This window comes from Alosa pseudoharengus, unplaced genomic scaffold (assembly GCF_046254945.1).
Source record: "Alosa pseudoharengus isolate Yale_2024_CS ecotype anadromous, Long Island Sound unplaced genomic scaffold, YU_APseudo_1.1 YU_APseudo_1.1_scf_2, whole genome shotgun sequence".
NCBI lineage: Eukaryota > Metazoa > Chordata > Actinopteri > Clupeiformes > Clupeidae > Alosa > Alosa pseudoharengus.
In genome coordinates, this window is record NW_027468663.1 from 12,099,595 (window position 1) to 12,167,094 (window position 67,500).

Genomic DNA, 67,500 nt, shown 5'->3' on the forward strand with positions numbered 1-67,500 from the left:
TGCAGCCAGTTGATGCATTATATCAATCGAAATGGCTCCTGATTTTACTAATGGTCGTATTGCAACTGTTTGACTCTCATCTAATGTTTTTCTCCCATTCCCTTTTCCATCCTTTATCTCTCCCTCCCTATCTCTCTCTCTCTCTCCCTCCCTCTCTTTCTTTCTCTCTCTCTCCCTCTCTCTCTCTCTCCTTACTGTCCTTCTCTCTCTGACTCTGTTCTCTCTAAATGCCTCTCTCCACCCTCTTTCTCACTTTACTTGCCTTTCTTTCTCCCTCTCTCTCGTCCTCTCTGTGTCTCTATCCCTTACTTTCTCTCTCTTTCTCTCTCTCTCTTGCTCTCTCCCTCTTGCTCTCTCTAATCCCCCTTTCATAGGAAAGTGAGAGAAACTCTGCCCTCCTTTCGTCAGTTCTTCAGTTCAGCTTTCAGCCTGACTCACATCAGCCTCTCGTCGATGAAGATGCCTCCTGATGTTCTAAGGTGACCCTTACAAACATACACACATACACACACATACTGTACACAGCGCATGCTCACATGCACCCGCACACACATACACACAGACACACACACACAGGCACACACACACACACATACACACACACACACACACAGAGAGAGAGAGAGAGATAAATGTCTTGACTTAAATTCTGAAATGGTCTACTTTGAGCATGACGCTATAGACTTGATATTGTAACTCAACAGCCAATTTAATTCACCCATCCCTTTACTGTTGCTATAAGCAACAGTCGCTCAGTCTGAGTCACTTTGTTTGTTTCCTATTTACACAGCCAGAACTGTGTACAAACACCAAACACACACACACACACACACACACACACACACACACACACACACACACACATACACACACACACACACACACACATGTTTTGACTGAAATGCTGAAATATTCTCACTTCACTCACGCAAAATGCAGAACAGCTGAGTTTCACTGTATACCAGATAAGGGCAAGTTTCGGCCAAAGGGCAGATTTATTCAGATGCTTTCTGGTCAGGCTGTGGAGAGCTGGCACCAATGCAAAGAGGGTCTGAATTAGCTGCATCAGGGCTGCCCCCCCCCCTTCCCCTCAATACACCGCTCTCTTCCTTATCTCAACCTTCACTTTAGAGTATTTAAACAGCCTTATATGGGAATCAGAGTAATTCTCTAAGCTCCTTTGCCTCTAAGCCGGTAAGAACGTTGTAACACTGCATTCAGGGGAAGTTGTCTAATTTGATTCTTTTCAGACAAGTTTTTAGGTGGAATCCTGCTCCATGCAATGCGGTGTGAGCTGGCCCTGGGTAATCGATGGATAGAACAGGGGTCCAGCTGTCCCTCTCGGTCGTTTGTCGTCCAGAAGTGTGACTCTGACTCTGTGCGTGGCCTCTGTCTGTCTGTCTGTCTGTCTGTCCTCAGAGCACTGTTCCTGGGCCTGTCATCCAACCCGCATATCACTGACTTGCACCTGGACATCAGTGGCTGTGAGGTACTATTAGTCCGTCCGTCTGTCTGTCTGTCTGTCTGTGTGCCTGTTTGGTCCCTCTGAAACCCTGTCTCACACATTCTCACTCTCGTGTGGTCTCAGCGGTCTGTCTGGCTGTTGTCCTGTCTTGCCTCTCTCAACAACAACACATTCATTTATTTAACACGCTTTTCAAGGCACCCTTTTACAGTCAAGGGGGAACCTCACTTGCACCACCGAATGTGTAGCACCCACAATTACGTACCGGAACACTCACCAGTGTGAGGTAATGAATGAGCCAATGACTTGGGGGGGGGTGATTAGGGGGGCAGATTGAATGAGCCAGGTTGGGAATTTAGCCAGAGCACCGGCAAACCCCCCTACTCTTTGCGACAGGTGCCATGGGATCTTTAATGACCACAATAAGTCAGTACCGCCTGTCTCATCTGAAAGACGGCATCTCCTACAGCACAGTTTCCCTGTCACTGGGCCATTGGGATTTTTGATTTGTGGCCAGAGGGAAGATTGCCACCTACTAGCTGCCCACCAACACCAGTTCCAGCAGCAGCATAGTTTTCTCAGGGCGTCCCCCATCCAAGTACTAACCAAGCCCACCTCTGCTTAGCTTCTGCGTTTCAACATAGACAGGGTATCCATTGGTCTGGCTGCTGGCTCTCACTGACCCTGTCGCTCTCTGAGCTGCCTAGCTGTTCTCTGCTGTTCTAATTGGGCTCTGTGTGGCCCTGTTGAATGCTGTCACATCACAGGATGTTTGTCTGTGCGTCTCTCAGCTTCACCATCTGTTACCCAGATGATCTGTTGTTTGGCTTACTTAAGACCACGTCTCTTTATGCAATGTATTGACACCATGAAGCCATATGGGAACTAATTATCTCTCGCTTTTCTCCTCTCTTCTCTCTCTCTCTGTTGTGGTCCCTGAGTCCTCTCTCTCTCCCTCTTTCTCTATTTTTTCTTCTCTTTTTTTTCTTTCCATCTCCTTTTTCTTATCTTTTTCCATCATTTTATTATTTTTCTTTCTTTACTTCTCTCTCTCTCACTCTTTCTCTCTCTCTGTGTCTTAGCTGAGGTCAGCAGGAGCGGAGGTGATCCAGGACTTGTTCCCCAGAGTCTCCTGCATCAGCACTCTGGACATCTCTGACAATGGTGAAAGCGTGTGTCTGTCTGGCTGTGTGTGTGTGTGTGTGTGTGTGTGTGTGTGTGTGTGTGTGTGTGTGTGTATGTGAGTGACACAAAGCAGGCCAGACTTCATGCCCCAGGGCAGCAGAACCACTCTCGTTGACAGTCCCGGTGTGTGTGTCTGTCTGTGTCTCTATGTGTGTGTGTGTGTGTGTCTGTTGTGTAAGTATGCATGTGCCTATGCATGTGTTTGTGTGTGTGTGTGTTTGTGAGAGAGAGGGGGAGGGAGGTACACAGAGAGGGGGAGAAATAATGGGTAAGTGTCTAGAATATTTGGTACAGCTCTGTGTGTGGACTGGAAGATGCTAAGCTTTATTCATGTGCATTTCTTTACCCCTACCTTTATGTAATCTTATTTCATATATGTTTTTAATTTCATCATATCTACTGTTTTGTTTCTCTCATCTGTGGTGTTATTCTCTCTCCAGGGTTGGATGCAGATCTTCTGTCTGTTATCCCCACATTCTCCAGACATCCCTCCCTCAAACACCTGCTACTTGGCAAGAACTTCAACCTTAAAAGCAGGTACCTCAGAAGAGGGGAGGAGGAGGAGGAGGAGGAGGGGGGGAGGAGGAGGGGGGTTGATTACTTCCACGCCGAGGAGGACTTTCAAGTACACTTCATTTGCATTGCTGAATACTTGAAGGGCCTGTCCACACGAATACGGCAAAAGGAGTTTCTTGCAAAAATGCAGAAGAGGGACAGAAAGTGAAAAGGAGGGGGCGAACTTGACATGAACGCACCTTGGCACATTCTCGTAATATCAGACTCCCTTAGTGCCAAAGAACATTAAGACCTCTACAAAGGTCGTAGATAACAATAGACAGCCTGTGTTTGTATGGCAGAGAGAGAGCAAATGCAAGTACACAGTAAAGTAGAGAGTGTAGGAGCCTAGTCAATATGTTTCTGTCTCAGCTGACGGGTGATCTGAGAGTTTGTAAAGATCTGCTGATTTTTCACAGAAGCATCTGTTTGTCTGTCTGTCCCTCCGTCCGTCTGTACTAACGTCTGAAACAGCACTGGATGATTGAATTCTGGTGTGTCGGACTCTTTTCTTCTGATGCTTTTGTCCTGCGTTCCCTTCAGGGTTCTGGATGAGATCCTTCAGAAGCTTGTGTTACTCATACAGGAAGAAGAGTGTGTGAGTCACACAAACACAGACCCTGCAACCACTGAAAACACACACACACACACACACACACACACACACACACACACACACACACACACACTCACACACACCACACTCCTGTGCACTCATAGACACACACTTGCACACACATGTATATTTTCAGGCACAGACGCATTATACGCACACATGTGTCAGTTAAATCACAAAAATAGAGATGAAGACTGTTTTGACACATGCACACTGGTAGTAAGATTATTACACACAAGCACATACACCAACAAAGATGAAGAGTGTTTTGAGACAGACACACACACACAGACACGCACACACACACACACACACACACACACACACACACACACACACACACAGCAAACCAATACCCTCTGTTTACCCTCCTACTCAAACTCAGAATGGTAGGTTCTCCGTTGCAGTGCTGCAGCTGAATGATTCATCCTTCCTCTCTTCCTGTCTCCCTCTCTGTCTTCCTCCCTGATTACCCATCTTCTTCTTCTTCTTCTTCCTCCTCCTCTCCTAACTCTCACTCTTCAGCCCTCTGCTCACTCTATCTTTTTATTTCTCCTCCCTTAGGCTTTATAGCTGCTTTCATTCTGCATATTGCAGGATGAGCTCCGTTAAATAATTCACAGCATTTTATCAAGATCTACAAAATCGGTACATGTGTATATGTGTGTATCAATGTAAAACTAAGGACACACACATATGCATACCCATACCACAAAAAAATCATGTCATGCCCATACCCTCAAACATGCCCCTCTCCACACACACACACACACACACACACACACACACACACACACACACACACACACACACACACACACACACACACACACACACACACACACACACACACACACACACACACACACACCTACACAATCCCCCCATACATCCACACCCATATTTTTTCTCTCTCTTGCTCTTTGTCCGTTGTCCAGGCTCTGCAGTCCTTGTCGCTGGCAGACTCGCGCCTGCGCTCCAGGGGCACGGTGCTGGTCAATGCCCTGGGCAGCAACGCCTGCCTCCGCAAGGTGGACCTGAGCGGCAACGGCCTGGAGGACGTCGGGGCCCGCATGCTCAGCAAGGCCCTGCAGATCAACACCACCCTCCGGTACAGCACAGGGAGAGGGAGAGAAAGAGTGAGGGAGAGAGTGAGAGAGATGAACAGACATAACATAAAGGGAAAGAAAGAGACACCCATGCAGAGAGGTCAAGGCCCTGTAGTACACAGTGAGACAATGGCAGAGAGCTGGCTAAGCCCCCGCTGATGAATACCAATTTTAGCCAGCATTGTAACACAGAGAGAAGCCATTAAAGCCATTATGACAGAGAAAGCAGATTGCAGCAGACAGTCAGACAGTGGGGACTGCATTCTTAGCAAGACCATTTTCATACCTATGCCACAGAGAAAGATATATATTGCAATGGTATTTGAATGCAGATGCTACTGATTGGGGTGTATCATTTTAATGATTTCCCCCATGGTAATGAAGCACCATTACTGCAATGTAAATATTGAATGCATAAGCAACAAGATAATGAGTCTTTCTTGTTCCCACTCTCACTCTCACTCTCTCTCTCTCTCTCTCTCTCTCTCATTCTCACACACACACACTCACTCTCTATCTCTCTCTCTCCTTCCCTCTCTCTCTCCCCTTCTTCTTTTAGGAGTGTAACATGGGACCGTAATTACACCACTGCTACTGGATTCCAGGATGTTGCGCGAGCCTTGGAACAGTAATGCACACAGACACAGTCACACACACACTCAAGCTCAAATGGACACTGAGACACTTAGTGACATTCATAATGCACATTGTCACGCATTCACACACACAATGTCACACATTTACACATAACCAGTTTTGCTTGCGAGCCACAAATTCTTGTGTGCAGCCAAACCCAAAGAAAAGAAATGTTGAAGAATGACAGTGTAAAAATAGAAAGGACATACAAGGACATACTGTAGAGATACACATACAGTATACTCCGTCTTTAACTGACAAAGACACACACACACTCACACACTATACATAAACACACACACAAAAACACACATGCACACACACACTATACAGTGTTTCCCACAGAACTGAGTTCTATTTGTGGGGGTAGGTTTGCAGAATTAACTTGAATTCAACAGTTTTTAACAAATTAGCGTAGCATGATTATGATGAACCAGATTTAAGCACAATTTCGTACAATCTGGAAAATCATTGTGTGGTGGTCAATGTTGATATTGTGGTGGGCCGCCACAAATAAGTCAATGTATGGGAAACACTGCTATACATACACACACACAAACACACACACACACACACACACATACACACACACACACACACACACACACACACACACACACAAACAGCCCCTCTCCCATCGCATTGCAGTGTGTTACATCACCTCTGACCTGCTAGTGAGTGTTTGAAGAGGCATCAGAGGGCTGGGTGTGGTGCTGCTGCTGCGGCTGCTGCACCAACTACTCCACTGATGCTCCATAACTGGTCATGCCCCAGAACTGTTCAGACACACACAAACACCAGCCTCTGTATTTTTAACTCAGCTCTTAGTCATCAGCAGAAGAGGAAACACGGACTGGGCCTGTCAAGCACATGCTCATGAGAGGTAGTGTGTGGAGGTCTGGTTGTTTCTCAGGGTAGTTTCTCTTCCATCTTTATCCCCCTCCCTCCAGCAACTTCACTATCCAGTATATGCCACTTCCCCTCTGTGACATTGCACAGGCGTACCGCAACGCCCCCGACAGGACGGAACAGGCACTGACCAAGGTGAGCAAACACACTCCCCACCATCATCTTCAAACACAGACACTGACCAATGTTAGCACAGCAAACACACCCCAATCTCAATCAAACACAACCACCGACCTAGAGAGTAAACACTTTACCATCACTGTCACAGACGAGCTCTGACCAAGGTGGCTTCAGCATACACTCTTCAAACTTAATCCCATCCTTCAGAAGGATTGGGAAGGATTACACAATGATAATAAGGAATATAGTGAAAATACATTTGAGGGAAGCTCGCTTTTTAACTTAAGTTATTATGTGTTATTCATCAGCAACACATTGTGTAAGTACACTTGTGTAAGTAGCCTACTATTGAACCAAAAATATTTACATTTCTGCACCTACACTCTTAAAACGAATGTGTTGAAAACAATACAACTTGCACTGTTTTTAACACATCTCTGTGTCCAGATAGGGACAACAGTTTGTGTTGTTTCCGTTTTCATTTGTTACACAATGTGTTAAAAATAACACAATTTGCTTTGTTTTTTAACACATCTCTGTGTCCAGATATGGACAACACATTCGTTTTAAGACCGTCCTTGACCGCATTTCGTTCTATATTACTGCACCACCATAACTTGATACAAAAGTAAAGTAGTAGCGTCTCGACGTTGCTTGGCAACCATTCAGATAGAGGAAATATATTTCTTGGCGGAAGAATGATTATCTATGAATAAATAATTATATTTCTAGTTGCTGTGCCTTTACTCTATGAAACTTTGCCAGGTATTTATAGTAACAGTTTTAGAAAAGCAATAAGCCTCTGGAGTCTGTAGGTTACACTGATTCTACAACAGCTAAGGGGGGTTTTAGGCACTCCGCTAGCGCGTCGTGCTTAGATATATGAAAATATTCCATATAAACAACCTATGTATAAAACCTGCATGTGATGCATCTTTGGATGAAACAGGCAGCAAAGAGAGAGTTTTTGCGTCTGAGGCAGTGTCTGAATGTGTGTGTTGGCACTGCCATCACGGCGTGTCTGTGTGACTGGTCCCGGGATGTGAGGCCTAAGCTGTGTGACGACGGGCCATCTCTATAAATAGCTCACCGCAGTTCAGAATGATTGCAGCCGGCCCGTCATATCTGATGGCTGCCGGTAATTACCAGTGCTTGTGTTAGTGAATGTGTGCTTATCGCTACTGCATCAGCTGCAGTGCTCAACGCTGTTTGAATACACTCACTATTCCTGTCAGCCTTTCTTTCTCTCTCTCTCTCTCTCTCTCTCTCTCTCTCTTTCTCTCTCTCTTTCTCTCTCTTTCTCTCGCTCTCTCCCGACATATCTCCCGCTCTCTCAATCTCTCTCTTTTTCACACTTACTCTCTTTTCAACTCACTCATTCACTGTTTCTTCCTTACTCTTTCCCTCTCTCTCTCTCTCTCCCCTCACTTTTGCTTACTTCTCCTGTCTCCCTCTCCTTCAGATCCAGAGAGCTCTGTTGAGGAATAATCAAACTCAGCGCTTCTCGCAGAAACAGGCCCTGCGTCTGCATCAAGGTTTAGTGACCAGCACTGCGGAACAGGTACAGCAACTCTGAAATCACAACACAACACAACACAAAGCCATACTACACAACACAACACAACACAACACAACACAACACAACACAACACAACACAACACAACACAACACAACACAAAGCCACACAACACAACACAAAGCCACACTACACAACACAACACAACACAAAGCCACACTACACAACACAACACAAAGCCACACTACACAACACAACACAACACAAAGCCACACTACACAACACAACACAAAGCCACACAACACAACATAACACAAAGCCACACAACACAACACAACACAACACAACACAACACAACACAACACAAAGCCACACAACACAACACAACACAAAGCCACACAACACAACTCAAAGCCACACTACACAACACAAAGCCACACAACACAACACAACACAACACAACACAACACAACACAACACAACACAACACAACACAACACAACACAACACAACACAACACAACACAACACAACACAACACAAAGCCACACTACACAACACAACACAAAGCCACAATACACAACATAACACATCACAACACAAAGCCACACAACACAACACAACACAAAGCCACAAAACACAACACAACACAACACAAAGCCACACTACACAACACAACACAACACAACACAAAGCCACACTACACAACACAACACAACACAACACAACACAACACAACACAACACAACACAACACAAAGCCACACAACACAACACAACACAACACAACACAACACAAAGCCACACAACACAACACAACACAACACAACAAAAGGCCACACTACACAACACAACACAAAGCCACACTACACAACACAACACAAAGCCACACTACACAACACAACACAACACAACACAACACAAAGCCACACTACACAACACAACACAAAGCCACACAACACAACACAACACAAAGCCACACAACACAACACAACACAACACAACACAACACAACACAACACAAAGCCACACAACACAACACAACACAAAGCCACACTACACAACACAACACAACACAACAAAAAGCCACACTACACAACACTACACAACACAACAAAAGGCCACACTACACAACACAACACAAAGCCACACTACACAACACAACACAACACAACACTACACAATACAACAAAAGGCCACACTACACAACACAACACAAAGCCACACTACACAACACAACACAAAGCCACACTACACTACACAACACAACACAAAGCCACACTACACAACACAACACAAAGCCACACTACACTACACAACACAACACAACACAATGTAAAACACAACGCAAAGCCACACAACGGTAGGGCAGCCGTGGTCTACTGGTTAGTGCTTCGGACTTGTAACTGGAGGGTTGCTGGTTCGAACCCCGACTTGTAGGAAGCGACTGAAGTGCTCTTGAGCAAGGCACCTTACCCCTCACTGATCCCCGAGAGCTGCAGCAGGCAGCTCACTGCGTCGGGATCACTGTGTGCTGAGTGTGTTTCACTAATTCACGGATTGTGGGATAAATGCAGAGACCAAATTTCCCTCACGGTCTCAAAAGAGTATATATGCTTATACTTATACTACTTAACACACAGCCACACAACACGCCACACTACGCCACAACGCCACACTACATACAGTACAGTACACACAGTGGTATGCACACCACAACACATGCAAACTGAGCAGGCACAGCAGGCACAGCAGTAGTACCCATAGCAAACTCCACCATGTAGTTTTTTGCTGCTTAGCAAGAAAATCTTCACGTCACACAATTTCTGAAACCTGTCACAGAAAATCTTCAAAGCCAAAAGCTAATGCTCAGCCTTTGGCAAAATTAGATAGGATCAGACTTTGAACTTGATCTGACTGTAATCTTGACCCAGACCCATTGCCCTTCAAATGCAAGAATGTAAGACTACGAAGATGGGTCTACCATGTGACACAGAGTGACAGGGAGGCTACAGCGGGCACGTAACTGAAGCGTTCTGACCAGCGTAACTGTAGTGTCTGCTGCAATAGTTAGCTTCCACTGTAACCAATGGAACTGGCTACACCAGATTTAACAGCAGCACGAACGTTTGGAAAAATTAGTCTTCTAAAACAATTTTTACACTACATGTATGGAGCACTTCATAGTGTTTTGCATTTTGTGTGCAGTTCTGGAAATTAATATGTCTTTTTATTTATTTATTTATTTTATTTTGGGGGGGCGGGGTGCATAGTTTTGAAAACCTCTGTAAGCACTTAAAAAACATTGTAATATAGTAACATACTGTATACCACATACAGGCTCATCAGGTACAAAAACACAAACATACACAGGCTCAGCAGGTAAACAACCAAAATCTCAGCACATGTGGGCTCACCAGGTGAACATCTTCAGTAGGCCACCGCACCCCCAGGCACAGCAGTTATATGACTGACTGACTGCATGGTAGCCCATGCTGGCCAGAGTGCTGAGTGCGTGCTACTGGCTGCTGGGTCTTTTCCCCAGCATAAGCACCAGTGCTCTCCCTCCACATTCTCCACGGTCTCGCCAGAATAATACTCTCTGTCTCAGTCTGTTACTCTGTTACGAACTCTCCTTATCTTTCTTTCACCCTGCCAAAGCCACGCTATTTGTGTGCCTGTAATCCTGCCTGCCACAAACACTTTTTCCTTCTTATTCTTTCTCTTTTCTCCTCTTATTCTGTCTATTTTCTCTTCTCCCGTGCTGCGAGAGGCATTACGCTTCCTCTCAAGCTTGGTGATTAGCCCATACTTTCTGCTCTATTATTCAGCCAGGGTTGCTAAGTAACACTCACACACAGTGTAAAATCAGCCTCTTTTTTTGGGGAGTAAATGACAGAGTTATTGCAATTGCAGTGTTCTAGCATAACAGCTGCCTGATGACTTAATGTCTTTCTGTAATGTTCTGTAATGTGTTTTTCTCTCTGTTTTGTTTCTGTGTAAATTCTGTGAATGTGCGTGTGCCTATGTATGCATTTGTTTATTTGCCTGTGCTTCCGTGCATGTGTGTGTGTGTGTGTGTGTGTGTGTGTGTGTGTGTGTGTGTGTGTGTGTCTTTGTGCGTGTGTGTGTGTGTGTGTGTGTGTGTGTCTCAGGTGATGGAGCGCCTGTGTGTGCGTGTGCAGCAACAGCTGTGTGTTCTGCGGGGCTCAGCCGAGGGGGAAGAGCTACAGGCGGCGAGGCAGGTTCTCAAGGAGGCCAGGAACTCACGAGCGGTACGTGACGTATTTTTTGTGTGTGTGTGTGTGTGTGTGTGTGTGTGTGTGTGTGTGTGTGTGTGTGTGTGTGTGTGTGTGTGTGTGCGTGTGCGCAAACACCCATCAATTTGTCCTGTCCTCAGCTGTACCCATCCTTGTGTGAGCTGGCCCACGTGCTGTCAGTGGACGGTCCAGTCAGGCAGAGGCTGGACGTGCTAGCTGGAGAGCTGGCCAAGGCAGCTGATAAGGAACTACAGGTAAGTACTCACTGCACTGCACTGCACTGCACTGCTCCAGTCCAGTCTTTCTGTCTTTCTCAATATGCATGCCTCTCTATTCTTTCTCTCTCTCTCTCTCTTTCTCTTTCTCTCTTTGCAGACTCTCTTCTTCCTCTCTCCCTCTATCCAGACTCTCTTTTTCTCTCCCTCTATCCAGATTCTCTCTCCTTCTCTCCAGATATCCTCTCTCTGTATCTCCCTCAGACACTGACCTGCACATCTGAGAGTCTGCACCTCTTGTCAGACAGATCAGAGGCCCCTCTCCCCTCCACCCCTCCCGTCTCCTCCCCCTCATCCTTCCTCTCCCCCCCTCCTCTCTCCTCTCCTCTGCTCTGCCTTTAACTGCAGTCTGTATAATAGGCCTGTCAGAGGCCCAGGGAGAGTGGCAGAGAGGGTCAGCCTCGGCTGATATGTTTCCCCCAGAATAATAACCAGGTGTGCTACCTTCTGCACACCACTCTGTGTTCAGACCTCTCTGTACTGTAGAAGCAGAAAGACTTAACCATGGCCTTTCCTCCGTGATAAAACAGCAAGATCATGTCCTACATGCAATAGAGATGTCACCGTATCCTCTCATTTGTCATCCTCATAACAGTTGGTGTCCGGCAATGACATGGTATCACATGACCATCATTCATCATAAGAGACTGCCAAGGTTATTTTGAGCAGCTGTTATAGCACTTACTGTATTATGTGTTGTCATTAGTCTGCATGGTGGTTGGTATTCAGTGGCATGAGACGGTGTCATTTAACAGTCACGAGCAGTGATGACAGCTCCCTGAGTCACCTACTCATAAGCTGCCATTGCATTAAACATGTCTAAAGCTCTATTGACATCTACTGAGGATGATTAGGACATGGTAATGTGACACTGTTGCATTACTAGTCACTGGCTGTCATGGTGCCTCAGGGCAGGATATACAGTGGCATCTGCCATTACATATTTATGATATGGCCATGATGAAGGGTTCACGTTACGTGTAAGTGAAAATGACCAACACTTTTTAACGCCAGCCGCCCACGCCCTGTTGCTACACACAAGTGGAGGAGAGGAAATTGGCTCAATGTTGCCTGTAGAGATTCATGAGCTTGACTATGAGCATTCCACAGATCTAGCCTGTGTTGTTGTTCCCTGTGCTGATTGATGCATTCACGTAGTGTTATATCTGACGTTGTGTTTGTGGTGCCTGTCAGGTGATCGTGGACTCCATGGTGTCCCTGTGCCGTGAGCTGTGTCCACTCTCCGCCACCTCGGCCGAGCTGACCTCCCCTCCGCTCTCCTCCATCTCAGAGCGCGTCTCCATCCCTCGCTCTGTCATCCGCACTGCCCTGATGGAGCGAGCAGCGCAGGACATCAACAGAGCCCTCGAGTAAGAGCGCAGCAGTGATTTTTTAAACCCATTTCTTTTCAGATGGCCAACTTTGCCGAACCCAATGGAAACATCAATAAACAGAGCCCCCTGTTATTTTTAACCATGTTTATAAGGGCCCCAACAAATTCAAGAAGGTATGTGAAAAGCATTCCTTTTACTTTCCAAAAGCAGCCCCTCAAGAGCTTAAAAAGCTCCTGCTACCTCTCACAGCATACAAGCTGTCTAATCAGTCCCACAGAATGGACATCCCGGTCTAACATGAGTCAGGTGTACCGCATGTTTGTTTATGTACCTCTAGCCTCATGGAACAGAGAGATAGAGAGAGTGTGAGAGAGAGAGAGAGGGGGGGGGTGCAGAAAGAGGCAGAAGAGAGACAAAGACAGACATATAAAAAGAGGAAACACAGAAAATCACAGTAAGAGATGGAAACAGAGATGGTAAAAGACAACAAAACAGACTCAGATAGAGAGACACGGATAGACAGAAAGAGGATAGAGGAGGGAGAGAGGGAACGTGCTCTGGGAACATCATCAGACGCTGATGATATTATGTGCTGAAAGGGGAACAACCAAAAGATGAGGAGGGGAGAGAGAAAAGGGATCAGAGCAGAGCGAGAGGCCATGAACGAGTGAACGAGGCCAGAGAGAGAGGGGGGGGGGGGGGAGAAGGAGAGCGAGAGCTATGGGCTTCCTCCAGGCTGTCAGGAGAAATAAAGGCCACAGAGCGAGACCCAGAAAACAGGAAGCTGAGCCTCAGCTGTGCTGCTGGGGAGCCATTTCCCTAGCGTGCCGTGCCTGTGCCCCCAGACACCAGCCCAACCCCAGAATGTAAATGATGCAAAGAGACAGATACTAGAAAAGGCGGTGTGATTACTCTCTGCACGTGGATTTCCAACACTCAAGCATGTTTTGTTTTTTTCTGTCCTCTCTCTGTCACCACTTGACACCACTTGTCTGACACCACTTGAGACCCTCTTTTGTACTGTTACTGCGTGCATGCGAGAGACACTGAGCCATATTCTCACTCTTTCACCCCCCCTATCCTCTTCCTCTCTTCTCTCCTCTCTCTTTGCTGTTCTGTCATTTTTCTCAGGGAGGTTAAGCTTTCTGTCGTCTCCCATCTCACCAACACCATAGTGGATCAGATCCTGCAGGAGCTCTACTCCACTCACAAAACACTGGTACAGGCCTGGCCTCTTTCTGTCTCACTGTCTGTCTGCCAGCCTAACCACTTTACTCTGTCTACCACTGCTTACTGTTAGGAACCTGAAGGTTTGGTTGGGTTTGGTTTGTTTTTTTGTTTTTGTTTTTCTCCATACCGACAGTACTCCGTGACCTTGAGAAACAGAGATCTAGAGAAAAATTGCCGGAATTCTCCTTTAATGTTACCAACATTTCAGTTCAGATCTTCAAGGGACTATATGTAGAATTCTGTAGGACTTGAGTTGTATTGATTGCACTAATCCAGTTGCAATGACAGTCTTCCACTAACTTGCATGTTTGACATTAGGTACATAGGTACATGAGGTACATAGTGGTATTACAGAGTCCGGTCCTAACAGGGCCTAAAGATATCTACAGAGCAGGCATTTTTGACATTACATCAGTGCAGTTATTTCCCCTTTGAACTGTTCTGGAAAAAAATCAGACAAAAATACCCTTTAAAAATGAAAAACATTCAGGAGCATTGAAGGGTGTAGTATGCCGAGTTCATGTAAGGGATAAAGTATAGAACGCCGGTCATTATTGGAAAAATAAGTCCCGACAGGGCGAACCGGGGCGAACCCCGACGCGCAGCTTATTACACGGCTACTTGCCAAAACGAAATAATAAACTCCCCACGATATGACTTTAACCTACATAGCCTAGCCTATTTGTTACCGTTCATCGTGGCATTTGCTGAAACAAATAGTTTGCAGCAACACACGCTGAACTTGAATCAAACATTCTTTCGAACACAGCTGATCAACCGTCTGCTTTCACTTTTGAATGAAGTTCCAGTCCTTGCTTAGTGATATGAAAAGACGTGAAATAAAAGCATAAAGCCCATTTTCCTTGACAGCGGTCTGTTATACTTAGCAACGGTCTGTTATTGAGAATTAGCAGACCACCGAACGTTGGGAAAGCCCATTCAAATGAATGGAGCATTCTGCAGCATTATGAAGAGCCGTGTAATAAGTTAGTGATAACATGTTGTGTTAGGGTAGGAGTGTTAGGGAGGGATCCAGACTCTAAAGGGTTTTCCTGACTGTCTGTCTTGTGGATCTCACTCTGTTCTCAGCTGCAGCAGGTGTCCCAGGTGAGACGCCTTGAGGACAGGGGGACAGCCCGGCGAGCTCCGAGACACTCAGACACACTGGACATCGCAGACGAGGACTTGGCCATCGGCATCGTGAGTGAAAGACAGGAGAAAGTTGGAGAATGACTATGGGGAAATGGAAAGGACAGAGAAGGACATGCTGTAGAGACATACATACAGTATACCCCCTCTGTACCTGACAAAGATACACACACACACACTCATACACACACACACACACATACACACACACACACATAAACAAGTTTGTCCAGAGAGAAAGAAATCAAAGTAGCAGAGCCAAATAACAAGATTTAAAGATTTACAGACTAAAAAAGTGTGTGTTGTTTGTTTTCCTGAGAGAGAGAGAGAGAGAGAGAGAGAGAGAGGTTGTGATGCTGTGCATTTTTCACACCTTTAGGAAAATTGAATTCTTCCTCCTGCTGATTCTCCATTATGTGTGTCACCTTCTCTTTTTTCCATGTTTTTCTTTGTTGACTTAGACTTGTTTCTCTCTCGTCCTCCCCCTCTCTCACCAGGACACCATCGCCATCAAGAAGCGCAGCTCTCGCACCAGACGGATCCGGCCGGTGTCCACCAGATTGAGTGAGTTCACCCGAGCTGCAGGCTTGGACTTACTGATTTGTGCTGATGAATTATGCATTCTTATTAATTATTTATCGCAAAATGGTGACAAAAGGGGAACTTCTATCCAACTTGTTTTAGTTCACCTCATTAGCTATGCATGACACAAAATCTCTGCACTCTCATTCTATTCACCTCTCCTTTTATCTCTCTCTCTCTCTTTCTCTCCATGCTTTTCCTTCCTCTTTCTCTCCCTCTCTCTCTCTGCATCCCTTTCTTTCCATCTTTTCTCTCTCTCTCCCTTTCCTTCTATTTCTCCCTCTTGTACCTTCCTTGTTTCTGCACAACTATCATTTTGCCTACTTTACCTCCCCCCTTCTCTCTCTCTCTATCTCCCTCTCTCTCCCCCTCTCTCTTCGCCTCTCTCTCCCCCTCTCTCTCTCTTCAGCAGGTCTAGGTGATGACCCCTCTCTCTCTCTCTCCAGCAGGTCTAGGTGATGACCCCTCTCTCTCTCTCTCCAGCAGGTCTAGGTGATGACCCCTGCGCCTCCCCCATCATCTCTGCCCCTACTCCCTCCGCCCATCTGCCCCGCTCGGCTTCCTGGGAGGGGCTCTCCACCTTGCCTACCCAGGGTGCACCTCTGCGCCACGTGACTCATGTCAGACCTCGCCCCCCACGGCGACACAGGACAGGCTACACCCCTCCAGACACAGTAAGCAGTAACCTGTCTCCTGTGTTGCGTAGCCTACAGGTGCTGTGGCAGGCTTATTATTATCATTTCAGGATAATCAATTATTAATCTTACTCAACATTGCACATCTGGACAATGGCGAGTTGGATGAAATATTGGGCCAGGAAGAAAATGGTTCCTGAACCTTTACTCGCATTTCAACCTGTTTTTTTCCATGACCTCATTCTATGTGATGATATTGGCTTATCTCTTGCACAGAATGAGAACCGAGATGGAAAAACTGCATTAGGTTTATACTAGACATGCACTGTACATCTGATATGATTTTCCCATTTCCATCCTCAGACAATTCAGTGTTGTTGTTTACGAGAACATTAGCTTGCAACATCCACAGCATTCTCAGTGCCCTGGGGAAGATCTCACAAGACGTCAAATCGACTTCTTTTTTTTGTTCTGCACTAACTCTGTCAGTTATGACTCACATGCAAATCTCATTTCCCAAAACCTAATCACCCTGGAGCAGTGATGATGCTTGCATATTAGCTCTCATGAGCCCGCATACTTTCTAGGGCCTGCTCAGAAGACATGCAGGAGGATGGGAGAGCAGTGGTGTTCTAGCAGACGGGTAACTGCTATGGAAGAATCGATGATGATGATGATGATGATGATGATGATCAAAATGAAGATGATGATCATGATGATGATTAGAATTAAGCAATAAGCCCGGAGGCCCCGAAGCCCCAATAGGGCCGTAGGTTACATTGATTCTACAACAGCTAAGGGGCGTTGTTAGGCACGACGCGCTCCAGAGGCTTATTGCTTTTCTAAAACTGTTACTATAAATACCTGGCAAAGTTTCATAAAGTAAAGGCACAGCAACTAGAAATGGAACCGATTTATTCATAGATAATCACTCTTCCGCCAAGAAATATATTTCCTCTATCTGAATGGTTGCCAAGCTATGAAGTTATGGTAGCGTAGTAATATAGAGCGAAATGCGGTCAAGGTGTATGTTTATGCTGCATTTTACAACGGCATCAATCACAATCAAGGACCGCAACTATCAGTTATACAGAATTGTAGTGAACATTCAACAGTCCCTTTCTTGCTCCCCTGTTCCCTCTTCTGATGAAACATTGCTGTAATGTTGCTCTCTCCCTCTCTATCTCTCTCTCTCTCTCTATCTCTCTGTCTCTGTCCTCCATTCATGTGCAGCACTGTGCTGAAAACGGAGGAGTGAATCTGCTGGACGACGGCCTCCCTGACTTCTATACCAAGAGGGTTCTGCCAGACAGGTACAGGCTTACTATGAGTGCAGCAAACTGGAGGGAAAGGAAGTCATGCACCGAACACTTTAAGATTTGAAGTTATAAATCTGATGACTTTAGACGTTTGACAAAACAGCGAGGAACACCTTCTCATTGACATAATTCATCTCACTCTCTTGTAGGTAAACTCAATTGATTACAGCACTTAAGCATTAATTGATTTGTTTTTCTAAAGTCCAAAGGTTGTTAATGTTAATTGATACAGCTGATGCAATAGAGACACAGTATTTAAACGCTAATGCAGTTTGCTGTCGATGAACCGGAGTGAGCATAAAGTAAAGCAGCCAGGGCTGTTTTGTCTGTGTTCTACCTACAGTCAGCTGGCGTTGCACCAGGCCCAGGCGCTGAGGAAACAGAAGAGGCGGAGCGTCCTGTCCATCTTCTCCGGTTTCCGTAAGAACCGCCACTCCACCATTTCCTACCAGGAGGCGGAGTCTGCAGGACGGGCAGGGGCCTGTGGAGAGGAGTGCCGAACAAAGTACATCACACCCGTCAATCATAGCTGTCATTCAGAGCTGTGTCAGTCTTAAGGAACGAACATACTACTGCACATACTAGTTTTGTGCCATGCAAACGTGACTAGGCCTAGGCATACTTAATTTTCTGCTGTTTTGAACAATTTTTATGACACGCAATGTGTAATGCAATGCGTTAATACTGACCCGCATTTCCTGAACTGGGAAAAACATTTAGCTAACATCACACTACACGCAAGCACTGGTTGGTCAGTGCAGAGATAAGGGCATTTTCAGTATATGAATTTGTTCACAGTGACAACTGTTTACATTTGAACATCTAAAAATCATAGTGAACAAATTGTCATTCTCCGCCATGTTTTTTCTAGCTGTTCAATAAAACGCAGTAAATGATTCAATTGATTTCTGCTTTGGGGCCAGAGATGATGGTTGAAGAGAAGCACTCCTAATACTTCCACATGTTTGTCAGAGCTGCCTGCTGTAGGGGCATGTCACAAAATTTAGGTGGCATGCGACAGCCCCCACAAAATGTATTGATGTCAAAAATTTGTGTCACACAGGCTGCAGTGCGGAAGTATGCCAGAGCCTTTAGATATCAGAGCAGTGGATTTGCACCGTCACAGAATGCTGCCTGTAGCTAAATTGTGGAATGTGCTTTACCACCTGAGTGGGTTTGACATTTATCAGTGTGTACCTTCTTTCTACCTTTCTGTTTGTTTCTTATTTTTCTCTTTTCTTCTATTTGCCTCCTCCCTCTCTCTCTTTCACTCTCTCGTTCTGTCTTAATGGTTTTCATTTGTAACGTTTTGTTTTGTGTGTACGTTTGAAGGTAAAGGATAATTGAATCAAGGTCTTAGGACTCAAATCCACCTCCTCCCTATTTATTTTTGTTCTGAAGGAGCTGCAGTTTATTTTATGATATTAGGTGGCATTTAAGTTCATTCGGTCCATTAGTGAATGTGTGTGTTGGCTTTTAAGGATGATTGAATTCCACCCCATCACTTTCTCTCTCTCTCTATCTCCTTCCCTCTCTCTCTCTCTCTCTCTTTCTCATGTTACAGTGTGTCCAGTGAGAATGTGTACTCCACGGTGCAGTACCCTGGCGAGGGAGAGCAGGCCGTGGAGGTGAGCAGTGACCGCCCCCAGCGGCGGCTGGAGAGGCAGGGCTCCCAGAGGAGCACGCCCCAGGCAGCGCGGCCCCACCACGGCATCGCCCTCCCTGGCCTCCTGGGCGGCCCAGCCTGCCTCTCACACAAACAGGTGAGCGCTCCTTCATAGAGGTCAAAGGTCAAAGACACAATCTTGACTCGCTGTTGCCATACAGTAATGGCCAAAAGTGTTGGCACCCATGCTAAAGTTGACTGAAAAGAGGAATATAAAATCATATTTTAGAAATTTATCTTAATGCCTTAAGTGAAAAATGAGGAAATATCTAACCTTTAAGGACACCACTTTTCTTAGTGAATGAATAATGTATCATAAATAGATAAATGTTCTTCCTTAAAATACAGGGGTCATAAGTATTGACACCCCTATGTTAAATTCCCATAGAGACAGGCAGATTTTTATTTTTAAAGGCCAGTTATTTCATGGATCCAGAATACTGTGCATCCTGATAAAGTTACCTTGGCCTTTGGAATTAAAATAGCCCCACATCATCACATACCCTTCACTATACCTAGAGATTGGCATGGGTGTTATTTCAGTTAGCCTATTAGCTGGTTTGATTTGCATTGAGCTCAATGAGCATCAAACCAGCTAAAAGGCTAACTGAAATAACTGAAACAGCTATGTTGAGTATAAGCTTCTTCTCTATTCAGATAATCTTGATTTGGGGCCTGTGTTGGACCTAGGCTGTGTTTTCCATACTCTATTGGAAATTGTGTCCAGTCAAAGCATCCTAATGGGTGTAGACTTTGGGTTCATTTTGAAACCACTGGACCAGCTTTTAACCAATTGACATTGACCCCTATGGGACTGTTATTACTTTCTACTTCTCCCACATGCTGACATATTCCCAAATAGCACTGGCAGTAAGGAAACATTGTCTTTGCCCTTGATGAATAAATTGACAAATTCTTGCTCCAATTCCTCTTTGTTAGCTAATGTTATCTGTATTGCTTCGTCTAGTTTTAGCACTGCTGCTATTGTTGTTCCAACATTTCAAAACGAATGTTTTGCTTCAACATCATAGCATTTGGCCACCTCCACTGGTCACTGATTGGTCCGAACCAGCGAGTGTGGCTGATTTTGTGCATAGGGTTTCCAGAATATGGCTGCATTCAGATTTTCTGTCCTATAGCCTGTTTCTATCCACTTTCCCTTGATCCTCATGGAAAATATCATAAAGGTCAAATAGACTTGCAGTGTGTATCAAAGGTCAAATAGAACTGTAGTGTGTAAGCTGCTCATTTGTTCACACAACTTATACACCTATAGACCATACACTTCTCAGCTATACACACAGCAACCCCCTATTTTACAGTACTTCTTGCAAAAGTTTGCCACAAGACTCTTCAACTATTCACACTGGTTTGACAGTTTCTTCAGCAAAAGGCTTCCGAAACTTAAACAGACCTGTGGCTGCCTCAAATATATTTTCTCCAAGGAAGGAAGAAGGGGATGTCACTCTGAGTGTTTGATGTAAAGATTTCCCTCCCCGTCTCTCTCTCTCTTTCTCTCTCTTTCGTTCTGTCCTTCATCTGCAGTCTTCAGACACAGAGAGTGACACGCACAGCTCTGTGGGGACGGGCGCTTACACAGACACGCAGAGCGCGGAGAGAGACACCTTCGACAGCGACGGGCCTCCGCTGGGCGCCCGGGACGAGGCGGCGGCGGCGCATGCTGAGGGGCAGACAGCCAGCGTGGATGGCGGAGAGGAGGAGGAGGAGGAGGACTACGAGGACGTGGTCGTCTCACCCGGCACTGTGATAGAGAAGCGGACAGACACCACAAAGGGAGCGGAGGAAGAGCAGAAGCCTGAGGAGGAGAAGAAGAAAGAGGAGGAGGAGGAGAGGCAGAACCCTGAGGAGAAGAAGAAGAAAGAGGAGGAGGAGGGGGAGAGGCAGAAGCCTGTGCCGCCACCTCAGAGCTGCAAGCCCAGCCTGGCCAGAATGAGGCAGCGACACCTGCTGGACAGCTCTGGTACTGCAGTGCTGCGGCCACTGCGCCACCATCATAGTACACAACGCAACCCAGGGAAGAGGGAGGCAGGGGAAGGGAGTGGGGGGGGGGGGGCAGAGAGGCTGTTGTAGTGCATTAGTATTGGCAGTGGCAAAGATTTCAGATTCCAAACTTACAGCAAAGTTGCTGGACTGCGGCAAACTCTGTGTAGACTGAACCAGGCTGAATGCCGTCCTGTTGTGACAGCGACACAAACTACACTCAGCTAAACTAATTCACACCAGCCATCTAAAGGCAAAAGAAAAAAATATATTGATGATCAGGATAATAGCTGTTTAAAATGTCAATATATTGAAATATTGGAGGACAGATATTGATATTTCATCAGTATTTGTGCTGGGGTGTCCATTCCATCCACTATGGGGTTCTAGAAACGCTGTCCTGTCAGTTAGGAATGTTACATTGTGATATTACATTGTCAGAGAGAGCGAGACACCCAGTTAGTTACAGAAGCTAAATATCTTCACTCAAAGTAAAACTCGAAAAAAGTCTGGCTTGAGGAATGCCCTAGGAAGTGTTGGAAGGGCTTTATTGATTGTTCTGAGAGGCGGTCTATGTTATCGGTTAGCAGTGCTGTTTGGCTTTAATAAGATTAAATGAATCAGTGGGCAGTCTGAGCGTTTTTGCTTCGTGTGAGCTCTCCCTGATGTGATGACACAGGCTTTCTGCCCCCAGACGCTGGTGGAAGCAAGCGGGATTCACAGAGAGCAAAGCTGTGGCCTGTGGCTAAAACTAAGCTTGTTTACCTGTGCAGAGCCTTCAATAGAGGAGACCGGAGGAGAGGAGGAGGTTGGGGAGGAGAGGGAGGAGAGGAATGGTGACGGCACACCGAAGGATCAAAACATCAAGGCGCATTCTACTGGAAATGAAAAGGTAGGGATGTGTGTGTGTGTGTGTGTTCCCATGCACAAGTATATCCGTGTGTTTGTGTGTATATGAATAAATTTAATTTAAGTGTGTGTGTGTGTGTCTATGCACAAGTATATCTGTGTGTGTGTGTGTGTGTGTGTGTGTGTGTGTGTGTATGTGTGTGTGTGTGTGTGTCCATGCACAAGTATATCCGTGTGTCTGTGTGTATGAATAAGTTTAAGTGTGTGTGTGTGTGTGTGTGTGTCCATGCACAAGTATATCTGTGTGTGTGTGTGTGTGTGTATGAATAAGTGCAAATGTGTGTGTGTGTGTGTATGAATAAGTGTAAGTGTGTGTATGTGTGTTTAATTAACTTTTTAACATCTACCAGCCACAGTTCCAATTTCAAATTTTATCATTTGGCTGGTAGCTAGTGCTAATTTCCCTGTGTGTGTGTGTGTGTGTGTGTGTGTGTTCCTGCCTGAAGGAGAGAAACAGTGATAGGGTTATATCAGCTGTGTGCTGCTTTATGATTCATTTCTACTCCCTGTTTGCAGTGGTCTCCTCAGGCAGGTAAAGAGCAGACAATCACAGACAGGGGGTTACCTGAGCATAGTCCCTCTGTCTCTCCCTCCAAAGAGAGAGCCAATCCCAGGGCAGGACGGCCTCCCGTGCCTCCCGCCTCTTCAAAGCCTGTGCTTCATCATTCGTTTGACTCTGCTGTCAGTCAGGGTATGTTGTGCTGTATTTTTTATTTAATTTTATTGAACCTTTAATTAGGCAGGTAAATCCTTAAGAACATGCTCTTATTTGCAATGGCGGCCTTGCAAAATGCAAAAGCCTCTTTGGCGATTAAATGAATATAGTCACAGGTAATATAATACACAGGGACAGGCACTACATGAGAGTGGAGCACATCATAGCATAGGCTCTGGGAGAGCAGACTGCACACAAGCAGACACATGTAAAAACCCACAACAACAAACTACACACACAACAGTGACAGGCAGCTAACACATGCAGATGTAATATGATGATGCAGAAAGGGCTAGGATACAGCAAGCAGTTATAACAACGCATGTTGTTGGATCTTTCACTACTGTCGTTAAAATTGCTTTGTTGGCTAGACTTGTTAAATACAGTGTTGCCCATAAAGTGGTCAGAGAATGTTATGTGACATGCACTATACATGTGATTACGATGATGATGATGGTGATGATTGAGTTCTGTGGCCTTTGTTAGGTGATGAAGATGGCAGCAACTCCAACGGTGTACGGCTGAAGCCGTACCGTAACAGAAAAGCCAATTCTTGTGACACAGGTACACGCAAGAAATCACATGTATAGTGTGAGCACTTGTTTACATATGCATGTCTGCATGCGTGTGCTTGTTTGTGTACACGTGGGACCATGGAGGGGTGAACATAAGTGATTAACCACAGATGGTGCATGTTTGTCATTTCCAGTTAATTCTTTAGTATTTTTCACTGCCTGCATGCAAAGCATGTTCTTTGGGTTGTGCATGTTTGTGTTTGTTTGTTCGTGTGTGTGTGTGTGTGTGTGTGTGTCTCAGAACATGCTCTCATTCCTTGTACCTCTTTTCATAATTTCTGCAGCTCCTCTTAAATGATTTGCTGCTCTTAACATCCATAATAACAGGTCAATGAGATGAGTGGCCTTAAAGCTTACTGCGATACATAGGTCATAAACCCATTGTCAGGGTGATGTGAATATAATGACTGTAATTATTAGAGTAGATCTAAAACACCCACTCTCCTCCTCCCCACTTGTTTATCACACTGTGCTCTCTTATTGACTTGACTGTTTGTCTGTTTCTTTGTTTGTCTGTCTGCCTGCCTGTCTGTTTGTCTCTGTGTATGTAATTGTTCTTTTTTTGGCCTGTCTGTCTATCTGTCTGTCTATCTGTCTGTCTGTTTTTTCCCCTCTCTCTCTCTCTCTGTCTTTGTTTGTCTGTCCACCTAGTCCACCTAGTGTCTGTCTATCTGTCCATATATCTGTTACTGGAGAAGCGTAAATCAGGTTTGCATGCCCTTTTGGGGCTGTGCTGAAAATGCCTTGGCTGTAGCTCACACTTGCCTGTAGCCCCATGTGTATGAACGTGTGTGTTGTGTCTGGGTTTGTGTGTATGTTCATTCTCAGGCGTGGGACACAACAGCCCCCGCGATCTGGAGAAGTCCTCAGATCGCAAGCCCCCAGTGAAAAAACCCCGACTACCCCCCAAAAGACACAAATCTGTGGATTTTCCCGGTACTTGTGCGTGTGTGTGGTGCGTGTTTGTGTTTGTGCTTGTGTGAGTGAGAGATTGTGAATGAGTGTGTGTGTGGGTATGTGTGTGTGTGTGTGACTGAGTGTGTGTGTGTGTGTGTGTGTGTGTGTGTGTGTGTGTGTGTGTGTGTGTGTGTGTGTGTATGTGTATGTGTGAGTGAGTAATTGTGAATGAGTGTGTGTGTATGTGTGTACTGTAAATGTGTGTGCGTGTGAGTGAGTGATTGTGAATGAGTGTGTGTGTGTGTGTGAGAGAGTAATTGTGAATGTGTGTGTGTGTGTGTGTGTGTGTGTGTGTGTGTGTGCGTGTGTGTGTCTGTATGATCCTGTGTTTGCATAAAAGCTCCTGCATGCGTGAGATTTTTATGCTCCATGTGCTCCACACTGTGTGTATGCCTACACTGCTCAACTTCCAATCAGGACCTAACTTCTTTGTTTGACTGATTGATTGACTGATTGATTGATTGATTGATTGACTGATGGAGTTTAACATCTCCCAAACTCAGACAAAGTAAGCCTGTGGTGTTTGTCATGCCGTACATGCTGACTCATAAAAGCTAGACATCCAGTAGGTGGGATGACTGATAGGCACTTACAGAGGCACACTCTCTCTCTCCCTCTCTTCCTTTCCTTCTGTGTTTTGCTTTCTTTCCTACTCTCCTCTCTTGCTTTCTCTCCTTCCCTTCATATCTCCCCCACTACCTTCAAGAATCGTCGTCTTCCCCTCTTTCTCTCTCTCCATTTCTCTCTTCTCCCCATTCTGTCCTATCTCACTTGATCTCTGCTGTCTCTCGCTCTGTCTCTCTCTCCCTCCATCTTGCTATGCTGGGCAGATGGCTATGCGCTGACCTTTAGAGTGCTTCTAAAGCCAGCTTAGTGCTGAAGGTGAGGTGAGGATGCTGGTGTTAACCCCCCCACTCTCTCTCTCTCTCTCTGTCTCTCTCTACATCTCTCTCTTCCCCAGGTCACACAGGCCCGGAGCCTGGCAACGGAGAGGCGTCATGACAACGCCAGCCTAGGAGCCCGCCGGCCACATTGGCATGACAACCACTGGGGGGGGGGATTATTATGATGATGGCTAGAGGAAGGAAGGAAGAAAGGAGAGGGAAGTAAATGTAGAGTGAGAAATGGAGGAATGAGAGCAGAGGAGACTGCTGGAGAGACCATTTGGCTCTCTGTAAACAGCCCAATAAATGTAGCTACACGATGTTCCAGTGGGAGCACTCAAACTCTCCAACTCTTATTCATCCTCCCCTGTCCAGTTCAGTCCATTCTCTATCTCGACCTCTCACACTCTCAGCCAGCTGAGCTAACACAGGGTCAGAGTCAGCTCTCCACTTACCACACCACTGTCTTAAATCAGGCCTCTACTAAAGTACTGTTTTCTGTCTTTCTCTCTCTCTCTCTCTCTTTCTTTCTCTACCCCCCTCTTGCTTGTCACTTTTTTCTCTTATGTCAGTAGACAATCTTTTGACACTGAAACTACAAGCTTTGGTGTTTGCTTGTAGGTGATCATGATCTGTAAATATAAAATACAACAATCACTTTTTGCACAAGTCAAAGTGAAGACCATTGCTCTGCATTTTATGTTGATTTTTACATATTGATAAGTGTTGCATAAGTTATCAGGAAGCTGTTGTGTGATGATGTTCATCTTGTTTTCAGTATTATTATTATGTTATTTCATGGTTGCTACTTGGTCAAAGAAACATTATAACAATCAAAGTTGTGCAAGAACAAAATGAGCTTTATTTTTTAAAAAATGTGAATGTTACTTTGACTGAATAAAGTTTGGGCCTTTAATAATGTGTCCCCTTTAATCTCTCTCTTTTTCTCTCTCTCTCTCTAAATATAAGTGAGTGTATCTGCATTAAGTTGAATACGTTACACTTAGTCTACTTAACCAGCAGGAGGTGCCATACACCTAGAGAGCTTCCCCTGTATAGAGAAGTGTCTGGCTGATCATGTTTTGATAAGACTTTGGGAATGGCTGGGTAATTTTTATATCCCAAATTTTAATCAATCGATCAAGTTGTCGCAACCCTTGTTCTCTTGGTATATCAGCAATGCACTTGTTGTTTACCGAGCAGACTAGGGCTAGGAAGGCTATTTATTATGCCACTGTCCCCATGGGAACACCATTGATCAGTCTGCACAAATAATCCCCAGTCATTATATTGAAGTCTATTCACTATCAATCTGTTAGCAGGTGGGTAAGATCATTCTGTTAAAACAGAAAGCATTATCCATGCTTTGAATATACGTGTGCATGGAGACCTATTTCTACAGAAGGTGACTGTCACACAGTGTTTTTTTTATTATTGCAATGTACTGGCCGGAGTTGAGCTGCATTTCTATAAAAGCCCAGCCCAGATTAAAGGCTCATGGTATAAATATTTTGTTCAGCATTAGAATTCTGTTGACATTACTGCTGTGAGATTACGCTAAGTACTATGGCTCTGAATGAAATGATTGGTGTGTACGGATTTAACAACATGGGAAAATAAGATGGTTATTTTTTGCACATTGCTCTGTCTCGGAGCACGCACAGTCTAATATGACAGGAAACTATAGCTCAGTGATTTATTTGCCTTTTAAGCAGCTCACATTAATTCAACGTTTAATTAATTGGGTCTTTTCGTAAGGCCCACACACATTCCAACGTTCACAGGCACGCGCGCCTGGTGAAACAAGTGATGTTCTCTGACGCTGTGAGATGTTGTTTAATTTATGAGCTGCACCACCATGCACATTCAGGAGCTGCACCAATCAGATTCATTAGTTAGGGAATGAATCTTTCAACACACACACTTGTGAAGTCTGAGTAATGCTGACAGATGGGATTAATGACGAGGTTGCCCGAGCTGGCCGTAACCAGCTAAGAGAATGGTGAAGTTTATGAGCCTGAGTGCCACTGCTGTCTGGAGACCATGGCCCTGTGAAGTCTCCACCTTTTACCCTATCACAACTCTTTTCCATCAGTGACATAAACTAAGCTACCATGATGCTGTAGTATAATGAAACAACACAAAGACTACTTTGAAGATTTCTTGCCTTATAGTTGTGAACCACTGATTATACTAACTATAGTGCTTGCTTTCTTTTCAGAACAGGATTCCCAAAAGATTTGTTATCCATTTCCCCAGTGCTTGGCTGAGGGATTAATATTATGAGGAAACCGGTAGCCATACTCGTAACTGGGGTCAAATTAGTGAACATCTATTAGGAGGAGTGGGGAGGGTAGCCAAGGGCCCCTCTGTTGCATCTACACAATTAAACAGAAAGAGAGAGATGTGTGTTGGTGCATATTTGAGTGAATTTGAGACAGTAAGTGAAGGAGGGGTTGGCTTTACACAAGGAGACAGGTGGGCACACTCTCCCTCCATCCCTCTCTCTCCCTTTGAGTGTGTCTGTGTGTTTGGATGAATAGCTTGTCTTCTTTGACTCTGAAGAGAATGGTACTATTCTGGAACAGGATCCACTCTCCGACCTAGATCTTCACTCCTGTCTACTGAAGTAACCATTTTCTCTCATGTTTGTTGACTGTGTATGTTTTCAGTAGACTTAGAGCTATTGCACACATCTTTCTATTATGTTTTATTAATTCTGTCTGTCTGTTCAGAAGTATGGTGTGTGGTGAAGATGTTCACTCAGTTTATGTTATGTTGTTATCTCAGTTTATCTCAGTGATCAATGGATTAATCTGACAATCAACGAAGTAGTTATGACAGTGTTCATTTTGCAATCTAGTGAGAAAAGTTTGTAACTGTTTCTACTTCTTGAATAGAAATGCAATCCCTTCACTTTCTCTTTGTTCTCTCGAGTCTTCATCGTCAGCCTTTTCTTTTCTGTCTCTCTCTCTCCCTCTCTCTATGTCACTTTCTCACTCTGGTTGCACACTGTAACCAAGTTTTGTCCTCGCTGCTTCATCGTTCGCCTCTGATTCATGTTATTCTATTTATGGGGGTGTTTCTCTTAGACACCTTCCACTGTTGTAACACTCGGCTTGACAGGCTGTGAATGAATCTCAATGACTTCAGTACCCGTCTCTCTGCATGTGTGCGTGTCTGGGTGTGTGTGTGTGTGTGTGCGTACAGTGTGTGCGTGCATGTGTGTGTACTCGCCAGAGTGTAATTGGTCGGATATATGGATGCATGGATATACAAAATGTATAGATCACAGGGGCCTGGCCATTGCTTGTGGCACTAATGCACTTTCAGTAGTTCTCTGTGCCCTGGCAGACCCCAGTGGGGCCCTGGCTAATGACTGCTATTGCTTTATAATTCAGTAGAGTGGCTGCTGTCGCCCTCTCTCTGGTCGTGCTCTCCAGACACCCAAGTCCCCAGACACTCAGAGCTCAGGCCGCTCAGAGACCCTTATGACTCATTGGAAGTGACATCAACTGTGATTTTAAGGCTTTGAATACACGTCTGTATTCAGGGGGGGGGGGGGGGGCGGGGTGTCTGGCTGTGGATAAGATGGTGGGTTGATGTGATATGCATCCCTCCTACAAATGGCGAAAGAACAGGCAATGTTAAACTGTGAGAGTGTATGGATTAAGAGTATGTTTTCTTTGTAAATTTGCTGATCCCTTACTCCCTCCACCTTCCCCCTCTCTACCTCTTTTGCTCTTCACTCCCACTCTCTCAGCTCATCTCATACCTCATAACCACTCATCCCCCATTTACGTTATCTCATCACATTCATCCTTAAATCTGACCATCGCCCTCTACTCTCTGTGACCCGAACACCCCTCTCTGCACCGTGCCCGTGTTTGATCCTCGCAGTCATGCCGGCCATCGTCAACCTGCTCTTCCACACGGTCTCCACCAACACCACTATCTCCTTCTCGCTGGTGCTGCCGCTGGTCAGCGTGCTGTCGCTGCTGGTCGGGGTGGGCGGTCACCTGCTCATGTGGCTGGTGCTGATGCGTAACCCGCGGCGCCGCTCCAAGCCCAGCTCGGTTCTGCTGCTCAACCTGAGCCTGGCGGACCTGGGCGCGCTGCTGACCCTGCCCTGCGTCCTGCTGAGCGCCAGCTCTCAGGACTGGCAGCTGGGCGGCGGCATCTGCATGCTGCTGGGCTTCATGACGTCGCTGACCGCCGGCGTGGACATCTTCAGCCTGGCCGCGCTCTCCGTGCTCCGCTACCGCATCGTGGCGCCGCAAGCGCGCCCCAGTGTACGCCCCATGCAAGTGTGAGTGCGCGTCCGACACACACACACACACACACACACACACACACACACACACACACACACACACACACCCAGTGAGCAACACACAGACAAGCAGACAATCACACTGACATATGCACAAGACACACACACACACACTCTACGGTATACAAGCCACACACAAACATCATGCACACTATGTTATGCATGCACAAGACACACACACTCATATCATTGCTACACACTCTTGTGAAGAGAATAGCTGTATGGCATTCAGCACACTCATTCATTCAGCATGCAGCACACAAGTTCTTTTTGGTAAACTTACTAAAAATTCTAGTTCAGTCAGATCATAACATTTATGGTAGAACGCCTATTGTCTCCTGTGATCGCATGACCTTGAGTTGACCTTGAATTCCTTTGGTAACTTCTGTTTCTACTCTGGAGTGTCATAACTAGATAATAATCACTGATACAAATCTAATAACTACTAGAATGAATGAATGAACATTCTCTAACAACCGTTTCATTCTGAATGTGCAGTGATTGATATGGATTTAAATGGCCTCATGCATGAGACTCAGACAAGCCCAAGACAACCTGACACATAATTGATTAAAACATCCATGAATATGGCATGACTGATAAAATAATAAAACTGTTTCCTTTTCACCTCCCTCATCTCTCCATTCTCGCTTCTCCAGGGCCGGCACAGTGGCCGTCATCTGGCTGGTGGCGGTCACCATGGCGCTGCCCAAGGTGACGTACATCCGCTTCGACGGCGGCTGCACGTGGTCGGTGGGCCGCAACCAGTGGCTGGGCTTCCTGGTGCCGGCGTTCCTGGTCTACTACGTGGCGCCGCTGCTGTGCATCGCGGTCAACTGCGGCCTGATCATCATGCACCTGCAGCGCTGCCGTGGCACGCTGGCCGCCGACCGCCGCAACAAGAAGGCCACGGCACTGCTGCTGGGCTCCACGCTGGTGTTCGCCATCAGCTGGCTGCCCTACTACGTGCTGGAGTTCGTCAACGTGGCCTCGCCACTGGGCAGCTCTCTGGCCTGGCCGGTGGTCACCAGCAAGCCGCTACCGCCGCCGCAGATGAACGCTTCGCCGGGCAGCATGGTCGCCACCACGGAGAAGTCGGCGATGCTGATGACGATGACGCCGGTGCCACTGAGCCCGAGTGCGGAGGTGTCGCTGCTCTGGGAGGTGGCGTCGCTCAGCGCCATCCTGCTCATCTGCCTGGCGCCCTGCTGGAACCCGCCGCTCTACTTCCTGCTGTCGCGGCCCGCCCTGCGCCAACTGCGAGCCCTGCTGCCCACCGTGCCCGAGCGCTGGAAGGTCACGACCCTGTGCCATCGCGTGGCCCCTGGCTCGCCACCACAGCTGCCCCCGAACCCGCCGCCAGTCTCCTATATGGTCACACACACTCTGCCCGCTAGGCTGACACAGTGATGTGTGTGTGTGCTTGCCAAAGAGTAGCACAGTAACACAGAAATACAAATAAATACACACACACACACACACATTGATACACACGATAAACACACATATTTACATTTCCAAACACACACACAAATGTCACTAACTGATAAACACACACACACACACACACATACACAAATACCTACACACCCCTGCAAACTAACACAAACAACACACACACAAACACCTATGCACACCTGCAAACTAACACAAACAACACACACACAAACACCTATGCACACCTGCAAACTAACACAAACAACACACACACAAACACCTATGCACACCTGCAAACTAACACAAACAACACACACGCACACCCCTGCAAACTAACACAAACAACACACACACAAACACCTATGTACACCTGCAAACTAACACAAACAACACATACACAAACACCTACTGTATGCACACCTGGGGCCTGTACTACGAAGGGAGCTTAACCTACCCAGATGTAACCCAGGGTTAAACCGGGGTTGACAAAACCTGGTTATCTTAAGTGGTGTTAATCGGTACTACGACGCTGATTATGAAGTTGATTTGTTGAGCCAGGGTTAACCTAATTTGAGTTTGTGCGCGTTCACATTAAAGGGGCGGGTTGCAGCGCAAGTCACCACTTTCAATGATGACGCGATCACCTTATTTTACGGATGAGGAATGCACAATCATTATGCCAAGTTATGAGGAATTAAAACCCACTCTACGACAAAAATCAAATATGTCGGCAGTGAACAAAGCAAGGCAAGGCTGTTGGCAACGTTTTGCAGATCGGGTATAGCCTAAATGCCTAAAAGTATAGTTTTATTTCCACATGTTCTTCAAATATATGTTACTAGGACTAGGACTAATAGCTTGCGGAATGTCTGAAATGAGTTGAAATAATTAAATTGCCTATTTTGAGTTCATAGAAATGCCTATAGATGCAACACAATTTAGAAGTGGGCATATTACAGTAATAGGATCATTGAATGTTTAAGTAGCCCCCATTGACTGATTTAGTGTATGCCTAATCCTGTGAACATTTAAGATGCAACACCATTGCCAAACGCACATGGCAGCAGGTGAAAATGAAACACAAACACATTATTCAGAATAGTAGGTTTATATAGTTATAGCTTGCATTAATATTTCTTAATTATGAAAACATGTCGGCCTAGTATGCTTATAGCCTTCACTTGGCCTCTGTTTTACAGCTAACAAGAAAAAGGTGTCTTTGAACACTACTGTAAGGCACCAGAGTGTTTTACAGTAGCAGAGGAGTTGGCCATCGCAAATAATAGTGGAAGGCCGATTATGGAAGGGGTTGAGGGAGGCATTCGGTCGGATTCTGGTGCTGTGGAAATGTGTAGCCTTTATGTGCAGGGTACAGTAATATGACATTCAATTCAACAAGTTTGTTAAAATGGTGATTTTAATATATTAGGCCTACTGTATGTCCGATTTATTTCAGGCTATTCTTGCTCAGATGTTCAGCATACTGTAGGCTAGGCCTATGTCCGATTTATTTTCGGACAGTATTCTTGCTCAGATGTTTAGCATCACCGATTAGATGGAATACATGAATGTCCACGTAAGGGCATTGCTATGACATTAGAGACTTCTGCCTAGATCATCTGACAAAGATAACGAATTCCCTCGGCTGACAATATCATAGAGAATATCGTCCGGATATATATATATCTAAAACCCCTCGCCCTGCGAAGAGAGCCCCTCACGATTTGCGCTCCAATGTCGTATGGATCATCCAGGTACGCCGACATTGTCTCGAATTGTTAGTGGAGGGGTGTTAGGCTACTTATAAAGGGTGTGGTTAACGGAAACCTCGGGTTAACCAAGAACATAACCTGCTCGGAGCAGGTTTGAGATGCAGTGTAAAATTGCATGGCAGCATACCTCTGTTAAAACATATCCACCTTTCGTAGTACGGGTTAATCGGGAAGTTATGTGATCAAGTTACTCTCGAGGTTACCCAGATAAGCCAGTAACCCCGCTTTGTAGTACAGTCCCCAGCAAACTAACACAAACAACACATACACAACACAAAGTAAGAAATCAGTCACCAATCCAAACAATTTGAGAAAAATGCCATTTTAGACTAGTATCTTGAAGGCAGGTGTGTCTAACAGGAGCCCCCTGAGTCCATCCCTGAGTGAAGAAATATGAGTTGCTTAGTAACACTGGTAAACGAATCAGGAATGTAAAACTGTGTACTCATGTTTTTATGACAGGGCATGTCATTTACAGTGCTCCAGCAAGCCAGCTGCCCAGTGACTCTTTCCATCACACTCCCCGTCTCTTTCTCTCTCTCCTTCTGCTTCTCTCACACACTTACACACACATTCTCTCCTTCTGCTTCTATCACACACTTACACACACATTCTCTCTCTCTGCTTCTCTCACACACTTACACACACATTCTCTCTCTCTGCTTGGTTCTTTTTCTTTCTTTTCCTCTCTCTCTGACACATACACTCATCCTCTTTATCTGTCTATCTTTTATTCCCCCTTTCACACAAACATGCACACACACACTATAACAACCCCCCCCCCCCACCCCCAACACACATACACACACACACACACACACACACACACACACACTCCATACAAACCCCCACTCAATTTGGGACTGCAATATTGCTCCGGGCTACAGCTGAGATATTTATTTGTTTAGTGCTTTAAAGTTCATGGTGGTGTGTCGAGCAGAATGAGTGTGACTGTGTGACAGCGCATCCTCAGCTGGAATGGATGAACTCTGGCTGTTATGACATTGCTCCCTCCACGCACTATCATGCCTGCCACAGGGTCACAGCTGGTGGAAGAGGAGGTTTTGGCAACTGCCTGGCGGCTCTGAGCTGCATCCTTTCACCCAAACCCACCACGCCCCCCAAAAAAATTTATTTATGGATTAGGGTTAGGATGCTTACTGTGCTGTTTTTTTTCTATTTCTAATTATGCACCAAATATTTTATTTGTCTGCTTTTGTAGTGAAAGTTACACTGCCTGATTGCATAACAGTTCATTACTGTAGTGAGGACGAGGTCAATTGCTTGATTGTGAAATGCAGTAAACCGTAAAAACAGCAATGCTGCTCTAGTCATTAATAATAAAGGAAATGCTTAAAAAATCTTTTATTATTATTATTATTACAGCAAAGCCTTCTGTTGATGTAAAGGGATAAAATAAACTTGATGTTTCAGCACTCATCCCTGCTGTGGCTTGATTAATTATTCATAACTTGAATAGGACATGAAATTGACTTCATTAGGACACATTATCATCACATTATCTCTCTAAATCCCCACGATAACAACGGTCTAATTAGGTCACCAGCACCACCACCACACACACACACACAAATGTGTAACATTCTGGTCATCCAAAAGAAAGGCAGGAGGCTTTTATACAGTATGTGGACGCCAGTGGGCCATTCATTGTGGTTCGCTGTGGGAGGAGTCCCTCTGATGTGTCAGTCACCACTTCACTTCTACACTGACCCGTGGAGTGGGGCCTGACCTTAATCAGGACTTAGCTGCTCCTCCTGTGTCGCGATAATTGCAGTGTTTGTGTTTGATGAATTACAGTGGCTCCGGCAGCAATCATAGAACTCCAAATGCGCTGAACGTGCTCATGTCTCACCAACACAACCCCACCACTCAACCCCACCAGCACCTCCCCTCAACCCCCTGGGTGCTATATAATTATCCTCAGGATTAGTGAGTTCATGTCACTGTGAGCTTATGGCATAGTGTGATTGCTCAGCTCTGGTGCCATGTGTGAGCAAGACCGCTTGGTCCTCATGCCAGCCATGTGTGCTTTGCCGCGTTTGTCAGCAGGTGGCAGTAGGCGGGCTCGATCATAGAAGTGCCAGGACTCATAACACATCTCTCACTACTGTCTCTCTGGAGTCAGGGAGAAAGAGAGAAAGAACCTTTCCATCTTGTTTATGACCTACTGTATTTTAACTATATTTTAATATTTGACCTACAATGTCTTGGACTGTACATAAAATATGAAGAATTTAGAATGTAAAATTTTTAGAGGGACCAAAAAAGCAGGTCTTAATATAGATTTCATATAACATCATAAATCTGCAGTGAATGACTACATGTATTTCAGGTAGCCTACTTAGTGATTAAATCTACATTTACAAGTACAAGGCTGACATAGACTGAATTGGCTGAAGTACTTTTCTCTAACATCGCCAGAACCTGAAAATAAATTTCACAGTTACCATTTTCACTATATCTTCTCACGTTTTTAAGTCTAAAAAGATGCAGACCTACATCATCATTTGGAACTAATCCAGACTAGCCTGGGGTCTGGGCACTCACCGTTAGCAGTGCTCAGTCCGAGGGGCGGGATAATCGGTTGTCTTTCAAATTTCCTCTGCACTCAATAGGACAGTGCTATGAGTCCCATGGTTTCCCACCAGCGGAGCTAGTTGGCTAGTTCAAACTTTTGCCAACTTAATAAAAGCTTAACACGTGTCACACTGTTCGCCAACAGCAACATTATCTCATTTGTTTTCAAGTAGCCTAGCAGGGATTTCAAGCCAAACCGTTGCAACTCTGCCATCAACTCTGCCATAAGCCCGCCTAACAACTCTATACATGATTTGATTGGCCTGATAGAAGTTTAATTTTTCGAGCTCACAAGCCAACAGAGAGTTGCTAGACTAGCCCTGGCAGCAAATGTCTAGATTTCTAGGCTAAATCCAGACCACATTTCCCCCAAGAATCACCTGCTAAGCACCAGAGATCAATGTAACGCCGAAATGACTAGGAGGCTGATGGTGAACTTTTAATTTTATTTTGGAGAGTAAGATCAACAACAGGTCCTAAATTGCTGGGGAATGAGTAGCATAACTAATACAACTTCAAGTGTCTTTTGTCATTCAGCGTAATTCCCAGATGCCCCCAGTTTGACTCTGGCTTCAGGGTTCTGTTGCAGACTACAATGCGTGGTTGTCTAATGAGAGAATGCGATCATGCATAGTAGCCTACTAGTGGGTTCTGTGTCTCTATCTTACGAACATGAGTCACGAAGCAGATGTAAACAAATAGGCTGAGCACTCTCTCAATGCTTAGGGTATAGCCAGAGAGAGAGAGAGAGAGAGGTTCAGGTATTTTCTTTGGCGGAGGAGGGTCTGAGGGGACGGGAGGCGGGCTAAGCGCTCTTCTCGCACACAGTATTCACTCTCCTAACTGGACGGGAGTCCCAGGTGTAGCGTAGCCGTGCAGACAGAGCAGCGTTGTGGCTGAACACAGCGTTTTAAGCGTCTCGCGGCTAAATAAGCATGTGTTTTATAATCTGAAACAGTAGGCTAAAGCATTTACTATCGTAAATGCCCACACTGGTGGAAGGTTGCATCGGCGAACGTTTAGCACCAATGTGACATGACATGGATCGTGCCCACCACTGTCAAGGACTTTCTCTGTGAGAATAGATGAAAAATTGAGAACGATGTCAGATCAGGTAAGTCGCATGCATTTTTTTACCTGTTTCCCATTTTCACACTTCCCAGGTTCCACAGTCTCCAGCGACCTATATCCGCATGTAGCCTAGTCCAGCATCGCTTGCCTTTATTTATTCAGCCTTCTCGAGCCGGTGTACACACCCTCCTCTCTAACGGAGAGCATACCGAAGAGCCGACTGAAGGCGTTGTAGGATTACTACTATCACTTTGTGTACATGTATTCTCCCTTTATCTACCTTACGTGCCTCTCTCCTCCCCTGTAGACAAAACACATCTGTAGCCTTGTGCTGTTGTGCGGAATGCAACTGCCCATTTGACAAAAGTAAGCTGTAATTGTCGTTATTTGCTCACTCTTAGAATTGCTAGCCTATAGACTGTATAACTCAATCTTTTTTTTTTCTTCGAACATGATGGGATAAAATAAATTAATATTTCGGACCACAATTAAACTAGTGAAGGCTATCGCTATTAGCGATATATTATAGATAACATAATCTGTCACCGAAAACGTTTCTCTCCTACTGCGGCCCTCTCCCCCTCCCCAGCATCTTATTGACAATAGCCATGATTAATTAATCAGCTTCTTTCAATTAGTGTAATTGGGGGTCTGCGTCTGAGCGCCACGCTGACGTCCCTGTTCTGAGGTTGGCTACAGTAGCCTATATCAGCCTGATGTAGTCACACACTCACCTGCTGTCTCCTACAGGGCAGGCTCAGAATTAATTGCGTATTAATATTAATGGCAGCTATCCGCACACCCAGCTCCTGTAAACATACGGGAGAGAGAAAGAGAGAGAGAAAGAGAGAATAAGAAGGAATCCTCCTATTGTTGCCTTGTTGAAATCAGCGTTAAGATGCTTTAACTGGACAGGAGCCTTGGGCAGCCCAATACAATACTGATCTTGTTGTCATGTTTGTGTGTATTTTGGGACATGTTTCTTTGTGTGTGTGTGTGTGTGTGTGTGAATGAGAGAGAGAGAGAGACGAGAGAGAGAGCGCATCAGGAAGTTTATTTCTGTCAGATTGCTTTGTGGACGGCTGGCCGCTTTTTGACCCATTTTTTATTTAATGTACAATCCTGCAGAAATCCCATAAGTGGGAGCATGTACTATGCTGTAACCTGCCTGCAGCCCTCCCGCTAATGCAGTATTAATACAGACTAGTCAGACATTCATGCATGAAGTGCGCCGCAGCGCAGTCATTCCTAATCGAGTTTTCATTGACAGCTTGTGGCTCCCAGTTATCCTTCTGTAGATACAGCATCCCAGTCCCTTGCTCTTGCCATGGCCCCCCTACGGCCATTGCCCGGTGGATGGTGAATTAATCTCCATTTCCTGCTTTTCCCTGCCCAGGGTTATGGCTTGTTGCTCTCCGCCGCGCCCCCTCTGCGTCGAGGCAGCACCCCTCTGCCAATCAAGCACCAGCTGAGACGGGAGGAGGCCGTCTCGGAGGACTATGATTGGGCACCGGGGTTTGACGAGCCCGCCGCACCACCCGTCAGCGGGGCCCAGGGGGGGGAGGCCTTGGGGCAGGCCCCCCAGGACCGATACCACGGGCCCCTTCGCATCGTGCTCCTGGGCCAGACCGGCGTGGGCAAGTCCTCTCTGGCGCTGCTGTTGGCTGGCCAGTCGGACCGCTCCCTGTCCCTGGACTCCGAGAGCTCCAGCGGTAAGCAAACGAAAAAACGAACAAGCAGACAAATAAACCCTACAAGTTCATGTTTACATTGATGTTTGTGTTTGTTTTTTTTGTGCTGACCTTCAAGCCTGTTTTCATCTCGTTTTTTTGTTGTTGCTGTTTGTTTGTTTGTTAACTTTCTCTCCCTGAGGCTGGTAAACAGATCCCTGATTAGGCTGCTGAATGTTATGCTGCTGAATGTGAATGTGCGGCAGAGTGTGTTCGCATCGTGAGACATGTGGCATGACATGAAGTGAAGCCTCCCTGCACGGCCTCTCTCTTACCTCATCTCTCCCCTGTCCCCCGACTCCCTCCCTACCCTACCTCCTCTCCGAGGCAGGTTTAATAGCTTGTGTCTCTTATCAAACCAATTCCACGGCGAACAAGAGAGAGAGAGAGAGAGAGAGAAAGGGAAGAGGGGGAGAGAGAGAGAGAGAGAGGGATGTATGTGTGAGAGAGAGAGGGTGAGGGGGAGAGAAGGACAGAGAGTACTGAAGAGAGAGAAATGAGAGAAATAAAGAGTGTGAGAGAGAGAGGGAGAGAAGAGAGGGAGAGGGATCTGTTGCTTCAGGAGCTTAGGTGCTGCTCTCCGTAAGAGCCTCATCAGAGCTTCCCTGACCCAAGGACAATATGTGTCAGATGATAGAGGCACTTCTGGGCATTTACTCAGGTGCAATAATGTCTGAATAGTTCATGTCAAACAGGACTCTGTGTGTGTGTATGTGTGTGAGAGAGAGGAAGGGAGAGAATATGAGTGTGTCTGTGTGTGTGTGTGTGTGTGTGTTTTTGTGTCTATGTGAGTATGAGTTTGTATGTGTGACAGAGATATAGTGAGAGATTGATAGAGAATACGTGTGTGTGTGTGTGTGTGTGTGTGTTTTTTGTGTGTGTGTGTTTTTTGTGTCTATGTGAGTATGATTTTGTCTGTGTGACACATAGAGAGAGATTGATAGACAATATAAATGTGTGTGTGTATGTGTGTGTGAGAGAGAGAGAAATTGTTTTGATGGAGCCCCCCTCTGACTGACGGCTCGGCCTTGTCTTACAGGCGAGGGCTATCAGCGGCGGGTGACACTGGATGACGAGGACAGCACCATCCTCGTTTATGACAACTGGAAGCAGGTGAGTGCCACGCAAGCACAAATCCCACACATGGCAGTGCCCACACCGCATCACTGTCTCTGCTCAGCTATCAGTCACTCCCTCCACCCGGAGCCCCTCTGCAAATCCAAATGAAAAATCCCCCATGTTAAAATTAGGAGCAGATTTTGTGTGCGTTTGTTTGTTTGTGCAAATGGAGACAGACAGCAAACAGACTACAGCCGAGAGACACACACACACACACACACACACACACACACACACACACACAGCCAGCAGGGCAAAAAGACTTGTGTATGTATGACTGCAACGGTTAAGACTGACCTTTTGTTACCGTGTATTGAATAAAATTCTTCTAATGTGTTGCATTTTATGGTAGGTTTAAGGTGTGATTTTCAGTTTGATCGTTTGTGTAGTTCACAAGATCCCAGTCTAATTTACCCAGCCAGATCGAGAACGCAGTGCAGTTGACCCACACTCACTAACTAGGTCAAAAAGATCAGCAGCTTTAATTAAGGTGCTCTAAGCGATACACTGTAAAAAAAACGCGGTCTGTGTGGACAGCCCAGACTGGGAGGGAGTAGCGAGCTATAGCGCCCTTGAACGTCAACAGAAGTGACATTACCCAACATCGAGTAGAGCGCCTGAAGAAGCTAGGCTCTTTTTTCATTCTCTTTTGTGCCAAGATGAACGAAAAGACAAAGCAAGTCAGCAAACTTCTGTGATCGACTCAATGGCATGGATTAGACAGTAGAGACTCAAGGCCACTTCAGTGTCACTATTTCTGAGGAAGACAGGATTTCATATTCAAGTAATAACTCTTCCTTCTCATTCAGACCAGTAAAGCAATCTGAAGTTCTCTAGGCATTGTGCAATTCCAAGTGTATTTAAAGTTCACTGGGTGCAGATCAGTTAGATTGCTGCCCCTGAGATGGCTAAACATTTCACTTGCATTTTTGCAACCCTATTTAACACTATTTTCTGATTCTATTCAAAAAGTTTGGAAATCAGCCCTAGTGACTCCTCTAGTCAGAATATGAGTCTGATTCTGCTCCATTGGGACGTAATTATGGGGCATGTTTCAACCCTATACAGGGGGGGAATGCCTCTGCACTCAACTGGATAGACCTAACCACACAAACCATCCTTCTTCTCCACAAAATGCCTTAACATTGTTTTCTGGTATTTTGTAAAAGTTATTGTGCCGTCAATATCTCCTACAACACTCATTAGCTAAATCTAAGAGATACGTAGGCCTAGTAGGGTAGGCTATTAGGAAAAAACTGATAGCCTATATCCCCTCTTTTTTTAAAAACAATTCCTTTGAACACTGATATGCTACAAACCTGTTACTAACAGCTGGGAAAGGCTGTCGCAAATCCCTCGAACAGGTGGTCAATCAGAGATTTCAAACGAACGAGGGAACAACATGTCACAAATTCAACACACTGTTTTCCCTTGATAAAAAGTGAAACCATGAATTTTCCCACATCTCAACTTTGGCCAAAGTTTTCAGAAATAATCATTTTCAGTGATAAAACCTCATTGAAATAATATGCATTTTCCATATGGGGTCTTAAATGTTGTGGGGACTAAGGCCCAAAAAAGGCCCAAACGTAAATGATCACGTTCATATAATCTTTCCTAACGATCCGCTAGCTGCCCCATAAGCAGGCCGTCAAAAAAACGTGTCTCTGTAGACAGCCTAGGCTCTGAGATCTGCACACAAAAACAATTGCTAACAACAAGTGTTGCCAACCAGTGAAAGGCAAAATAAAGTGTTCCAACCAATAACCGATGATATGCGCGTTCAGGAGAGTTTCAAATGCACAGGAGGGAGGGGGAGGGAGTAGCGAGCTAGCTCTCTGTTTTTTTTTGAACGTCAACAGAAGTGACGTTACCCCGCCAACATTGATATGACCTTTAAGTCCTTATCAATCTGGGTTCAGAGCTGGCCATAGCACCCTTACAGCAGCTACGGTTGTAAATGATATAGCTGCTGATGATGATAGTGAGGAACATTGTGCAACTCTGTTTATTGATCTGTCTTTTGACACTGTCAATTATACTTCTACTTCTTGGAAAACTGGCCTTTGGATTTTGATGAAGTTATCGTTCAGTCATTTTCAAGACTACCTCTGATAGAACACAGCATGTAGATGTGACCGGATTAGCCTCAGAGGCATTAAGACTAAAAGATGGTGTTCCACCAGGCTTGATTTTAGGCTCATTATTGTTTACATTGTACATGTTGTCTGTGCTTCAATAGAATTGTTTTTTTTTTGCAGATGATACAATTGTTTATGCTTATTTGCCATCCATAGATCAAGCACTGTGACCTCCTCAGTGTGCAGTTGACTGTGCAGAAATATAAAATTGGTTCTAAATGATCAAAGACTAAATCAAGAAAGTGTGCCTATGGTATTTGTTCCCTGAATGGAGCACAAATTGAACAAGTTATTTATTACAAATATCTGGATATTTGGCGAGATGGCAAACTTTAATTTAAAATGTGTGCTTGAGTAAAAAAAGAAAAAAATTAAATTGGGTGAACTATACAGGATAACGTCTTCTCTCTAGATAACAGAGTGGCCATTGTTCAATCAACTATAATGTCAGTCCTAGACTATGTTGCTGTTGTGTGGATGCAGCCCCCTTTGCTGTAAACCTTACCAAAATGTGGGATGGTCATCTCTATTATAGAAGGGGGAAACACTGCCTAATGTTTGTTTATGAGAATATGAGGCAAGTTGCCTTTTTACCTTGCCTCTCTTAAAATTGAATTAATTAATTTGTTGTGATACACACTCAAAGGGACTTATAGTAGAAACTTCTCAAATGGAACAAATAGCAAGAGATGTAATTTTGAAATTAGACCAGTTTGTGTTAGTAGACCAATTTAAGGGCATAATAGACAGATGGCTGTTGTGCAGTGTTCTTGCTTTGACAGATGTTTAGACTTTTTTATCATTTTGTATTTTTATTTTTATTTGACTTTTGTTGTTGATGTTGATGTTGTTGTTGTTTTATATGATTGTTGTTGTTGAATGATGGGCACTGCTGTAAAATAGCTTAATGCTCAGTGAGTCCTCTGTGATTAAACAACGGTTGAGGAAACAGTGTGGACTGAGGCCAAGTGCTGGATGGCTGGCCTGGCACTCATCAGAGAGACGCACTTCCTCTTTGTTTTGTTCTTGAAGCATCTGCTGCACTGTATATGCCTGAATAATTTAAACTGTGCCATGTCTAGCCCAGGGACGGCTTCATTTAGGTCAGTGCACAAGTCCTGCATTCTCTGCCCAGACCTCATTCTTTCACTCTTCTTCTTCTTCTTCTTCTTCTTCTTCTTCTTCTTCTTCTTCTTCTTCTTCTTCTTCTTCTTCTTCTTCTTCTTCTTCTTCTTCTTCTTCTTCTTCTTCTTCTTCTTCTTCTTCTTCTTCTTCTTCTTCTTCTTCTTCTTCTTCTTCTTCTTCACTTTCCTCCCATGGCCTCATTTACTATGGGTCCTAGTCTTCACTGTGTTTTTGTGTTCAATCATGGTGTTTCATTGCTCCCTTGTCCCCCGCCATCGGAGGCTCAGGGCCAGCTGGGATTTGTAAAATCCGAATGGCTTTGACTGGCGCAGGTCGCTGTGTTGATGTTGAGGTTGGTGATGGAATTAAGTGGACGGGCACATAAAAGCGGCCACTGTGCGACCCGCTGCCTCCGAATCCTGCCCTGCTCTCCCTCCCCACAGCACTGCGATGCGCGCACTGTTACATCATGTGACCCCTGACCTCAGGAATGGGGCCGCAGAGTCAGACACACACACACACACACATACACACACACACAGACACACACACACACACACACACACACACACATCTCCACCCCCCACCCCACCTAAATGCCTTCCCTGTGGTTGCCATGACGACCGGCGAGCGGAGCAGAGGGATGTAAGCGGGGCTGCGCTCGTGCGAGTCTGTGATCTCAGTCGTGCGGTGACCCACCAAACCTGTTCCCGCGGAGCGGCAAGGTGTGCCGTGATTATCATTTTTTTGTTTATGTGCACGGCACTGGAGGGTGGCTTTTCCATTTTTCCTGCACTTTAAATATATGTACCCATATGTAGCGGCTGTCGACACACAAGAACCCACATGTATTATGTATTTATGATGTTGCATTGAGGAGATTATACAGGCTTTTAAATGCCTGACCATCCATCTGATTGCAATGGATTTAGCTTCCTTTTTAGCTGAGTTGAGCAACTTTTTAAAGATGCAGCCATCCTCGGCAAGCAATTAAACCCATAGCAAGGTCTCACCTCTTTTGCTGCTGTAGAAGCAGTTTGTAACACGCCCAGCTCAGTGTCCGGCTGACGGCACAATAAGCAAGGCATCCCTGGCCATACGGTGAACCCTACTACTGCATTGCTGCTAATGTAAGAGACAGCCACAGTAAGTAAGGCATCAATAGCCATACGGTGAACCCTAATACTGCCTTGCTGCTAATGTAGGAGACAGCCACCGTGAACTCATTCTGCCACCTTATCGCATCCGAGGCAGCCGCAGAGAAAACCGTATATCAGTCTCAATGCTGCCCTGCCCTAAACCACGGAGCACAATACAGCAGCACAATGAAGTAGTGCACCTGACAGCATGGTATAGTACAGCTAGTGACAAGCACTTCAGCGCTGCTTTGCACAACGCAACGCAACGCAACGCAACGCAATGCAACGCAACGCAACGCAACGCAACACAACGCAGCACAGCACAGCACAGCACAGCACAGCACAGCACAGCACAGCGCAGCTCAATATGGTCATGCTACAGTACACTTCACCTCAAGTGGTTTCTGAGGTTTATCTGACTGGGATTTTCTGCAGAGCCAGTAGCCATCTAGGTCACCTTGCCCTCACCTTGTGTATGCCCACAAATCACTCACAATCCCTTCACCCACCCGGGAGCAAGAGCAGCACCAGATCACATAGTACATGCGAACACACATAAAACACACGCACATACACACACTCACTCACTCACACACACACACACACACACACACACACACATGCACATGCACACACACACACACACACACACACACACACACACACACACACACACACACACACACACACACACACAGTCTGGACAACCCTGGTAAGCCCTGAGAGAGCTTTTTGACAGTGAAGGCAAAAATGGTTTTAATAAGTCATCCCACTCCTTAAAATAGCCACAGAGGTTTGCTTAGCCACATGTTTTGGCACTAAGAATGTCCCCTCTCTCCCTCTCACTACCTCTATCCCTCCATCTCATTCCTGACTCTCCCTCCCTCTCTCCTTCACTCCATATCTCTCTCCCTCTCTTTCTCTCTCTCTCTCTCTGTCACTCCTTCACTCACCAGTGGCCACTGGCTGTCTATTTCCCTCAGCGGTAAAAAAACACCGGGCCGGCTCAGTGTAATGTGAAAGGGATGGGTGGTGGCAGCTCGCTGGACAGAGGGCAGTCTCAGACCTGGCAGCTCTGCCCTGGCGGGGCCTGGCCGGCCAGCTGTGGCCTGAGTTAGAGCCAGAGAGCCAGAGCTCAGTCCACTCCTGTCCTGTCACCTGTGCTGTGAACCTGAAACTTCCCCTACAAGGAACCAGAGCTTTCAGTCACCACACCACACAACAAAGCCCATTACCCATCAGCTGCCATCAGCGCTGACATTTTTGAAAAAACGATATTGATAAACAATACTATAAATGGAGATTGTTTTCACCTCTATATGCGTATTTACCCGACTTAATGTATACACAGCTTAGCCTGCCTATACCTATCTTTCTATAGTCTGTTCGCTTGAGTAGAGTGGTACTCACCATCACCTGGCTTTGACCCATTCAAAAGGCCACAACTAATCATACTGTAATATACTGTGTTGTAAGCTACAGTTCAAGTAGCTATACGGTATGTCAAGCCATTCTGCTAACTTTGTCTATCTCTGGCAAGAGGCAAAGCCTGTTCACCCAACCCTCCAAGCCCACACCCAGAGCCCTTAATGCCCATCGATAATTGATCTGGTCCCTGGGTGAAATATTCATGGTGGAAAGACTACTGAGGTGTCCAAGGGTGGGAGCCGTGTTTGTGTCTGTGTGTGTGTGTGTGTTTGTGTGTGTGTGTGCGTGTGTGTATGTGTGTGTGTGTGTGCGCGCGTGTGTGTATGTGTGTGTGTGTGTGTGTGTGTGTGTGTGTGTGTGTATGTCCAAAGTGGATTAATGAGTTTCAGATCAGACTGGTCTGTCCCAGCCAGCCCTACCCATGTTATTGTCTGTGGGTTTGCTTTGCTTGAATGAGGAGGTTAGGAGTGAGATTGTATATAAGTCATTTGTATTCATTTTGTGGTAGTGCTGTCTGTAGGTGCTGTGGAAAGGATGACTAGGATGCGGTAGTGTTGTGCAGATGTGTTGTGTAGACAATGATTTCCGGATGTGGTAATGCTGTTTGCTGTGAGGATGGCTTCAGGATGTGGTAGCACTGTGTGTATGTGCTTTGTAGAGGATGTGGGTCGGAGTGGGGCTCAGGTGTGCTGGGTAGAAGCGTACTGCCAGGATGGACTCGTTGTGGTGTGAGTGACTCATGAGGCTGTCTATGAATCTGTGCAAATGTGTGTGTGTGTGTGTGTGTGTGTGGGGGGGGGGGGGGGGTGGCTGGGAGGGGTGTCTTTGGACATCTGTGGATTTGTGTGTGTGTGTGTGTGTGTGTGTGTGCTTATATCTTAATGTCTGTGCGTTCAACTGTGCATGTGTGGTACGTATAGTTGGTGTGCATGTGTGTGTTTGCTTATTTGTGTGCTGCGTGTGTGTGTGTGTGTGTGTGTATGTGTATGTGTGTGTGTGTGTGTGTGGTGTGCGGTGTGTGTGTGTGTGTTTGTGTGTGTGTGTATTTGCTTGTTCATGTGCTGTGTATGCCTTGTGTGTGTGTGTGTGTGTGTGTGTGTGTGTGTGTTTGCTTGTCCATGTGCTGTGTGTGTGCTGTGTGTGTGTTTGTGTGTTTGCTTGTCCATGTGCTGTGTGTGTGTGTTTGCTTGTTTGTGTGCTGTGTGTGTGTGACTGTGTGTGTGTGTGTGTGTGTGTGTGTGTGTGTGTCTGTGCTGTGTATGTGTGTGTGTGCTGTTTGTGTCAGACGCTGACAGATGGCCCCAGTTATGTCCATCCTTAGGGGTGTGGGTGCTCATTCCGGCACAGAGGAACCAACTCAGCAAACCGCACCGCTAAGCCCGACATCCAATTATCAGATTTTCACTTCGCCCATAGATGATGAAGGAGCCCCCCCCTCCCCCTCTGTGCCTCCCCCTCCCCCCTCCCACTCTGCCTGTCACCCCACCCCCGGTCTCTTTACCCCTCATACTTCTTCTCTAAGTGGCTTGCTCTCTGTTTCTGATCATTCTTTTTAATCGGTCATCCACCTCGATTTTTCTGCTTTAAATGTCTTTCCTTACTGCCTTTCTCTCCTTTTTCCCCTCTTTTCTCTCCTTCCCTCTCTCTTTACCTCCCCTGTGTTATCCCCCCTTCCACTTGTTATCTCTTTTTCTTTCCCTCCCTCAATCTCTCACTCCTAGCTACCCCTCTTACCATCCTCATCTCTCTCCCCCTTCATCTATCTCCCCCTCTCTCCCTCTCTCTCTCTCTCTCTCTCTCTATCCCTCTCTCCCTCTCTCTCTCTATCCCTCTCCCCCTCTCTCTCTCTCTCTCTCTCTCTCTCTCTCTCTGACCTCCTGTGGCTTGGGACCCTGTCCTAATTTCGCGCTCTAATCTGGGCTCCTCCGGGGCGCAGTCCAGGGCCGCTGGTGTTCCAGGAAAAGGTGTGTTTACGCAGGCTGCTGTGATGGAGCCGCCGGGCTGGCGTCCGCACAGCACGCCATGTTATGGCTCTAATCTGCTTTGCCCTGACCCCTTCTGAACTTGAATTTCTATTTCTTTTTTTTCTTTTTTGGGGGGGATAAAACTTAACTTGTGTGATTTGAATTGTGTTGTTGTTGTTGTTGTCAGCTGATATCTCTTGAGGTTAGTGGCCAGGCAGGCCAGGGGCTTAGTGCTGGACCATCTCATTCATATAGCTCATGGCCCATAACCCTCGTAGTTCCTTTACCTGTGTATATATGTTAGGCCTGGATGGGATTATTTCACACAATGCGATTATTTTACATAAATCCCAATCAGATGAGTGTTGCTGTATGATTGCAGCAGGTAATATCTGATGATTATAATAGTTGACTTTTACAAGTGCACTTACAAGTGCATATATGGCGAACCACAGGACAGCTTAAAAGACTAGCATATTATTAATGTTACATAATCATGAGATACATTTTTTAGGTACGGTTTTTAAGGCTGTTTATCAAGCCGTTGTTTGGTTTATATGAAAGCTCTGTTTGAAATTTGCATAGCTGTACACCTGGTATACCTAATGAACTTAACATAAAAAAGAATGCTGTGCGTCTGGATCAGAGTGACTCATCTAAGAAAAAGAATGTGAAAATTAGGAGAAAAACTGATGGTGGTGTGTGTGTGTGAGAGAGCCTGTGTGTGTTTGTCTGTGTACGTATATGTGTGTGTGTGTGTATGTGTGTGTATGTGTGTATGTGTGTGTGTGTGTGTGTGTGTGTGTGTGTGTGTGTGTGTGTGTGTGTGTGTGTGTTCAGTTGAGGGAGGGAAAGGGGGAAGTTGACAGATGGCCTGGGCTGTGTGTGGGGAGAGAGAGAGAAAGAGAGAGAGACAAGAGAGGGAGAGAAAGAGAGAGAGACAAGAGAGAGAGAGAAAGAGAGGGAGAGAGATAAGCGAGAGAGAGAGAAAAAAAACAAGATGAGATTGGCGCTGGGAGGACCATTCATCGCTTCCGACCCAACAGCCTCTTACTTTGTCCGGCCGAACAGGCGGGACACTCTCCATCATAATGCCCTTTATTGATCTCTCCCCCATGCGCCTCCACACTCACTTCTTTAAAGTCTGCCAGCCTCCAGCATCAGCTCAGCTCTGCTCCACTGTGAAGATGAGCCTCTGTCCATCTATCCATCTTCACCTTACTGTGTGTGTGTGTGTGTGTGTGTGTGTGTGTGTGTGTGTGTGTGTGTGTGTGTGTGTGTGTGTGTGTGTGTGTGTGTGTGTGTGTGTGTGTGTGTGTGTGTGTGTGTGTGTCTGTCTGTTTCTGTTTGTGTATGTGTGTGTCTAAGCATTCATGTGTGTATCTGTGTGTGTATCTATGTGTATGCATGTGTGAGTGTGTGTGTGTGTAAGAGGGTGACAGGTGGTGTGGGTGTGTTTGTGTGTGTGTGTGTGGGGGTGGGTCCTCAGTCACTTCCTTTCGGCTAGAGATCGGAGGCTGTTTCTGGGGCGGTGAATTCCCTGCTCCAGGGGCTGCCACGCCATTGGCCAAAAGATGGATGTGAATTTTTTAGTGGGCTCCGCCGAGGGGCTGAAGAGAGGGGATGTAGGGCAGCCTGAAAAGAGCCATGTCTCTGGTGTACGTGCATGTGTGTGACAGAAGTGTGTGTGACTGTACATCTGCGTGTTTCAGAGAAAGAGTGTGTATATGTGTATGACGTATTTCTTTGTTGTTTTTTGCACTTCTGTATGTTTATGTGTGTGTGTGTGTGTGTGTGTGTGTGTTTATGTGTATTGTCTGACCTTGGCCGTACCTCAGAGATGCCTCCAGCCTTTGCCTTTGTCTCCCAATCAGAACTCAGCAGCAGGGTCCCTTGTGAAGAGGAACTGCATCCCACTTAACCTCGATTTCACACGTTTATCCCCCAGCCCCGTTACCCTGCCCGCTGACAGATCTGAAGGCAGGTCTGAGGCGCCATTGTGTTTCTTACCTGGCACTGAGGAGATGCCAGTCTCGTACCGCAGTCGCAGAGCTGATTGATCCGTCACAGCCACCGGGGCAGCAGCTACCAAAAGCAACCACCTAGCTAGTCACGCTGCCTTTTTAAAGCAGTGTAATCTCCTTCGCATGCGGCACCCATTATGTTATTGCTCAACGTGCCGTCTGAATGTTTGTATGTGTTTATGCCTGTGTGTTTGTTTTTTTTATTTATTTGAGTGTTTTTTTCTTGTTTGTTGACTTCTCCCTCTCTGTGTCCTGTGATTGACAGGACCTGTCGACGCTGCAGTGCGAGGTGGTCATCCTGGTGTTCTCGCTGACAGACCGCCGCAGCTTCCACCGCACCTCGCAACTCCGCCTGCTCCTGAGGGAGATACAGCCCAACACACCCATCATCCTCGTGGGCAACAAGAGTGACCTTGTCCGCTCGCGAGAGATCAGCACTGAGGGTACGGAGGGAGGGAGGGAGGGAGGGGCGCCCGTCCTCGGTCTATCCATCAGTCCACTACCACCCCGATGTCATTCCTCCCCTATCCCATAAATCTCCCTGCCCCCACCCCTCAGCTGGCCCCTGGATGCCCCTCTGTGGGTGTCAGTCAACACTAGTACTTCACTGGAGATGGAGACTACCATCTCCCCTACAGCTACAGCTCCATCTGTTGTTTCCAGCAGGAGGTGCTACCTTTCCCTTGTCTTAGTGCTGTGAGCAGACAGATGTGATGTCTCCCATGTACTGGCTCACAGCAGACCATATATGTTCCTTGGTGTGAAACCATTGTGTGTGTGTGTGTGTGTGTGTGTGTGTGTGTGTGTCAGGGTTGTGCACAATTCGAATTGCAATTCTGCTTCCTGTTTGCTACCTCAATTGAAATGAAGTGCAAATTAAGAATTGAATTGGAATTTAAGAGCCAGTTTTAATTCAATTCTGGAATTTTGCACAAGCCTGGTGTGTGTGTGTGTGAGTGTGTGTGTGTGTGTGTGTGTGTGTGTGTGCACGCACGTGTGTAAGAATAGCTCTGTGCAGCTTCAATGTGTTTCCTCTGAGAGCCACATTCTCCAACACACCCAAATCAGCCTTCTCCTTGCTTTACCTGCTCTTTCACTCTCTCTCTCTCTCTCTCTCTCTCTCTCTCTCTCTCTTTCTGTCTCGATCTCTCCATCAATACCTCCTCATTCTCTACCTCTCCTTTTCTCTATGCACTTTTCTATTTCCCTTTCTCAATCTCTCTATTTCTCTTTCCCAAATCTCTTTTTTATCACGGTCTCTCTCTCTGTCGTTCCCAATCCATCCCTCTACCTCTGTCTCCTCTTCTTTAATTACTTCTCTGTGTCTCTCTCGCTGGCTTATGTTGCTCCATCTGTGGGATGGCCTCCACCCTGCTGCTGCTGCTGCTTTGTGTTGCAGTGTGCTGGTGCTGGGGTTTGCAGTTGTGTGTTCCTGCGGTGTGTGTGTGTGTGTGTGTGTGTGTGTGTGTGTGTGTGTGTTTGTGTGTGTGTGTGTGTGTGTGTGTGTGTGTGTGTGTGTGTGTGTGTGTGTGTGTGTGTGTGTGTGTGTGTGTGTGTGTGTGTGTGTGTGTGTGTTTTCATGCTGTAGTGGGATCCTGTGGCGAGTTCTTGTCTTTTGGCCGATTGCACTGTTTACTGTGGATTATCTGTTTCCCACAGGGGGCCGTTGCTACTATCTTTATGTGTGTATTTGTGTGTGTGTGTTTAGGTATGTGTTTGTGTGTGTGTGTATTTGTGTGTGTGTGTTTAGGTATGTATGTGTGTGTGTCTGTGTGTGCATGTGTGTTTTGTGCACATTATTGCCAGGGTACTCAATAATCTCTCTTTCTCTTTTTCTACCTCTGGTTCTCTCTCTCTCTCTCTCTCTCTCTCTCTCTCTCTCTCTCTCTCTCTCTCTCTCTCCAACACTCTCTCACGTCCCTCTCTCTCCCTGTATGGAGAGGCTAACACTATGCCATATGTGTGGGGAGGTGTGATAACGGGAGGGATGAACAGAGGGGAGGGGGGAGAAAAAAAGACAGAAAAACCCTGCTTGGCACATTTTCTCCACAAAGAAGAGCACAATAGCTTCTTTGGAGTGCGTGTTAAGGCCTGAGAGCAGGAGCCTGTTGTTGCCAGAGACTTGTTACTTGACGCAACAGACAGATCAAGTAGCCCAGGTGATGAAGCCTGAGTCTGTCTGTGTTAACGACGCTAGTGAGACTCCTGCTCTGGTCTGTCATGGGTGTGGCACACGGGAAGATAGCAGATGTGTGTGTGTGTGTGTGTGTGTGTGTGTGTGTGTGTGTGTGTGTGTGTGTGTGTGTGTGTGTGTGCGTTTATGTTTGTGTGTGTGTGTGTGTGTGTGTGTGTGTGTGTGTATGTCTGCAGAAGTATATGTGTATGTATAGTGTGTGTGTGTGTGTGTGTGCATGTTTATGTTTGTGTGCGTGTGTGTGTTTGTCTATGTGTGTGTGTGTGCATGTATATGTGTGTGTGTGTGTGTGTGTGTAGTGTATATGTGTCTGTACAGTATGTGTGGGTGTTATCCGAGCGCTGCTGTCCTCAGCAGTTCTGCTCTCTCCTCTAATGCAGACATGTGCATGAGAAATGATGCTGCAGCGTGTCTCTCTCCCTCCTCTCCCTGCCGTTACTCTGGCCTCATTCACCTACACCTGTGAACAGAGTCAGCTATTGGCCTGGCTTGTTTAAGACCGGTCTGTTGCTGGTTGACATTGAATCTCACAGCGGAAATCTGAAACCCCTCGTGTGTATGTGTTTTTGCGTGTGTGTCTATGTGTATGTGGTGTGTGTGTGTGTGTGTGTGTGTGTGTGTGTGTGTGTGTGTGTGTTTGTATGTGTATATATGTGTATGTGTGTCTGTGTGTGTGTGTGTGTGTGTGTGTGTGTGTGTTTGGGATACATCAGATGATAACACAAAAAGAAGGGTGTGTCGAGGCTCTAAGTGTGTGTGTCTTTGGTGCACAATGTCCTGAGATGGGCTCAGAGCCATAAAATGTATTTATGATATTGAATCAAGGGCCAGTTCTGCACACAGAGGCACTTAGAATGAATGGGTGGCGTTTGTGGGGAGATGACGCTCTGTCCGTCTTTATGATAACACAACGTGCCATTTTATATCTTTACTCTCTGTGATTAATGTCAACCACCACCCCCCTTCATCTCCACTTGTCCTCTCGACCGCTCTCCTCCCACTGTCCTCTCTCTCTCTCCTCTTCTCTCTTCCTCTCCTCTCTCTCTCCTCTCCTCTCTCTCTCCTCCCACTGTCCCCTCTCTCTCTCCTCTTCTCTCTTCCTCTCCTCTCTCTCTCATCCCACTCTTTTTGGGCTCGGTCATACACCAGCCGATGTGCCGCGTGTGACAGTCCTGCTGAGTCAGAAAATCAGCTGTGTCCAAGCTTAGCCCATCTCACACACACACAGACACACACAGACACACACACACACACACACACACACACACACACACACACACACACACACTGACACACCACAGCACCGGGCTGTCTCTATCTGTTACTCCTGCTGTGGTCCGTGCAGACTGAAGGAAGGCTCTCAGTCACTCATTTGAGAGATCATTTCTGTTGATGTGCTAGACTGATGGTTATAGCCTGGGCACATAGGTGTATTCATCAACCATGTCTCAGGGTGTGTCTCACTACCCCTCCCTTTGGGGTGCTCTCATTGTGTCACGCTCTTTCTTTCTCTTCATCTCTCTATCTTACTCTCTCTCACCCTCTCTCTCTCTCTCTCTCTCTCTCTCTCTCTCTATCTATCCATCTCTATTTCTCTTATTTTCCCTTTGTCTGTCTGTCTCTCCTTCATCTCTCTCTCTATCTCTCTATCTATCCATCTCTAATTATCTTCTTTTCTTTGTCTCTCTGTCTCTCCTTCCATCTCTCTCTCTCTCTTCATCTCCCTGTGTGTTTCTCTCTCCTCCAGAGGCCCAGTCCACTGCGTCAATGTTGGACTGCCTCTACCTGGAGCTCTCAGCCTCGCTGGACCACCGGACCTCTGACTTGCTGGATGGTGCCGTGCGTCTGGCGCGAGGCCACAGCCTGGGGCCCGACTGGCCCGACGGTGCGGCAAGCGGCGGTGGCGGTGCCGGCGGCGGCCGCCGCGAGAGCCTGACGAGCCGGGCCAAGCGCTTCCTCTCTGGCCTGGTCCCTCGCGCGCACGGCCGCGAGCGAGATCGGGACAGAGAGCGGGAGAGAGACCTGAGCAGACACCGCGGGAGTCGCATGATGAGGCAGAAGTCCCGCTCCTGTCATGACCTGAGTGCCATGTGAGAGAGGGGTGTGGGGGGGGGGTGGAGTAAAAGAGGGACAGAAAGAGGGGAGATGAAAGGAGGAGGGGGGAGTGGGAGGGAGAGGGAGGGTAAAAAGAGCGAGAGAGAGAGAGAGAGATGGAGCAGGATGGAGGAAGGGAGAGAGAGAAACAGCAGGAGTTGCCTCACACAAAGCAGATGGGTAGAGGTCAGAGAAGAGGTGAGAGGTGACCACCTGAATGAACAGAGGGAGATGTGGACGTGAAGGACGTGGAGTGTGCGAGAGTGATGGTTAATTGATGGTGATGAGCAGAATAATTCAATAAAGATGAGGGAGGGATATAAGCAAGGATTAACCATCACAATTTGTCTAAGGGATGGAACAAAAAAATAAAATGTGCTGTTCAATGCCCTCCCCAAATACACACACAATTTCACACAAACGCACACATGCAAACACACCAATTCATACTCACAGTAACTGATAGCAGGAATGCAGGGATGACATGAAGCTCATATATAAACTGTCAGAACTATGAGAGGTCTTAGTATAGCCCTAATATTATCTTTGTTTTAGAAGCATGCTGTGTAACAGAGTAGAGCCCGGAGCTATGAGAACCCCCCCCCCCCCCAACCCCCTCCTGCCCCCAATGCCTTCCTCCAATCCGTTCAAGGCTCCAAGATTATAACACAGTGTTATATTTTCTGCATGGGCCGATAGCTATAGAGCACTTAACCAACAGATGATATTAATAGGACCTAACAACAGCCCAAACATCTTCTTCTTCTTCAGCTCTGGGTGGCCTGAAATGGCGGGAATCAGGTCTCACTCCGCAGTGGAGCTCACTGTACAAAACTGAGTCCCTTTAAACAGAACGCTAGTGCTGAGTGTTTAGACAAATTTGTGCATTATGTGACTATAGACAGGAAGACACTAGGAAAATCTAAGTACTGAATTCAGGCAATACCATTCTCAAGGTATTATTACATCAATAATGCATGAATTATTTTGTAACATCTCAACATGCAGTGCATAAAAAAACAGAAATTCAGTGGCACTGTGGTATTGCCATAAGCACAAATGAAGAGAATGCACATGAAAACAGTTAGCCATATACTCATCCTTCATAAATCCAAATTCAGAGATGACATCTGAGGTGACGGGGTGGCCGTCGGTTTCCTGTGGGGTGGCTTGGCTCTTAGTTAGAGCGCCAGTGAGCCCTGCTGTCTGGACTCAGTTTGGCCCATCTGGGGTGTGGTGGACACTGAAATCCTCACCTCCGCTCTTGCATCAGACAGCTCCCGTGACCTGTGAAATCTGGCCACTGCAGGGACACGGGCAAAAACGCAAAAACAGACGGCCGAGGCAGAGAAGACAGTAAAAAAGAGAGAGTGTGAGTGGGAAAAGGGAGAGAGAGAGAGAAAGAGAGAGGAAAAAGCAATATGTGCAGCCATGCAGGGGCATCATGGTCCCGTGCTTGGTACTGATGAGAGCTTGTGGTTCCTATGGGACAGAGGGTCGTAGCAGGAACATTCAGTGAGCGGAGATCAAACAGGACAAACTCAGTGGTCAGAGGATAGAATCTACTTCCCAGTGCTGTTCTCCACGTCACACTCGTACAAAAGAATTCATTCAAGCCACTTTGCTTTAGAGGCTTTGTGGCTCAAATGAGTTCAGCCCCCCACCCCTTTCCCCCATCAAAGTTAACGTGAATTCCATTTCTATAGTCCACTCCTTGTATTGTTTTGTTTTTGTTTTTTTTGTTGTCTTTTTTAAACTGTCAGCACACTGTACATATCACAAAACAGAGCATTGCTGTGAAGGCTGGCCGCACAAGCTTATGCAACAAAGGGCAGCGTTCTGGAAACGCTCCTCTGATGTCAACATGGCTGCATCGTTTTTCACATGTGCTCACTTGTTGGTCACTGTTGCTGAATCATCATCACTCTGTGTTTGGATGAGAGAGAATAAATGTGTGTGTTTTTTTGCTCATACTGTGTCATAGGCTCATTTTTCTTATTCGTGTCTACACTCCACAAAATAGGCTACTTGACATGCTCACGTTTCTTTCTTCTATTGAAAATGACTGAATCTGTTGATTGAAGATTCCAATCAGACAAAGTTTGTTCACATTGTCGGCTCACAGACAACTGGATGGGTCAGTGAACTCTCAGGCGAGAGGAGGCGAGTCAAGATGACTATGACAAGTGATAGTTGCTAAGCAACTGTTGTCAAGGAGATAAAGACACATGCCATGCCCCATGTTATGAATATGAATGAATTGTCTTAGGCCTACTCTTTGTTTTTTTTTTAAAAGGGGGTTGATCAATTCTGCACCAGCTAAACACACTGGAGGAAAGTAATCTTTAACAAACCCTTTACAGGAAGCCCACATAAACCATCCCAGCCACCCATCAACCTTTCATTTTAATTTGAGGGTAGATAATAACGACGGGCACATCTGCCAGGTTTTAAGGTTTAGAGCTGTGATTGAGAAGGAGAGTCCACAGAGGAAGAAAAACAGGGTAATGGAGAACACAGCCTTCGGTTGCAATTGATTTGTTGCCTCAGCAGAGTAAGAGAACAAAAGACAAACCACAGGCCTATTCATCAAACTGGATATCCTAGACCTAGATATATGACCAGTGGGACTATAGGGCTAAGATTCCAGTCTGTGCCCCAGCTAAATGAACACACAATGTTCTTACAGGAAAACATGCAGAAATAGCACTGAACAGAAGGCAGTAAGTGTACATTCCCAGCTCAAGATAAAGTTTAGATTTGCTAAAGTTAATTGTCAGTTAATTCCGGGGTCAGGGTTGTTACTCAACAAGGTAATTGCATTATCCACTGGGAAATGTCATTATTTTCCATATTTATACCCAAAGTAAATTGATATAATTTGGTTACTGCACATCATCACATGATATGCATTGTCATGCATTGTCATTGTGAGTGAACAATAGCCTGCAACATTAAACCTTACATGCCCACATATCAACATAAATCAACAATCAGTCGACAAACACAACATTTATGAAAGCAAATGGCACAGTTGGTTAAAACTAGCTACAAAGTACTGCATTAATATAGTTATGCATCTCACATTGGTTTTTTGAAACTTAAAATGAGTTAACGGCATGTAGCTATATAAAACACCAACAACAGCAAAGCAGGCAGGCAATAAAAGTTAAATGTTTTTCGGTGATGTATAGGCTACAGAACTTGGCATCATCAGATCATTCATACAGTATTTGTGTGGCTAGGGGGAGAGATATGCCTATTTATCTCCTCTTCATGTGACTGAGTCACAGTCCTACCAAAAGAATGAATTTAAAATGAAACTAAAATTAATTTGAACTTAAACTTATGACTCACAGGTGAAGTTGCCTCTTTCAAAATACCAGTTTTGGACTTTTAGTCATAGGAAGCAGACATGTACAAGAATAAGTCAGACTTTTTTGCATAGAGTAATATTTTTATCACTGTCTGTCAGAGCGAGCTGGGTCGGTTTATAGTCACGATGCAAAACCTTTTTAGACTCCATAAGGTCACTTTGCTTTGCCAGTCGCCTTCATTTACCACAGATTAGCGCAGCACACAAATATGAAAGCTTTTATAAACTGATAAAATGAGAAGCTTAAGCCTGAGCATCTGAACCAGCACTGATGAAAGCGAGATAAATGGTGCAAAAATCCGTACGGAACACATAAAACCCACCAGGGCCGCTTAGGCTTGGGGCGACCAGGGACATTTAGTAGACAAAGAGGCAGCCCGACTATATGCAAATTCTCTTAATAGGGATTAAATGAAGACTGAGTGTCAAAGGGCAGTTACACAAACCAGGTCAGAAGAAAAAGCCTTTAGTTAATGACTGTACAGTACAACAGAATAATCAAAACAGGATGACTAAGACTTAAAACCCCTAGGCAAGAACATATGTGACATCAAGACAAATATTTTATCAAAAATACACAATATTGTGTTTTCTAGATTAAAAATGGTGTATAATGGAGGTCCTGTAATTGTAAGTTGAATATTTACACATGAACCGCATCAATATGCTGCCATCTAATGGATTTTTACTGGCATGACACAGAAAATGCCATACTGAAATGACAGAAAAAGCATGCAATCTGACATGAAAGTTGATCAATACACAATTACCATTACATATGTCAGATCAATTCAAAACAATAAAACGTGTTACCATAATGAGCAACAGCATGGTACCCTTCACCTCTTTTTTCACAATATTGAAATACACACAAGCATGCACATATAGTACAATACACAGTACAGCTTCAGATGACCAACACTGACCAGTTGTTCTGACCTTCAGTAGCAGCTTTCCCTGGTTTATTATGGGTCCATGCTTACGGTATACCAGATGTATTCAGACATTTGTACTCAATAAAATGTCCTCCATGTCCTTTTCCTGCCATCCCTCCGCCTCTCTTTTGGACAGGGACTCGCAGATGGGTTCCCCTTCAGGTCCTGCCCAAAGCCTCCTATTAAAACTGGGTGTTCTCTAGCACTGTGGTCAAGTGTAGCCTATTCTCCCTGGGGGTTAAGCCTCAGGCTTTCAAAAGTGCCTAGAGACAATTAGAATTGGGATTTCAACAGTACATAATCCAGCAGACATAGAGCTACTGGGTTTTGGGTGCTGCTACAGAACTACCTCTGGTATAGCCACTGTTGTGGGATCAAGCAAAAATGATGACCTGTCTGACCTTGAAAAGACCGGCTGATCGATTACTGTCCAGTAAAGCAATGATCACTTCCAGTCTGACCTATCCAATCGCCTCTGTCAGAATCCTCCAATATCCTAAAGTGGCTTACTACAAGCCTGTACCCTAGATGGGATCAATAACTAAAGCACTCTAAGAACTATAAGAGGAAACGGGGGAAATTACGGTTTAAATCTGGTGTAGGAGGTCATCAGTGGGAAGATACTGTAAAGTGATAATAGAAGAGGCAGAGAGTGCAAGATTACATTTGGCTAAGTAGTTGAACTTACACTGCCCCTGTGTATTCTCTAAGAGGATTCTGATTTTATGATGAGCATGATTGTTATTCTCACCATCATTGGCTGAACTTTTTTTATTTCTGTCAATTTATATGATGGCAATTAATGGTAATATATGGCAGATGAATAACTACTATGGTCCCCTGCTGTCTTAAGCTATAGGCCTAAAGAAATATTTTTTATGTTTGATCTAGAGAGCTTCACTCATTTGCTATACTTAAATCCTCAAATCAATACTACTACATTTATTTCTATAGAGCTTGTGTGTTGATGAGCCAGACTGGCTAATGAAGACCAAGGTTTTCACTCCTAAAGCAATCTCCATAAAGCATGCAAGGTAGCCTGAGGGAAGAGATGGTGCAAAAGAAATTACGGGTCAGGGAGCAGACTATTTTACACACACACACACACACACACACACACACACACACACACACACACACACACACACACACACACACACACACACACACACACACACACACACACACATCAAATCAAAGTGCAAAAACACAAAAGAATCATTATAGCACTATGGTTATGTCTAGATTAAGCGCTCTAAAAAAAGATCAGGGAAAAATAAATTCATAAGGGCATGACATTTGATACAAAAAACCCAAAACAAAATAAAGTCAGCTGATGGATCAAAACAAATCTATCTTTAGCATCGCCTTTGGGTTTTAGGGTTTTCTACTAATCCTTGTCCTCTCCTGTAAGTGCCTGCCCTTTTCTCATGCTGGGGATGGTCTATTATAAGAGTATATTCTTAACTGTGCTCAAGTGAAGATGAGGGCCCAGCAAAGATTGGGGCAAAGGTGGGACCGCAAAAATGCCCCGAATTTGGCACCGTACCGTCTCCGTCAGCTTGGGCAGCTAGATAATCAATAGACTCCAATTTGATCTCATTTGGGGCAGCTCTGAAACACTCCTGCTGGCTGGCATTGATTTCACTGTCTTGTACCTCTTCCTTTATGCTGAAATATAATGGGAGTGATATTGGTAAAACAAAAGAGAAGAAACTGGTAGCCTACCATATTCAATATTCAAGAAAGAGTCATAACATTTGTCTTACAATCTTTTACAATCTTTTAAAATTATATATAGTTACAATGGTAATGCAATTTTACATATATTTACAAAGCCAAAAGTGTTTAAAAAAATAACTCAAAAAACAACACAGTCTATAAGTTTTCTCACACTTGCTTTTACTTGAGTAATCCAAAGCATTTGCTCGTCCTGTTACTTTCCACAACAGCTAGGCTTTTCCAGGTGATTCTACAGAAGTAGACAGTAGGGTTAAATTGAAGAGTGTAAATTCACAATTAATCGCTACTGCATTTTGTTTGCCTGAAAGGTTAGAGTCCTATTATAGAATAGAAGAGAATAAACATAAATTATTGGTGGCAAAGTATTTCACACATCAACATATTCAAATGCCCACAGTTGTCAAAATGTGTATACACCGACTCAAGTTCTAGGCTTTCCATGAGACAAATTTGGACAATGACACTGAAATGTCTGGACTTTGACCATGGTTTATTAGTATGGTGTAAGGCCTACTTTCGGCCAATAAAGCATCAATTCATCTTGAGAATGACAGGTACAGTGGGTCGGGGGATTTTGAGCCACTCCAGAACAATGGCTGTAAGTGATGCTCATGGAAAAACGTTTCCAGACAAAAAACAAAGTGACTCCATAATATTCAGATCTGGTGGTTGCGCAGTAAAGATGAACTCACCAGAGAGAAATACACACTGTCCACAGCCCAACATTTGCTCTGCTGGCATCATTGATGCCAAATTGACAGCCCAACCATAAATATTGAAAATGTGGAGCTGAGCTCCCAACAAGCGGTTTTCGAAACAGCAGGGTGCACTGTAATCTTATTCAGTGAGCTTTTTTGTTTTCCACCTCGGATACAAGTCTAAGAGCTGCTCTCATGCATATTACAACTTGACAGGTTGATAGCTGCACTGATAGCGACGGGGTTAAATAGATATTACAGATTTTTCAGTCGCTAACAAGCGTTTGTCTAACCAGTTGTCACATTTTCAAAACTCTAAACACAATTAGCACAGCATCAGTCTTTTGTGGCCATACCATTCACAAATTTTATGTCGTTTTCACACAATATGCAGTCAGTGAAAACATTTCCACAATGCTTACATTTTCTTAACAAACTAGCTATACCTCCCAACTAAATTATGGATTGTTTTTGCAGTATTTACGAATGTTAACACACAACATCCCACAATAGCAAAAACAATATTCCCAACTTTAGATACAGTATAAAAACCTCTGCTTCTGCTGCCAAGCGGTGGATACTGTAATATCAGAAGCCTTGGATACTGTAATATCAGATGCGATGTTGATGAAAACATGTGGCCTAACCCTGAACATCGCAGAGATTAGATACAGTAATTTTGTACTTTTTTTTTGTCCCCCCCCCCCTTTTTTTATCTGGGCTTTTTGCTGTTGTTTTTTTTGTTCAGAATGCTCTTGTGTGTTTCATGGATATTTTGTTCACTGTAAGCAATACTGTACAACTTTTTTGAATGTGAATATTACATGTGGACTTACAGTTCCCAACCAAAAAAACGAGTGTAAAAATGGTGGATTGCATGTTGTGACAGAATTTGATAACTAGTTCAACAATTTTGTATGTAATGACTCAAGCAATGAAATGAAGACTATTAGTTTTATAGGGAACGACTATTCAGTATCCATAAGTATAGTTAATTTTGACTGACATGACATAAGCAAATGATAATGTTAAAAAACAGCAGAGAATTGTATGAAAGCAACTGATACATGTCCAAAAGCATTTGCAATTTGTTCAGAGGAAGGAGAATTTGCTACTATGATGTGCACAAATGACAATGTTGTGGAGGTTGAACTAATAGTTATGAGAATTTTCATTCTGATCTGCAAAAAGCACCAAAGCGACTGAGAAAAACTGTATTGTAAAGAACTCTCAGTTCAGTTTAAGTGTAGCAGAATCAGAACCTTAATTAATGTCATTAGTAACCCTTGGGCCTGCCATATATGTCATGTCAAAATGGCTACTGTGAAAAAGGTCCATTCCAAGGCTGAGCTGAGGAGTATAAATGAAGTACATTTATTATGTGACATAGTCAGGTGTTTAAATAACAAATGTATGGTGTGTTATTGATCATATTACACCCCAAGTCAGAATGAGACTAGCCTACTACACTCTGATGGTACAGTGCTTTTAACCAAAATCAGACTTAAGACATGTTCAATTGAAAGACAATGGGTGTTTTATTGAACAAAATATGAACAGAATGAACAGAATATACTTCCCAAGGCAGTTAAAAAAGTAATATAAATTCCTTTATTGTCATTCCTGAATGTCACTCCAGGATGTCACTGAACATTTTCCTCTTCTTTGATTCCCCTGTTTGAATTTCCATCCAATGAGCCTTTCTCTTGCCGAAGTGTGTAAGACCAAATTTGGGCCAAATGTGTCGCCCAAACTGATCTGATCTTAGTTGGGATTCACTGGGAACTGAAAGAGAAAATGAGAAAAAGAGAGAGGTCAATCATATGTTAAATAAGCTATAAAAAAAGATATCAATAAAACAGGCATCATGCTTCCAGCGGAGCGCTTTTGAATCTTTGCCAATAGGTGAGTTTCCATTGCGAGCGTTCGGGGTAAAACCTAGGAGGTGGGAACTTGTCCAGGAACCTGCTCTCAATCGGCACTTACCAAGTTCCTGTGCAATGCTCTGTCTTTGGCTCACGGTGGCGCTATTCCACACCGCTTCTAGCAATCGACTCCCGTACCTAGAGCAGGCCAGCTGGACAAATGTACCCTGCAAAGAGAGGGCATCCGGATGAAGCAAATATCACCAAACTACTGAAAAAGAGAGGGCATCCGGATGAAGCAAATATCACCACACTACTGAAAGCTGTCAAGTTTCAGTCATAACTGCAATAGTGGAAAGGTAGGCCTGGTGTGTTTTTCAGTTGCTAGAGGTCGTTCCCCCCACTATTCTGATTTGTGTTGTGTATCTACAATGGCTTATATAGCTGCCATTTAACCCCGGCATATTTCCACAGGCAGCAAATCTACCTTCAAAATGACCAGATCTTTATCTGATGTTTAACTATAACTCTGGTCTATCCACAAACCATATACAACCCCAAAACAGGAAAAGTTGGGATGTTGTGTAAAATGCAAATAAAAACAGAATGTGATAATATACAAGTCTCGTAAACCATATTTAGCAGCAAAAAGCACATAGACAACATTTAAAATGTTGAAAATGAAAATTTGGACTATTGCATGGAAAAAAAATTGGATTTCATTTGATAGGGTTGTAGAACCAAAGACTTTATAGAGGCGGAGACAAATCACTAAAGGGAAAATGAATATGGGGCTCTGTGAGGGCAATCACTAACACTAAAGATGGCAGAGTTGTAAACTGGAAGTCTTGCCCTAATGTAAATTCGTAAATTGTAAAAACGTACCGTTAGAAACGTCTGTTTACTTCCCCTGTCACCATGGCAATAGCCATGCTGTGGAATTTAGTGTATGCACAGTGAGCAAGTTAATGCATCTTTTTTAGCCTTATGAGTGATTTTACAACATTCAATTCATATTTAAACATGGATTCACTTGATGTACTTTTGAATGTCCATATTACCTTCCTATGAGGAGTTCATTTGGATATGAGCGTGATCTTTTTACTCAATAATAATAATTGCCCGTAGGCGTTCCCGAGTGGCAATACTTGCTTACAAGGACTTGGCTAAACTCATACCTCCATTTTCCTGAGAATTTTGCCCTTGCCCTTGTCACTGCAGGTGGTCACTAGAGCCTGCAGGGCGTGACTGCCGAGCTGGTGGGACCCGAGTCCCTGGAGCTCTGCAGGGCTCAGGCTGTGGAGGCTGTTCATGAGCAGAGAGCGGTCTTTGAACTTCGCCAGGGACTGCACCAAACAGGAGCCGTGATAGCATATGGCCTCCAGGGGGCGCTACAAACGCAAACAGATTGAGATACATTTGATCATTTTTTTTAGGCCATGTACACACCAGATGTGTTGTGTGTGTATGACTGCAGCAGAACTTCTTGATTTTCACAGATCTTTATGAACAGCTCGAGCCGTAATGCAGGCAGTATCACTGCTCTATCTTGGTAACAGGCCTTACATGCATTACATGTACGGAATTTCTAAGCTGCACCAATAGGACATTTTTATCCAAAGTACATTTGTACCATTGTACAGTATACATTTCTCACTATAGATCTGTGTTCCCTAGGTATAGGTGCACCTTTAGGTGGTACTGCACCTTACTCCCGCAGTGGAGCCACAGAATTACAAAAACACTGACAATTGATCAGATGCTACTGCAGCCTTTTTTCCCCAGTTGCTGTACATGTTATGGTCTTCATGTGAGTGTCTTTGAGTACCTGTGGAGGTGGGGCGTCCCCTGCCGTCTCCTCCTCTGGTGTCGGGTAGCACAGCTCATAGGTGTACAAGGACAGGAAGAGAGGGAGAGAGGCGGCGTGGCGGGGGGCAGGCTCAGCGCAGTGGAACGCCTGTGGAGGGAGTGGAGGGGGAGAACATTTATTATCCATCAAGTCATTCATACTCCACTGACCATTTCGTAGGTGTTGATTATGTAGTTTCCATGATAAAATTCTTGTCGGTGAAGAACTTGGAACCGGCCACTGGAATCACCATACTTCAGTTACAAACCAGAAGGTTCCACTTGTCTTGCACGTCACCTTGTCACACTGTGAGCGAATGCAAAGACGTGCAGTGGCCTTCCAGAACCTGACCTGTGTTAAGTGACCGCTGCAGTGGTGGGTCTCACCTGTAGGAGGTTCTGTAACATCGGCCCCTGCGTTTCCTCTCGCTCCACACAGCTCTTGGCCAACTGGACCACCACGCCCATGTGACCGGCGGCCATGATGGCCTCCAGACCCTCCACTATCTCATTAAACACTTTAGTGAACTAAGAAGAACACAGCAACAACAGATTGGTTCATATTAATAATAGAAGGCATCTGGTTGACATAAGATGTCAATGTATGATGGACTTATTATATTGTTGAAATGGAGGCAGTTCATGTCATACCACTTTCAGCTCAGCAGAGGCTACTATGAACTTCTGTATGGGGAAGTTTGCAATGTGATGAAGGGCAAGGTCCACAAGCTTTGTCTTCAGGTGATCTTTGTAGAGATCACGGAGCAAGGCCTTGTGGGAAAACTGTATTACTGTTTCAAGCAGACGACTTGACGTCTGGTCTTTAAAAAACACTATAAGAGGACTAAAGCAGACAAGAGAGAAATGATAGTGGTTAGATCTCAACTCAACTATATTTTGACAAGAAATAATAATAATAAAAAAGTGCAGTATAATTATGTATGAATAGATCTAACCTGACTCCGGGAGCAGAGTTGATACCAGTCAGATATTCCATGATGCTTTTGTTGATCTGTTTTAGGAGCTTTGGTCTTTTTCTGTGACAAACTGTCAACATTGTCTGGAGGACTGGGCTGGCATTACAGTCAGTTACACACACTGGGCAAGACAAACAGATATCTTAGGCAAAAGCACCATCACCCAGAGGGCTGTAATTTAAAACATTATGGTTCGATGTCAAATATGGAGATTATAAAACAAATGATTCAGAGCATTCCCTGCAATCATTTTGGTTTGGGGAGGACATACCATTGACATTCTCCAACAAACAAGCTGAAAGGTTCTTCAGCTCGTACCAGAAAGAGACAGGAGCTTCGAAGTCTGTCAGTGTGATGGGGGTGCCATGTTTATGTTTTCCACCTAAAACCAATCCATCAACATTAAGCAAAAACATATACATATAAAAACATATTCTACGTACTACACATAATTAAACCATTGGTTTCTGTATGAGCAGACATGAGCTGCTTCTCTGGCCATGGACTATTGTGCATTTAAAAGTTGTGCAGTAATACAAGCAACTAAATGGAGGTAAGTTGTCCGCCACTTTACTTGCCTGGACGTGAGTCTGTGCGTGCAGGGCCCACACACCCTGCCAACACGTGCACCAGCGTGCGCACCACATGGGAGCCGTGTGTGTTCCTGATGAATTCCAGGAGGTTCTCTCTGACCACGTTACATATGGACAGCACCTGCTCCTCCAGCATCCCACAATCCTCTGCCTCCTTGTTGTCGTCGCCATCTGTGGTGGCTGGCTCCTCTTGCTCAGAGGGACTGTTGTCTGGGAGACAAGGGGAGATAATCATTTTTATCAACTCGACTCATTAGAGAAAAATGACAACACCTGGATATATATGTAGCTCTCTCATCGAAGTCAATGATAAGACAATCATTTATATTCAAAAAACAGCTGAAATGTATGAAAATAAAATCTACACATGACCTCATAAAACAAGAGACACTTTCACTTAGTTTACTTTGAGCTTCAATTCATCCTAGTAAGCCTAGTACTGCCTCACCTGTCCATCTGGACATCTGTCTCAGAGCACTCTCCATCACATGTCCACCACAGCGGTCACACGACACAGCTTTGAACCCCGCCCCAGCCTCTCCGGCGAGTAATGACAGGACATGCCCAACCTGAGCAACACTGGCAAAGGACAGCAACTTCTGAAGGGCGACACTTCCCGTCATGTCCATGGCAACCATAGTGGCCTGTCCCTCCATCTCTCTCAGCACATTGTCAACAAATAAAACTACAACACATCAGCATGATAAGTATTAACAACTTTGTACATTCTTGATGGTGTTTCATAAATGCTATGCTCCCATACATACTGTCCCAACTGACTTACCTTTTTCCTCGTCCCCATTAAAACCCTCACTCAGCAGGTCACTGACTCTCCGAAAGTAGCCCACGGTTTGTGCGTCCAGACGTTTCCTCCCACCTCCCCCTGGACCACTGTCGCTTTTCCGCTTCTCTCCATGTCCAGACGATTTATTTTTGCTCCCTTCTTTCGGTTGCTTCTTTGGACTTTCTTCCATCTTCTCCACCATATCTGGTGTTCCTTTGTATATTCCCACCGAGGGCCGTGACTGTTAACGGAAACAGCATGCTAGTTGTTCAAAGGTCCTTCACAATCATTACAATCATTCCCTTTCTTGAAGACTGGCTTATCGAAACGTCAAATAGCTACACCATGAAAAACACGGTTCAAAAGTAGGGCAGTAAAAGTTACCATAAAGTGAAAGGTATAAACCTGGCCACACATGGCCAACTGTACAATATAGAAGAAGATGCTGGATAGGATAGCACAATCATGTAGATACCAACACGAATAATGATACGGCAAGGATTACATCAATGGCATGGGCTATTTATCAATTGCATGTATTGGCAAACAGTTGTAACAACAAAAAAGTACATATTTTGATCAAATCACTGTCATTTTATTAGACACGAGTAATTTAGCCTACCTGGCAATATTTAAAAAGACTGAACCACACCACTCACATGTTTTCGTACTCGCGTAGAGATGACGTACAAGGTCGCATTCAATTTACGTCATACTACTTTCTCGCCCCCTGCTGTCCGAGCAGTGGAATTCAAATGTATTTCTGGGTCATTGATAGCAGAAATGTAGGCTAAATATGCAAACACAACGCCATCTGTTTTGTAGATTGTTTAAGTGACACTAATACCAATGGCATTGAAATGTGTAGGCCTAGTAAACTTTCTCGAGACAGCATTCAGTGCAATTAGCCT

General features: G+C 45.2%; 4 protein-coding genes across 5 annotated transcripts in view; 3 read left to right on the forward strand and 1 right to left on the reverse strand.

Moving 5' to 3' along the window:
* The window catches only part of carmil3 (capping protein regulator and myosin 1 linker 3), a 55,135-nt gene extending 28,633 nt beyond the window's left edge, over window positions 1-26,502 (forward strand). Inside the window, exons 16-40 of the mRNA XM_076293760.1 lie at window positions 375-479; window positions 1,420-1,489; window positions 2,548-2,629; window positions 3,091-3,187; window positions 3,749-3,803; window positions 4,760-4,932; window positions 5,490-5,558; window positions 6,517-6,610; window positions 8,058-8,156; window positions 11,266-11,385; window positions 11,511-11,624; window positions 12,840-13,015; window positions 14,111-14,198; window positions 15,299-15,409; window positions 15,856-15,922; window positions 16,427-16,614; window positions 17,809-17,888; window positions 18,238-18,399; window positions 19,459-19,657; window positions 21,106-21,541; window positions 22,335-22,453; window positions 22,987-23,161; window positions 23,672-23,749; window positions 24,589-24,696; window positions 25,679-26,502. Of these exons, the coding sequence (XP_076149875.1) occupies window positions 375-479; window positions 1,420-1,489; window positions 2,548-2,629; window positions 3,091-3,187; window positions 3,749-3,803; window positions 4,760-4,932; window positions 5,490-5,558; window positions 6,517-6,610; window positions 8,058-8,156; window positions 11,266-11,385; window positions 11,511-11,624; window positions 12,840-13,015; window positions 14,111-14,198; window positions 15,299-15,409; window positions 15,856-15,922; window positions 16,427-16,614; window positions 17,809-17,888; window positions 18,238-18,399; window positions 19,459-19,657; window positions 21,106-21,541; window positions 22,335-22,453; window positions 22,987-23,161; window positions 23,672-23,749; window positions 24,589-24,696; window positions 25,679-25,719 (3,106 nt within the window). The 3' untranslated portion in view covers window positions 25,720-26,502. The remainder of the gene's footprint in view (window positions 1-374; window positions 480-1,419; window positions 1,490-2,547; window positions 2,630-3,090; window positions 3,188-3,748; window positions 3,804-4,759; window positions 4,933-5,489; window positions 5,559-6,516; window positions 6,611-8,057; window positions 8,157-11,265; window positions 11,386-11,510; window positions 11,625-12,839; window positions 13,016-14,110; window positions 14,199-15,298; window positions 15,410-15,855; window positions 15,923-16,426; window positions 16,615-17,808; window positions 17,889-18,237; window positions 18,400-19,458; window positions 19,658-21,105; window positions 21,542-22,334; window positions 22,454-22,986; window positions 23,162-23,671; window positions 23,750-24,588; window positions 24,697-25,678) is intronic.
* A 3,001-nt stretch (window positions 26,503-29,503) lies between these two features.
* Window positions 29,504-31,344, forward strand: LOC143133371 (somatostatin receptor type 5). Its single transcript, XM_076293135.1, has 3 exons — window positions 29,504-29,910; window positions 30,594-30,918; window positions 30,970-31,344. The coding sequence occupies exons 1-3, from the start codon at window positions 29,504-29,506 to the stop codon at window positions 31,342-31,344; spliced, it is 1,107 nt and encodes a 368-aa protein (XP_076149250.1).
* A 5,499-nt stretch (window positions 31,345-36,843) lies between these two features.
* rem2 (RAS (RAD and GEM)-like GTP binding 2) lies at window positions 36,844-53,770 on the forward strand. The gene is made up of 5 exons (XM_076295781.1): window positions 36,844-36,855; window positions 38,209-38,524; window positions 39,582-39,655; window positions 49,748-49,925; window positions 53,424-53,770. The coding sequence occupies exons 1-5, from the start codon at window positions 36,844-36,846 to the stop codon at window positions 53,768-53,770; spliced, it is 927 nt and encodes a 308-aa protein (XP_076151896.1).
* An 8,266-nt stretch (window positions 53,771-62,036) lies between these two features.
* On the reverse strand, window positions 62,037-67,275 carry nop9 (NOP9 nucleolar protein). Of its 2 annotated transcripts, none has more exons than XM_076293761.1 (12): window positions 67,212-67,275; window positions 66,590-66,830; window positions 66,254-66,490; window positions 65,791-66,015; window positions 65,484-65,594; window positions 65,192-65,333; window positions 64,887-65,079; window positions 64,623-64,763; window positions 64,216-64,344; window positions 63,566-63,778; window positions 62,509-62,614; window positions 62,037-62,307 (listed from the first exon to the last, which is right to left on the reverse strand). In XM_076293761.1, the coding sequence occupies exons 2-12, from the start codon at window positions 66,789-66,791 to the stop codon at window positions 62,153-62,155; spliced, it is 1,854 nt and encodes a 617-aa protein (XP_076149876.1). In that variant the 5' UTR covers window positions 66,792-66,830; window positions 67,212-67,275; the 3' UTR covers window positions 62,037-62,152. The 2 variants fall into 2 exon arrangements, with proteins under 2 accessions (XP_076149876.1, XP_076149877.1); XM_076293762.1 differs by having other exon boundaries at window positions 67,249-67,272.
* Between the last annotated feature and the right edge of the window lie 225 nt (window positions 67,276-67,500).

Bases quoted from the DNA above. Each gene is read 5' to 3' on its own strand.
- nop9 (XM_076293761.1), bottom strand. From the start codon at position 66,791: ATGGTGGAGAAGATGGAAGAAAGTCCAAAGAAGCAACCGAAAGAAGGG. The intron at 66,016-66,253 runs GTGAGGCAGTAC...CTTGTCTCCCAG, and splicing joins ACAGATGTCCAGATGGACAG to ACAACAGTCCCTCTGAGCAA. The intron at 65,334-65,483 runs GTATGTCCTCCC...TGTCTTGCCCAG, and splicing joins TTTGTTGGAGAATGTCAATG to TGTGTGTAACTGACTGTAAT.
- rem2 (XM_076295781.1), top strand. The intron at 39,656-49,747 runs GTGAGTGCCACG...TGTGATTGACAG, and splicing joins TTTATGACAACTGGAAGCAG to GACCTGTCGACGCTGCAGTG. The intron at 49,926-53,423 runs GTACGGAGGGAG...TCTCTCCTCCAG, and splicing joins GCGAGAGATCAGCACTGAGG to AGGCCCAGTCCACTGCGTCA.
- LOC143133371 (XM_076293135.1), top strand. From the start codon at position 29,504: ATGCCGGCCATCGTCAACCTGCTCTTCCACACGGTCTCCACCAACACC. The intron at 29,911-30,593 runs GTGAGTGCGCGT...TCGCTTCTCCAG, and splicing joins AGTGTACGCCCCATGCAAGT to GGCCGGCACAGTGGCCGTCA. The intron at 30,919-30,969 runs GTGGCCTCGCCA...GTCACCAGCAAG, and splicing joins ACGTGCTGGAGTTCGTCAAC to CCGCTACCGCCGCCGCAGAT.